The 65,068-nt window shown below is 44.1% G+C and overlaps 5 protein-coding genes across 7 annotated transcripts; 2 read left to right on the top strand and 3 right to left on the bottom strand.

Annotated features, from left to right (window-relative positions):
- Positions 1-12,860: 12,860 nt before the first annotated feature.
- keap1b (kelch-like ECH-associated protein 1b) lies at positions 12,861-26,580 on the top strand. 2 transcript variants are annotated; one of them, XM_028973154.1, is made up of 7 exons: positions 12,861-12,965; positions 14,318-15,141; positions 15,863-16,108; positions 16,437-17,113; positions 18,279-18,484; positions 24,619-24,795; positions 25,324-26,580. In XM_028973154.1, exons 2-7 carry the CDS (start codon positions 14,830-14,832, stop codon positions 25,488-25,490), a joined length of 1,785 nt encoding a protein of 594 aa, XP_028828987.1. In that variant the 5' UTR covers positions 12,861-12,965; positions 14,318-14,829; the 3' UTR covers positions 25,491-26,580. The 2 variants fall into 2 exon arrangements, with proteins under 2 accessions (XP_028828987.1, XP_028828988.1); XM_028973155.1 differs by having other exon boundaries at positions 15,863-16,075.
- Positions 26,581-28,871: 2,291 nt separating this feature from the next.
- LOC114786941 (volume-regulated anion channel subunit LRRC8E) lies at positions 28,872-34,588 on the top strand. The gene is made up of 3 exons (XM_028974560.1): positions 28,872-29,280; positions 29,819-30,044; positions 30,994-34,588. Exons 2-3 carry the CDS (start codon positions 29,904-29,906, stop codon positions 33,286-33,288), a joined length of 2,436 nt encoding a protein of 811 aa, XP_028830393.1. The 5' UTR covers positions 28,872-29,280; positions 29,819-29,903; the 3' UTR covers positions 33,289-34,588.
- A 3,896-nt stretch (positions 34,589-38,484) lies between these two features.
- Positions 38,485-40,477, bottom strand: cdkn2d (cyclin-dependent kinase inhibitor 2D (p19, inhibits CDK4)). 2 transcript variants are annotated; one of them, XM_028974561.1, is made up of 3 exons: positions 40,311-40,477; positions 39,878-40,054; positions 38,485-39,417 (listed from the first exon to the last, which is right to left on the bottom strand). In XM_028974561.1, exons 2-3 carry the CDS (start codon positions 40,016-40,018, stop codon positions 39,046-39,048), a joined length of 513 nt encoding a protein of 170 aa, XP_028830394.1. In that variant the 5' UTR covers positions 40,019-40,054; positions 40,311-40,477; the 3' UTR covers positions 38,485-39,045. The 2 variants fall into 2 exon arrangements, with proteins under 2 accessions (XP_028830394.1, XP_028830395.1); XM_028974562.1 differs by lacking the exon at positions 40,311-40,477 and having other exon boundaries at positions 39,878-40,299.
- A 1,261-nt stretch (positions 40,478-41,738) lies between these two features.
- ap1m2 (adaptor related protein complex 1 subunit mu 2) lies at positions 41,739-47,684 on the bottom strand. The gene is made up of 12 exons (XM_028973308.1): positions 47,542-47,684; positions 46,735-46,891; positions 46,234-46,301; positions 45,499-45,629; positions 44,982-45,129; positions 43,881-44,007; positions 43,372-43,514; positions 43,011-43,082; positions 42,673-42,831; positions 42,476-42,601; positions 42,310-42,385; positions 41,739-42,186 (listed from the first exon to the last, which is right to left on the bottom strand). Exons 1-12 carry the CDS (start codon positions 47,581-47,583, stop codon positions 42,161-42,163), a joined length of 1,275 nt encoding a protein of 424 aa, XP_028829141.1. The 5' UTR covers positions 47,584-47,684; the 3' UTR covers positions 41,739-42,160.
- Positions 47,685-51,160: 3,476 nt separating this feature from the next.
- Positions 51,161-60,370, bottom strand: ldlrb (low density lipoprotein receptor b). The gene is made up of 18 exons (XM_028973479.1): positions 60,251-60,370; positions 56,873-56,995; positions 56,662-56,784; positions 56,146-56,523; positions 55,795-55,917; positions 55,575-55,697; positions 55,366-55,485; positions 55,134-55,262; positions 54,873-55,044; positions 54,484-54,711; positions 53,975-54,093; positions 53,752-53,891; positions 53,510-53,651; positions 53,032-53,184; positions 52,836-52,934; positions 52,668-52,745; positions 52,398-52,561; positions 51,161-52,308 (listed from the first exon to the last, which is right to left on the bottom strand). Exons 1-18 carry the CDS (start codon positions 60,312-60,314, stop codon positions 52,273-52,275), a joined length of 2,514 nt encoding a protein of 837 aa, XP_028829312.1. The 5' UTR covers positions 60,315-60,370; the 3' UTR covers positions 51,161-52,272.
- Between the last annotated feature and the right edge of the window lie 4,698 nt (positions 60,371-65,068).

A 65,068-nucleotide genomic window follows, 5' to 3' on the forward strand; every position in this document is an offset into this window, starting at 1 on the left:
GTCATCTCTACATTTGCGACCTCCAAGCCCCTGTGTTGAAACTGCTGCCATTGTGGTCCATTGTCTGTGATGAGTGACAACAGTATGACGTGTTGAGCACATTGTGCGCTGCATGCCAGGTGATGGGTGTGACCAAACAAGGATAGAATGCAGCAACAGATACTTTTTAGGTTTTAATTGACACGCTCAATAAGCAGAAATGTCATGCATTTTAAACGTCTGACAGACCACCCACTAACATTTTACCGATATCAGTTTGTGGACATCAATGGTGTTTCGTCTTCACATAGTAAAGTAGAGTTTGGTGTTCCACAAGGTTCTGTCCTAGGTCCGTTACTTTTTTCTCTATACATGTTACCTTTAGGCGACGTCATCCGCTAACATGGTATTAGCTTTCATTGCTACGCTGACGACACACAGCTGTATCTGTCAGCAATGCCAGATCAGAGGCAGCAGCTGAACAATATAGAGAATTGTCTGAAGGACATTAGACAGTGGATGCTCACCAACTTTCTCCTGTTAAACCCTGACAAGACAGAAGCGCTTGTACTTGGGCCTCAAGCAGCCAGGCATAAACTGGCTGACTACACAATAACCCTGGATAGCCTTTCTATCTTACCGAGTATTGAAGTGAAGGATCTAGGTGTCATCATTGATGCAGGTCTCTCATTCAATTCGCACGTAGATAATATCACTAGGATAGCATTCTTTCACCTTAGAAATATTGCGAAAATAAGAAATATCATTTCAATGCATGATGCAGAAAAGTTGATCCATGCATTTATTACATCAAGGTTACATTACTGCAATGCATTACTGTCTGGATGCTCTAGTAGGTGCATGAGTAAACTCCAGCTAGTACAGAATGCTGCAGCCAGAGTTCTAACTAGAACCAGGAAATTTGACCACATCACCCCAGTCTTACAATCACTGCACTGGTTACCCATCAAATTTAGGATTGACTACAAAATCCTACTTTTAACCTATAAAGCTCTAAATGGTCTCGCCCCACAGTACCTGAGTGAACTTTTGGTTCTTTATGAACCACCACGCCCCCTTTGATCAATGAGTGCGGGGTCACTACTGGTACCAAATGTGCAGAAGGTCACAGCTGGGAGCAGATCCTTGTGGAACAGCTTGCCTGTCAGTGTCCGGCACTCAGACACAGTCTCAGTGTTTAAATCCAATCTCAAAACCTATCTGTTTTCTCTGGCTTTTTGCTAAAGTCCTAGATCCTCATTTCACTTCATTTTGATGCAGTGTCAATTATAAAGTCCAGTTTATCACAGAGTCCCCCTGTTAGACACAGACAAAGTTAAATTCACCCTAGTTAGGCTGTCCTAGTTAGGGTACCGGGCCACTGTAGCAGCAATATACCACTATAACCACATATTTCAGTATCGGTCGTACATCGGTCTGCCGCTGCTTCTGTTTGTTTTTCTCCAAGACACGGAATCAAGCACCCAGACTACTGGCAGACCCCAGTGAAGAGACCAGCAAATAAATCCTGGTTCCTGACAACTGCTTAACATGGACATACCATGAAACAAACCAGAGGGTCACCACAGCCACCACCACCGTTACAACTTCAGCTATAGGGATCTTCAAATGGACCAGTAACATCATTATGGACACGTAATCTAGACCATGACACTGACTACATCCTGGACTTCTCCAACCCTACAACTGTAGGACTTATTATTATATCATCCCCAACCCTGCACTGACACCATTTGCAGGCTCACTCTACCCTGGAAGGGGGTCCCTCTCTGTATTACTCCTTCCCAAGGTTTCTTCCTTTCTTTTTTTCTCTCTCCTAGAGTTTTTTTGTGTGGAGTTTTTCCTTGTGTGCAGAAGGGTCAAGTGTGGGGGGTGTCAACTGTAGGGCCTGTCAAAGCCCATTGAAACATACTGTATGTGATTTTGGGCTATATAAGAAATAAATGTTGTTGTTGTTGTTGTTATTTTCATCCATTCATCCATCTCGTCAACGAGTCTCGTCATGTTTTAGTTGTCAAAGAGCAGTGTTTATCTCTTCACCGTCTCGTTATCGTCATGAAAAAAGTGAACTCAACAAAATGATTTCGTCATCGTTGACAAAAACAACACTGCTTCCCACTTTATTGCAGAGTTCTATTTTTAGATGCCATTCCTTTTTTTTTTTTTTTTTAATTATGACCAAGACTAATTCTGTTTTGATGCCAGGTGGGGCAACATTTTATTTACTAGTCTCAATTGTAGGGGACTTAACAATCCTATAAAACGTAGTAAGATTTTTCATTATCTTCATCACGTAGGTGCCCATGTAATATTTTTACAAGAAACACATCTCAAACCCTCAGACCATGTCAGAACGGTTGGATCAATCAAACCTACCACTATTCCTTTTCAGGGAAAGCGAGAGGACATGCTACTGCGTAAATCTGCCTAAATCTGTTCCTTTTCTACATACAAGTGTAGTATTTGACCCTAATGGGAGATTTGTTATTGTTATGGACCAAATTCATAATACATGTGTGGCTCTAATTAATATATATGCCCCCAATTACAACGATGAGGATTTTTTCAAACGTCTCTTTTCAGTGATTCCCGACTTGTCTACACATTATCTAATATTAGGGAGTGACTTCAATTGCTGGCTTAATCCCCACCTGTACTCTTCTTCTGCAGTTTTTTGTTTTTGTAGGTCACCTAAGGTTATTTTATCTTTCATGAAAGAACATGCGGGTTCTGATGTCTGGCGCATCTTTAATCCTACTAAACGTGAAAACTTTTTATCTCAAGTTCAGCATACTTTTACACGTATTGATCTTTTCTTGGTGGATACAAGATTACTCGCATCTATATCATTTACATTTACGTTGACATTTAAATTTAAGGCATTTGGCAGACGCCCTTATCCAGAGTGACTTACAACATGCTTACATGTTACAATCAATGAAGTGATAAATTCTGATTCCCTAGGACCCCCAACTATGAATACAATCTTTTTATTCACTCTGTTTTAGTTTCTATACATAAGTCAGACAAGAAGAAGGTTACAAAATAAACTAAATATATAATAAAGAGGAAGGTCTTTAGCTGCCGTTTGAAAGTGCTCAGTGACTGTGTTGTTCTGACCTCAAGGGGAAGTTCATTCCACCACTGATGGGCCAAAACAGAGAAGAATCTAGATGAGTGTCCTCCTTTTACCTTCAGAGATAGAGGGACCAGGCGAGCAGTACTGGAGGCTCTGAGAATACGAGGTGCAGTCCAAGGTATAATAAGGGCTTTGAGGTAGGATTAACAAAGCCATTAAGGAATTTTATATGTCCCTTTAACTCCTCTGATCTTACATATTCTCCTGCTGAGTTTGATCATTTTTCCAACAAATGACATATATATAATAAAAGTGAATTATTTCCCATTAATATTGCTGCTAAGAACTACCCTCTTTATAGCTTACCCTTCAAAATTGCCCATCATAACTTTACAAATCTTGGTGTCTGTGTCACCACTAAATTTGAGGATCTTTTAAGGGCTAATTTTGTTTCCTTGCTGTCTAAGGTTTGAGAGGATTGTGAACGGTGGTCCATTCTTAATCTGTCTCTGACTGCACGTGTTAATACAGTAAAAATTAATATTCTACCACGTTTTTCTCACTTATTTCAATGCATGCCAATATTTCTGCCTCAGTCACTTTTTCAGAAAGTTGACTCTGTGATCTCTGAGTTCCAAGACTATGCAGACAGTATTTACAAAGACCAAGAGAACCTGGTGGGTTGGCCTTACCACATTTTAGGTTTTGGGCATCTAATATTAGGATCCTCAAATACTAGCTTCAGTCCGAAGCATCAGATGCTCAAATGTCTCAGTACGGTTTAGCATGAATTGTGATGTGTGGGGAGCATTCATGCCCTAATAATACTTCATATAAGAGAGAATGATAGTGAATGTAACACAGAATGATATGATGTGTGGCTGAGAATAGTTGTCTGTGTGAGAATTTGATTTGATATGGAAGGGAGTTTGATTAAAACAAAAGTGGTTTAGTTTATCTGAAGAGGGAGAAATTAGAAGATGGTGGAAGATGAAGCCATTGGTCACTTACGTTTCCATAGAACTCTTTAATGGATTATTCTTCAATGGTGTTCTTTAACTTTTTTATTGGGTCTGTCAGCATGACAGACCATTTATTATTGTGCTAAGAATGGCAAAAAAGAACATGTCTTACGTTAAAGACCGCCACGCGAAGGCCGTCAAACGTAAAGAAACAACTTCGCACATTATGACATATTGTTTGTTTTGGTAGGTCGCACGGCCCGTCCACAAATCCGGTTAAAATGTGTAAAAAGTACCGTTTACCATCGTGCCGGGAACACGTTTTTGGCTCCCTGAGGCTAACCGCTGAAGCTAGAGACCCGAAAATCGAGGCGAGGCCGAGGGCCTTGCCGAGTCCTACGATCTGACATATGGGCACCAACGGGGGTTTGGAAAACCCGGAAAAAGCCGGAAAACTGGGAAAAAGGCAATAAAAGGACACGTCTTACGTTCAAGGCCGCCACGATAAGACCGTGAAACGCACAGAAACAACTTCGCACATTATGACATATTGTTTGTTTTGGTAGGTCGCACGGCCCGTCCACAAATCCGGTTCAAAGCGTAAAAAGTGCGGTTTACTGTTGCGCAGAGGAAGAGGTTTTCAGCTCCCCGTGACCAGCCGTAAAAGCTAGAGACACGTAAAAGCTAGAGACAATCTGACATATTGGATGTGTTGCTACCACCAACAGTGGTCAGGAAAACATGGGAAATAGGGAAGAAGGCCAAAAAGGCCATGTCTCGCATTTGTGGCTGCCACGCTAAGGCCGTGAGACGCACAAATAAAACTTCTTTGAAGTGATACTGCAGTACCACAGTAAAGAAGCCCCATTTTACAAATTCCATGCCCGCAGCTGTGACCAATGCCTGGACAGACCCATCAAAATTTCCCCTGGGGATTTTTGTTTCTAGTTGGGTCTGTCAGAAAGACAGACCATTTATTATTGTGCTGAGAATGGCAAAAAAGAACATGTCTTACGTTAAAGACCGCCACGCGAAGACCGTCAAACGTAAAGAAACAACGGATTTGTAAAATAAAACTTCTTTGAAGTGATACTGCAGTACCACAGTAAAGAAGCCCCATTTTACAAATTCCATGCCCGCAGCTGTGACCAATGCCCGGACAGACCCATCAAAATTTCCCCTGGAATTTTGGCTTCTAGTTATTATTGGGTCTGTCAGGAAGACAGACCATTTATTATTGTGCTATTAATGGCAAAAAAGAACATGTCTCACGTTAAAGACCGCCACGCGAAGACCGTCAAACGTAAAGAAACAACGGAGTGGTTTCTTCTGACCACTCCGCACACGATGATATATTTTTTGCTTTGGTAGGTCGTACGGCCCGGCCACACATCGGGTTAAAACGTGTAAAAAGTACCGTTTACCATCGTGCCGGGAACGCGTTTTTGGCTCCCCGAGGCTAACCGTTGAAGCTAGCGACCCGAAAATCGAGGCGGGGCCGAAGGCCTCGCCGAGTCTTACGATCCGACGTATGGGACGAGTCGGTGGCACCAACGGGGGTTTGGAAAACCCGGAAAAAGCCGGAAAACCGGGAAAAAGGCAATAAAAGGACACGTCTTACGTCCAAGGCCGCCACGATAAGACCGTGAAACGCACAGAAACAACGGAGTGGTCAGGCCGAAGGCCTGACCACTCCGCACACGATGATACATTTTTTGTTTTGGTAGGTCGCACGGCCCGCCCACAAATCGGGTTCAAAGCGTAAAAAGTACGGTTTACTGTTGCGCAGAGGAAGAGGTTTTCAGCTCCCTGTGACCAGCCGTAAAAGCTAGAGACACGGGAGTCGAGGCGAGGCCGAAGGCCTCGCCGAGACACACGATCTGACATATTGGATGTGTTGCTAGCGCCAACAGTGGTCAGGAAAACATGGGAAATAGGGAAGGAGGCCAAAAAGGCCATGTCTCGCATTTGTGGCTGCCACGTTAAGGCCGTGAGACGCACAAAAAAAAACGGAGAGGTCAGGCCGAAGGCCTGACCTCTCCACACACAATGACGTATTGGTTGCTTCTTTGGGGATTACAGGAGGGCCACAAATCACGTCCAAAACATTAAAAGTGTGAAAAAATCTGGTTTCCAAGAATTTGCGATGAAACGCTTCACAGCACACACACGACTCTCATATCAAATCGTGCGGCTTGTCGTTACGCACGGTTTGACGTATGGCTCGGCTCGGCCGGATTTACGGTCCGCGCGCAATTAGCCAAAAAGCGTTTTCGGAACGCGTTTATTATTCTAGCCCAAAATTTGACTTTTTTGGAGTTTGCGTCCAGACGGTTTGACATACAAAGAAGATATTGATGTCGTCTCGTAGATCTCGCCAAGGCCGACGATTTGACGTATGGTTCATCGCAGTCTGACTTACGGATCATGCACAAATTTGGGAAAACAAAAAAGTGTAAATGGGCGAAAAAAATTTATTTATTTATTATTTATTATTTCAGCCTTTTTTCGGCAATTAATGCGGGTCGTACCGAAGCACGCACACCCGCGTGTTATATATCAAAAATTAGAGCTTTGTTGTGTGAGGTGTGCTATTACTTTTATAAGCGATCGGACTGGGCCTGGCCGAGCTATTAACGCTGAAACAGGGTCATTTCCCATTCGAATGTATTGATCGCTAATTTTAGCATTGGTAGCATTTGTAAAATAAAACTTCTTTGAAGTGATACTGCAGTACCACTGTAAAGAATTCCCATTTTACAAATAACATGCCCGCAGCTGTGACCAATGCCCGGACAGACCCATCAAAATTTCCCCTGGGGATTTTTGTTTCTAGTTATTTCTGTAATCCAGAAAATAACAGATATTGTTAATGTAAATCTTGATTATGTGTTTGATTTTGTGAAAGAATTAAAAAATGTTCTTTATCAATATTTCTTCTTTAATGACAAACCAAGGGTATATATAGAAACATAATTATATCCTAAAGAACACGAGAATCCCAGAGTAATGAGCAATCAAAGAGATGAAAATTTACAAGAAGAGCACCAGGAACCACTACAGTTGGCCCTAGTTAAGAGAAGATGCAACAATGAAACCTCTGACAATGGGCATAATCGTCAAACCACCATCCTTACACCTAGAGAAAAATAAGTACTGGTAGAACATATGATATATTGTCTGATTTTGGTTTTTCTTATAATAACCTCCAAACCTGTTATGTGGAACATCTATTTGATGTTAATGACCCTTTCAAATATATTAAAAAATGTCGTGTTTTTTACTTTTAATTTATTATTAAACTCCATATTAGTAAGTATTTTTATAACCAGTATAATAATTGTTAGCACTTTAATATTGTGTATTTTCGATACTGTGAGCCTTCACGTGACTGCTTATATTATGCAGTACCCGTGAACCTGCTGATTCTTTGGAGCGCTCCTAAAACTAGCTCAAAGCGCACAGCTGACCGGCAAAGTCAAAAGCACCTTCTTGTTTGCGGGTGTTCCAGGTCAAGTGTACCCAATATACTAGCCACTTGGAACATATTTTGTTTTGGAATCTTGTCAGAGTTAATTCAGTTTGGGAAATAAAACACCTTCTTGCTTTATATCTGTGTCCTCATAGGTTGACTGCTTGGTCCCTAACACAGACTCTAAAAGTCTATGTAGGAAGTACAGCCAAGTTAGATTGATAGATCTCAAATGTATTGTTACATTTTCATGTTATACACTGCTCAAAAAAATAAATAAAGGAAACACAAAAAATAAGACATTCTAGATCTGAATGAATGAAATATTTTTAACACTTTGTTCTTTACATAGTTGAATGATCGAACCAAAATTATAGACCCATGATGGTGTGGAAGGAAAATTTAGTAGGCCCAGACACTCCACGAAATTTAGTAGGCCAGACACTCCACGTGTTTCACCTTTGGTCATGGAACAGTCAGAAGACAACTGTGTATCTTAGGTCTGACCTTGTTGACGCAAAAACTAGACATAAACTGATAAAAGAAAGGTTCTGTGACGTTGATGGGCGCCACTGTCCAAAGTGGTGCGAGCTTGCTTTTCGACCTTGTATACCCCAGATGTATAAATGCTTGTGAACTGTAATCAAGCAGGGGGAGTTCTCTTGTGAGTCCCCTTGCGCGCGGTAAAATAAACTTGGATAATCAATTCAGTTGACTTCCTTTATTGCAGCTCCCCGGACGGCAGAATTTCCACCACAATGGTCTGGATTTGGAGTCACACTCCAAATTAAAGTGGAAAAAGACAGTGGAAAGAGACAAATGTGCTCAATTGGATTCAGGTCTGGGGAACGGGCGGACCAGTCCAAAATCATCAAGTCTTGCCATAACTGCTGACACACTCCAGCCACTCTCTATGGAGGAGTAGTAAAAGGTCCGTAAAATGTATTTTCTGACTCCAGAGGACTTGAGCTTCCTAAGGAGGTATTGCCGCTGATGACACTTTCTGAGGATCTCCTCTGTGTTTGAGGAGAACTTCAGTAGGTGGTCAAAGATGGTGCCCAGGTATTTATACTGCTCGACTAGCTCTATTGGTTTCCCATGGATGCAGGTGGTAACTGCTGGAGCCAGGTCCCTCTGTTTGTTGGTGAAGGTCGCCACCATCTCTTTGGTTTTGCTGATGATCAGTTCCAGACGTAGAGAGTGTCACACCATTCCACAAACTCCTGCAGAACAGGACCATAGTTGATAGAGGGGCCTGACAGCAGGGACAGGAGAACTGTGTCATAAGCATACTTTACCAGGTGACAGTTGGGCTGTCTGGCCCTGCGGTGGCGAGACAGCACGCAGTCTTGGGGGTGCAGGGTTGGAGAGAGTGTTGTAAACCAACAGAACTGTGGTCTGTTGGTCAGAAAGTCCAGTATCCACAGGATTGTCTGTAAGTTGGAGAAAAGTTTGTTAGCCAGGATGTGGGGTTGCAGAGTGTTGAAAGCTGAGGAGAAGTCAGCAAACAGGAGTCTTACTATGGAGTTGGGCTGCTTCAGATGCTTATGTATGGTGTCTATGATGAAAGATTTTGCATCATCAACACCTCTGTATGAGCGATATGCACATTGAAGTGGGCCCATCTGTGAGTTGGTGGTTCAGAATATGTGTTTTTTTTACCACCCTCTCCATGGCTTTCATCACCAGACAGGTAAGAGCCATGGGCAAAAGGTCATTCAGGGCTTTGATGGTGCTTTTTTGGGAATGGGGATGACTGTGTTCTGCTTCCAGAGTTTGGGAAATGTGCCACAGTCCATGGAGCTCTGGAACAAGGTCTGAAATACACCGCACAGTGTCGCAGAACTTGTCCACAGATGTGGTCTGGACCGGGTGAGCTTCTCTCTCTAGTGCTCTTGAGGGCTCTCACTACATCCAATGTGGTGAAGAGTTGCCTGGTTTGAGTGAGGATCTTAAAATCTGGAGCTGGGTGGTGTTATCTGACTCAAACCTGCTGTAAAATGAGTTGACGTCATCAGGCAGGGATGTGGTGCTGCTGCCCTCCACATGGATGTTTCTGGGGCTGGAGGCTACTGTGTTTGTGGAGGTCATGGTTTTCCGCCCGTGCCAGGAAGTGCAGAGGTTCCCCTCAGAAAAATTCTAGTTGTGCTGTTTTAATTGCAAGCTTGACTTCTCTGTGGATTTCCTTCTTGGAGATTCCGAGCCAGTAAAGAATATCCTTTTCTTCGCACGACCGAGGGGGAGACTACCTGGAAGCGTAAGGAAATGTGGTCAACACCCCGGATAAAACACGGATGGCCATCTTGGAAGTGCCCACTCTTTGTTGTTTTTTTCTTAATTGACGATTGCCTTTCTAAAATACCTGACCTTGCTTCACTTTGACCCTTGCCTGTTTTTACTATGATTATTGAGCGCCCCATCTGCATTCCACGACCAAATGCTGCCGACTCCTCCTTTTTCTTCCCCCGACAATACGAAAGCCTCAGCCTCTGACACACACCAGACACCACTGTGTATGCCACCGCTGCTGGACTGAACTCACTCTCCCCACGGGTCTGCACGTCCGATCTGCCACTCCCGTTCCCCCTCACTCAAGCAACTCCGCTCCACGTCTCCTGCATCCTCGTCTCATCCTTCAGCATTCTCTCCAGCTCTCGCTATGTCTGCAAGTGCGCCCGCGGACTTCGGTTTGGTTCTTTAATTTGCACAGTGTTCAATGATACGACTCAGTCCTCTACAAGTATCACACAAGTCTTAGATAACTGATTGGCCAGTTTTATTTCTTGTTCTCAAAATGTGGTTGCATAATATTTTGGCTGAATTATTCCCTGGATCATTCACAGGGTCTTGCATTTAAGCTCTGTTTTTGAACTGTAGAAAATTGCAACATATCACTATTTATGTATGGTAATATTGTGATATAACCCATGTATCGTGATATATTTATCTGAAGTCTCTTAACAATATTCAGACTTGGGGCAGAATTACAGTCACTATTAGTCAGTCCCACAATGAGATTTCCTCAGGACTGTGTCTGTTTTGGTGTCTGTAACTTTAAATGAGGAGGAAGAGAGAGGCGGGACGAGGAGGGTAGATGCCTATAGAAGTAAAGGGGCATTCGCGGAAATGACGTCATCAACACCACTCACCAACAGGAAGTTGTGTCTGTGTTTTTCCAGAAAAATTAACCCACTCGAGTCTCGTGTTACAGAACTAAAAAATACATTTGTTCTCATTTTTACATCCAATCACTGTGCAACTGCAATGCTTTGCATGTTTGGAAGCATGGACCTACTTTTTAGGGGAGGGGTGGACAAAGCATGAGAAACGGGGTGTAACCTTTTTTCCCTTATAACGTTGTAAGGGGCCAAATTCCAGATCTGACCGTCTGAGCTGCCGCTCTCTGAACGGCAAAGCAGAATGACCAAAGTACTCTTTACACCTGTCACCATTTCTAGCCACTGCAGGACCATAGACAGACCAGGGAAAATCATATTACTGTTAAATAATCTCACTTTTTCATGTAATGGGACTTTAAGCAAAAGGCAAGACTATTTATTTTATTGACTCACATATTATTAAAAATTAGGTAACAAGGGTGTTCCGTTCAGAACACCCTTCCAAATAAATAACTTAATGGAAACATAACCCTTCCACCCCAGCAGCTCATCAAGGTATAGTTAATGCTGTGAGATGCATCCTTTTTTTCATATATGCCAACCAATTTTTAATTTTGATAAAATTAGAACTAGTGAGAGGTGTTGGTAACCGGTATACCGGTACCGGTATGGTAACAAAATCTCTGTAAATGCCGCAGTAACAGTGGTGAAAGGAGTGGACACAATAGGAATAGACTCAAAATGCAGTGCACTGTTGTTGCGATAACAAGGAAAATAAATGGTGATATAGACAAAACAAAATATTGAAATGCATATCATCTACAGACTTCTGTAGGATCAGAATCAGAATCGTATTTATTGGCCAAGTAAGTGCAAGCACATACAAGGAATTTGATTCCGGTAGATGGTGTCTCTCAAGTACAATGTTGGAAAAAAAAAAAAAACAACAACAACAACAATCAACAACAATGTGCAAGGGTGTGGTGTTATTGTCCAAGTTGTGGATTGTTTGTGATTTATAAATAACTATATCTACTTTTTATGAATAAATAGGCAAAAAATAACCTAAATCTTATATACAAGTGAACATAAAGTGCAGTGTGCAATGATGGAGGTGATTTACAGTATCAGCTGTTTAGGAGGGAGATGGCAAGGGGTAAGAAACTGTTCCTGTGTCGGCTGGTCCTGGTCTGCAGGCTTCTATAACGTCCCCTTTTCCTGGATCTTGAGAGGTACAGGTCCTGGATGGAGGGCAGGGGGGCACTGGTGATCCTTTCTGCTGTCCGTACAGTCTGCTGCAGTCTGATCCTGTCCTGTTTAGTGGCTGCTCCATACCAGGCGGTGATGGAGGAGCACAGGACAGACTCAATGACCGCAGTGTAGAACTGGATCAGCAGCTCCTGTGGAAGACTGTACTTCCCCAGTTGCCTCAGGAAGTACATCCTCTGCTGGGTCTTTTTGAGGATGGAGGAGATGTTGGTCTCTCACTTCAGGTCCTGGGAAATGGTGGTGCCCAGGAACTTGAAGGTCTCCACAATAGACACCGGATTGTCTGATATGGTGAGGGGGGGCAATGTTGAGGGATGTCTCCTCAGTCTTGAGGGTGTTCAGCTCCAGGTTGTGTTGACTGCACCAGAGTACCAGCCGCTCAACTTCCTGTCGGTATGCAGACTCATCACCATCCTGGATGAGCCCAATGACAGTGGTGTCATCTGCAAACTTCAGGAGTTTCACAGTTGAGTTTCTGGAGGTGCAGTCGTTGGTGTACAGGGAGAAGAGCAGTGGGGAGAGGACACATCCTTGAGGGGCACCAGTACTGAGGGACCGTGAAGTGATCTCCCCCAGCCTCACTTGCTGCTTCCTGTCTGTCAGATAGCAGGAAGCAGGATAGTTTTCTGATCACTAAATGTTGGAGGGGTTACTTGTTTAACTCTTTAACGATTTTAACATCACCATGGCAGAGCAGACCCTTGTTTTAACTAGGGTGGTAGTAGCCTAGTGAGTAACACACTCACCTATGAACTAGAAGACCCTGGTTCAAATCCCATTTACTACCATTGTGTCCCTGAGAAAGACACTTAACCCTGAGTGCTCCAGGGGGGACTGTCCATGTAACTACTGTTTGTAAGTCGCTCTGGATAAGGGCTGTAAATGTATATGTAAACTAAACCCCGGTGAGCGGGACTCTTATTTTGACATTGTTACGGCAGACGGGACTCTTATTTTGACAGGCCGTCGGTGGGTTCGCCACTATGCTTAGTCATGGTGAGTACAGCTTTGCCCGTAGCGCCCGTGTGGAGCAGGAACGTCGATGGAGGAGCTGCGCGGCAAGTGTGAGTAGCTCCGCCGCCCCGCCGAACGTCTCACGGCAACGACGCGTGTCCTGACCCGTGTGATAAATCCTCCGCGAGTCGCGTGTTGTCGTGCGGTCCACGTTTGCCCGTCGGCTCGTATAGGTAACCGCGTCTGTGACGCTGCGTTGTGGCTTCAGCGGTTTTGACGCCGTGAGACGTTCTGACCCGCCGCTGTGGCGATTTCTCTTCACGCCGAGGTACAAGCGGTGACGTCGCTTACTGTCTTTTTTTTTGTCCCCGACTGGGTAAAAACGGAACGAGTTGTGGTCCGGGCCCGTGTTGCTCGTGCTGTGGTCCGGATTCGGCGAGTCACCGGTGACCCGCTGTCACCCGGATCGGCACCTCTGTCCCACATTTGATCGGAGCAGGAATACTGAAGTCATTAAGGCGCAGTGGCGCATCAGAAGTTTGTTGAAGTTCCGTCCAGGTTACATTTCACAAGTCGAAGCAAAACAGAAGAACCTTTTGTACGGTTGTGTTAGGGATTTATTTATGGTTTGATTGAAAGTGAAATAAAACGCCATCCATGTGTGTAGTGTTGCGTTTTGTTAGATGAAATAATCCCATGAATGCTGCACTCAAGTCTATCCAGAATACATTTTTTGGGATCGGGCTGTAAATCCCTTTCACTCTCCGGATGCTCCCAGAAAAAAAATTTACTTGTGTGGTCCAAACTCGGGAAGCAAGTATGTGTGTGGACCTTACAGGGGCACCTTAAAGAAGCCCACCCTCATTATCCGCTGTCGGAGACCCAGCCGTGGGTGCCGGAGACATCACTCTATATACATATAAAAAAAAAAAACCTGTAGCACACCTACATTCCTTCACCACTTCAAATCTTGAGTTGCGTAAAGATCGGCCCATTCTCGTCAGCGTGGAAGCTGGCTCAGGAATACTTCCTTCTGCAGTTTACAATGAGTGACTTTTAATTTGTAGAAAAGTAAACCGTATAGTTTACTCCTGTACTTCAGCAAGAGCGCCTAGACTAATCAGTGCAACAATAGAGAATGTGACCATCGTTCCCCACCATTAAGTATATTTTTGTGTGTGTACACTAACGTCACTTCAGGATGTACAGACACAGACAGAAACAGGAAGTGGCTGCTTGCTGGGTTGCCACCCAGCCATTTTTGATTAACTTTAGTAATGTTTTTTATCAACAAAGGGGGAGGAGCCTGAAGGCATGAGTGACAGCTCACACACCCTGCTTTCTGGGAGATTTAACAGATGACCTCACGGCAAATGTGCAGATAATCTAGCAACGCGATTTGCTATAACTATTACATGCTTGGAAAGTGTTACTCCTAATTTTTCCCTCCTTTTTTTCGCAGATTTACCGAGGAGAGGTACTTTTAGTGAATTCCGAAAGGAACGGACCGGTCACGGAACCATCTTCAACCAGCGGTTGACTTCCTTGACTGCAATATTGTCCAGATTCGTCTAGTAACTTTTTGAACTTTTTTTTTTTTTTTAATTGCGCGCCAAATTTGAACTAAAAGCTACCAAAGAGACGTTCCCCGATTCCATGTAAGGCCTATTCCCGTTTCAGCCCGATTTTATCGATTAGTCAGCCTCTGTCCTCATGGCCTCTGTTCCCCGGTGCGCTTTCTGAGACGCGCTTCATGCTCACGCTCAAGGTGGGAAATGGCCGCTCCGGTAGACATGTGTGGCAGCTAGCGCCCGTTATCTGCATTCACGTTCAGGAGGCTACGGGTAGACTGGGCTGAACTGGGAAAGAACAGCGTTTGACTAAAAGCCACACCCATTGACCGCCTTTTACCTCTGACCTCGCCTTGCCCCAGTGCGCAAGGATGAACGCCCCTCCGTTCTGCCGTCGGTGAGGATGTACGCAGCAGCAGGCATGACCGAATGCAAGGCGGAGGTCACGCCCTCCACGCGCAATGGCCACCGCGTCTTCAGCTACACCCTGGCGAGCCACACCAGTGCCGCCTTCGCCATCATGAACGAGCTGCGGCTGGAGCGGCAGCTGTGCGACGTCACGCTGCGCGTCAAGTACAACGACCTGGAGGCTGTGGACTTTGTGGCGCACAAGGTGGTCCTGGCCTCCTCCTCACCCGTCTTCAGGGCCATGTTCACCAATGGACTCAAGGAATGTGGCATGGAGGTGGTGCCTATTGAGGGGATACACCCTAAGGTAAGTGCGTCTGACGCCACGTTCTAACCAGAAGTGAGGGTGTATAACAGTTTTTCATAGCATCAGTGGTCAGAACCTACCAAAAGTTCTGACAGAATCTCTGGCTGGTCCATGTTCCTTTACTTTACTTGGCAGACGCTTTTATCCAAAGCGACTTACAAGAGGAAGACACCAGAAATTCCCATTCAGTTTCCATAAATTGTGAGTTACAAAACTAAGAGCCCTGATAAGGCCTAATTTGTCAAGAATAGAACATGCTCGGGAATTGTTAAGTGCTAGACATTTTTTTTTGTGTGTGGGTTTTAGACTCGTTTGAAATCATTTTTAAACAAGTGGGTTTTCAATTTCTTCTTAAAGGTGGTAGTAGTGTCGGCTAGTCGAATGGAGCAGGGCATGTCATTCCACCAGCCAGGGACAACAAAGGAGAACCAGATCGATTGGGATCGGAGACCCCGCAAAGAGGGAATTTTTAGTCTAATTTCATTTGCAGATCTGAGAGGGCGTGCAGGAGTGTAGCTAACTAAATAATAGTAACTAATGTTGTCTGATCCAGAAGAAGAACTAGTATAGATCAAATTGCAGAGAGAGATCATGGGTACTCATGGGAAGGTTGTCGGAGCACCTGCATCAAAACCGGACCACGCAGCGATGGAAGGAGCTCGTTTTCTTTCTTTTGTTGCTTTGAAGCGACCTGTATACTCATCTTCACAACTCTTGCCAGGTGATGGGCCGCCTGATTGAGTTCGCTTATACGGCCAGCATCTCTGTAGGGGAGAAGTGCGTGATCCACGTGATGAACGGCGCGGTCATGTACCAGATCGACAGCGTGGTGAAGGCCTGCTGCGACTTCCTGGTGCAGCAGCTGGACCCCAGCAACGCCATCGGCATTGCCAACTTCGCCGAGCAGATAGGCTGCACCGAGCTGCACCAGAAGGCACGCGAGTACATCTACATGAACTTCAGCCAGGTCCGTGAACTGAAAACGTCTTTTAGACTTTGAGTTGTTGGTTCGGGTGACGTTGGGTGAAGCAAGTGCTTCATTGTGATTCCCATTGATTATTAATACATAATTCATTTTAGTTAATATTTAATTCATACGCAGGTCAGCACTGTTCTGTTGGTTTTGGAAAAATAAGTGGTTTTAAGATTATTGTGACTTTAGTAAACTTCCCCAGTTTACAGAAGCAACATGGGTTCTAGATTCCTGTGGTCATAAATTAGTTTGTCTTATTGGAATGAAAGTACTTTCTTTTTCCAGCTCAATTCAACTCAATTTTCCTTCTTTGCTCAATTAGGTGGCCACACAGGAGGAGTTCTTCAACCTGTCACACTGCCAGTTGGTGACTCTGATCAGCCGCGACGAGCTGAACGTGCGCTGCGAGTCTGAGGTGTTCCACGCCTGCGTGGACTGGGTGCAGTACGACCGAGAGAACCGCCGGCCCTACGTGCAAGCGCTGCTGCAGGCGGTGCGTTGCCATTCGCTCACACCGCACTTCCTGCAGCTGCAGCTGGAGCGCTACGAATGGGACGCCCAGTGCAAGGACTACCTGGCGCAGATCTTCCAGGACCTCACCCTCCACAAGCCCACCAAAGTCATAACCTGCCGCACGCCCAAAGTGCCCCAGGTCATCTACACCGCCGGCGGCTACTTCCGCCAGTCGCTCAGCTACCTGGAGGCGTATAACCCCTGTACGGGCGCCTGGCTGCGGCTCGCCGACCTGCAGGTTCCCCGCAGCGGCCTGGCGGCTTGTGTGATCAGCGGCCTCTTCTACGCAGTGGGCGGCCGAAACAACGCCCCCGATGGCAACATGGACTCCAACATGCTGGACTGCTACAACCCCATGAACAACTGCTGGCGGCCGTGTGCACCCATGAGCGTGCCACGCAACCGCATCGGCGTGGGCGTCATCGACGGCATGATCTACGCCGTGGGCGGCTCGCACGGCTGCATCCACCACAACAGTGTTGAGAAGTGAGTGCTGTTTTAATTTAGCTCAGCAGAGCTGCAGGAACCCTGTGGTTCCAAATATGGTTTCAAAAAGCGAAAAACAATCTTTGTTAGTGAAATTTCCAAACTGATCCTTCTCATTAAAACGTCCAAACATAATTATACTATCGGCGTGTTTTGGGTGCATATAAAAATTCATCAAGGGGTGGCACTGAAATCTAAAAATTACGCCGTTCATAGCCGCAATTTACAAAACGTCTAGATAATGTGGTCACTGGTTTCAGACACGAATATTGTTCTTTTGAAAATATGGTGATAATGCATTCCAAGCACATGGATGTATTGGAAAGAAGCTGCATTTTTAAGAGGCTGTGCGTTCCTCAGTAGTCCTCATTTGAGGGACTGATGGTAATAGTTTGAGTCACTCTACCGCAGCAATTCATAACTTGCTGACTTTGCACCTTGCAGTAAATATGTTTTAGTTTTCCTTAAAATTATGTACTGTTCTGATTTGTAATAATACGAAATCATTATTCATCTTAATTGCTGTTAATTTGCATTCCAAACACTCTGTGTAAAGACACTGTTTTTACACCGATCCTGTTCCGAAGGGATCGTTTTCCACTTTCCACTACCATGTGTTCATTATTAATGCCTAATTAATCTGGTTACAGACCTGGTCTCACTTTCCCTTGGCCTATATAGTGCAGACGGAATAGTCAGTAGCACTTTGAGAAACCAGAAAATAAAGTTTTCTATAAATTAACTGACATTTTATTTAATTGTCTTTGTTCACATGACGTGACTTCACAATGAGCAGCCGGATGAAGAATTAATTATTAGGTGTCTCAGTTGCGCTGTTGCTGCGTCCCCAATCCAAAGACTACACGAGTACAATCCTGAAAAGCCTAGGGCATTTTTCATTTTGGTCAGGCGTCTTTGCTATCTGGATTATCGTACTCTGTAATCTGGTATTTGTTCATAGCTGCTGTGAATACCCAGACCTTGTTCCATCTTTAACCGAATGCTGAACTCGTTTCAATTCTCAATGGGAAAGGGCTAAACATTGTTAATGAAATATGGAGATAGGCGGCGCTAAAAGCTGTACTGCAGCCAGCCAATATGGGGTTTAGACCTGTGATGGTTTCCTTTTTTGAAATGAAGTGGCAGCCATGTTTGTGACCCTCAGGTATGACCCAGAAAGGGATGCTTGGCAGTCGGTAGCCCCCATGCTAACGCAGCGCATCGGCGTTGGCGTCGCGGTCATCAACCGGCTACTGTACGCAGTCGGTGGCTTCGATGGCACGAACCGCCTCAACTCAGCAGAGTGCTACAACCCTGACAAGGATGAGTGGAGGACTTTGGCACCCATGAACACAGTCCGGAGTGGCGCAGGTGAGGGAGGCGGCATCCTTTTACAAAATTAATGCATTGATAAAATTACTGTTAAAAACTACTCCTCCTTCAATCAATATTTTATCATGACATGAAAACAGTTTTAAAATAATCACAATTGCAATCAAATTCTTTTGCTAATTTTACAGGATTTCTATAAATGTAGATATTATTATATACATATATTAATGGCTTGAACTAGGGGTGGGCGATTTATTGCACATACTTGATGTATCTCTGCTTCTTCCACATGCAATATAGTAAATTACTATATTGAGACCTAAAGAACAAATCACTAATCACAAAGAACAAACACTAGAAACCAAAATTCCAGAGGGAATTTAGATGGGCCTGTCCGGACTTTTTCGCTGGAGCGGGCATGGCCTCTTGAGCTGGTCTTAGCTGTAAAATCAGGTAGTGTTATTAAAGTAGCTGATTGAGCAGGCGGTCACGTGAAATTTGGTGACGTTTAGAACATGTTGAAAACATAGCATGTTAATGATAGCATGGTTACATAAAAAAATGCTAACAGGGCATGGCCAAGATGAGTCATGTTAAATTTGATGACATTTGGAGCATGTTTAAAAATTAGCGTGCTAATGCTAGCATGCTAACATCAAAAACGCAAACATTGCATGGCCAAGATGAGTCACGTAAAATTTGGTGACGCTTGTGGCATTTTGAAAAATTTGCATGTTAGCATGCTAATGTTAGCATGCTACACCAAAAACGTTAACAGGGACTGGCCAAGTTGTCATGTTTGGAGCATGTTAAAAAAATTAGAATGTTAGCTCAAGACGTCCCTAATAAAGTGGCCGAAGGGCCGGGCGTCCCTAATAAAGTGGCCGAAGGACAGGGCATGCGTAATAAAGTGGCCAAAAGAACCAGGCAGACCGGGCGTCGCTAAAAAAGTGCCAGAGGGACCGGGCATCCCTAATAAAGTGGTCAAAGGACCAGGTGGTCTTAACAATGTGGCTGATTGAACAGGCATCCTAATGAAGCTGCTGGTTTAAGATAGTGTTGATGATGCTGCTGTATCAGTACCCCTTGTAGGGCCCTTTGCTGGCAATGACACGGTCACAGTACCACTTTAAAGGGGGCCCATTTTACAAATGCTACCAATGCTAAAATTAGCATTCAATGCATTTCAATGTGAAAATGACCCTGTTTGAGGCTAGCTCGGTCACGCCCACTCCGATCACTTATAAAAGTAATAGCACACCTCACACAATAAAGTACACATTTTTGATATCTTAGCATGCTAGTGTGCGTGCTTTGGTACGACCCGCATTAAGTGCTGAAAAAGTCAGATATAATCTTTTTTTTTTTTTTTTTAAATAAATAAATAAACTTTTTTCGCCCATTGACACTTTTTTTGTTTTTCCAAAACTGCATGATCCGTAAATCAGAGACAAACCATATGTCAAAACATCGGTCTTGGCCAGATCTACGAGACATCAAAATCTTTATTGTACGTCAAACCATCTTGACACGAAGTCCAAAAAAAGTCAAATTTTGGACTAGGATAAAACGCTTTTTGAGTAATTAAGTCCGACAGAGCCAAGGCATATGTCAAACCTGACTTGAAAGGCGTGTGTGTGCTGTGAACCTTTTCACCGCAAATTCTAAAAAACTACATTTTTAATAGTTTGGTCACGATTTTGTCTCCAACGAAGCAACCAATATGTAATTTTATGTGGTTTTTTTTTTTTTTTTTTGTGCGTTTCAAGGTCTTAGCGTGGAAGCCACGTGGCCTTTTTTGTTTTTGTTTTCTAATTTTCCAGGTTTTCCTGACCCCTGTTGGGGGTAGCGACACATCCAATATGTCAGATTAATATGCCTTCGCCTTGACTCCCGTGTCACTAGCTTTTATGGCTGGTCACAGGAAGCTGAAAATGGCTTCCTCTATACAATAGTAAACCGTACTTTTTAAACTTTGAACACGATTTGTGGCTGGACCGTATGACCTACCAAAACAAACAATATGTCATATTGTCCGTTGTTTCTGTGCGTTTCACGGTCTTAGCATGGCAGCTTTGAATGTAACACATGACCTTTTTTGCCTTTTTCCCAGTTTTCGCGGATTTTTTAAACCCCCGTTGCCGGCACCAACTCGTCCCATATGTCAGAGCATAGGACTCGGTGAGGCCCTCGGCCTCGCCTCGATTTCTGGGTGGCTAGCTTCAACGGTTACCCTCAGGGAGCCAAAAACGTATCCCCAGCACAATAGTAAATGGTCTGTCATACTGACAGACTCAAATATTTGTTAAATAGACAGCATGTACTTCGCTTTCGAGGTTCGCTTCCCTGACCCGTTAAACGCTGACAGCTCCACTTCCCCGCCCATCCGGAAAACTGTCCTGGCGCATGCGCATCTTTCCTCGCCAGTGTCGCGGTGAGATGATACGGATTAATTAAATCACTATATACAACTTTTTATAGCTGCTATTATCAAGCCCACTTCTGTTCCTTGTTTCTGTCACAAAGCGCAGAGGTCAAATTCAACTTTTTCCACAGGAGCTCATCGAGTGTCAGTTTGCCGCACGTTGGCCACATTTCTGGGTCGCTCTTCAGGAGCACACGCCATGGGTTTCAGAGTGCAGTGCCGTACAATCGGAAATTATTTTTTCTCCAGTGATATAAAGGAAATGAAGAAAAAAAAGAGTGTGTGCCCTAATTAAAAACATTGCGATATTGTTGTTAGGCTATATCGCCAGGCCCGAGCTGCGTTTTATCTGAATAAATGGGTGTCATGTGACATTCCATGGTCTTTGCTGAGCACATTACACATCTTCCTGTGTGCATCATGGGAACCCACTCCTTGTTTTGGCTCAAAGTGCCTCTTGTAACTGAACAGAACTTCTTCCTGAATGAGTCGTATTCTAGAATTATCTGAAGGCGGAAAGTGACGTCAGCAGACAGGTATTGGTGCGGCATGTCTGTGGAAGGTTGTGTACGCCCAAGCAAGGGAACTGGAGGAAGTAGATTACTTCAGGCGATGCACCGGTGAGGTGGTTCTGTTTGCTGCTGATTCATAGCCGTTCTGTCACACCAGTTTTTTTTTTTTTTTTTTTTTTTCCCCCAGTCATATCTGATTCATCACTGAGCTTCAGCGTTAATTAACCACAAGGTCCGGTCTACAGCCAAATCGACATTTCTCCTGAACGAATGGTCCTGGCATGCGTTTCAGCCATTCCAACTTGACTGTGAACAGCTTCAGAATAGAGTAGACACCGCTCATCCTACACAGTGTACAGCTGTGGCTCTACAGTCGTGGCCAAAAGTTTTGAGTGACACAAATACTGGTTTTCACAAAGTATGGTAATTTGCATATACTCCAGAATGTTATGAAGAGTGATCAGATAAAACGCAAAGTTCCTCTTTGCCCTGCCACAAAAGGACCGGCATTTCAGCCCTGCCACAAAAGGACCTGCTGAGATCAGCGATCCTCTCGTTAACACAAGTAAGTGTTGAGGAGCAGAAGGCTGGAGATCATTCTGTCATGCTGACTGAGTTAGAATATCAGTTGTTGAAAAGGAGGGTGATGCTTGAAATCATTGTTCTTCCTCTGTAAACCATGGTTACCTGCAAGGAAACACGTGTGGTCATCATTGTGTTGCATAAAAAGAACTTCACAGGCAAGAATATTGCTGCTAGTAAGATTGCATCTAAATCATTTAGCAGATCATCAAAAACTTCAAGGAGCGAGGTTCAAGAAAGCCACTTCTCTCCAAGAAAAACATCAAGGACAACTGATGTTCTGTAAAAAGTACAGGGATTGGAAAAATGATTGCCTGGAGAAAATAAGATGAGCGCCACCACCAGTCCTGTCTCGTGCCAACAGTAAAGCATCCTGAGACCATTCATTTGTGGGTCTGCTTCTCATCCAAGGGAATGGCCTCGCTCACAATTTTGCCTAAAAACACTGCCATGAATAAATGATGGTACCAAAACATCCTCCGACAGCAACTTCTCCCAACCATCCAAGAACAGTTTGGTGAAGAACAATGTCTTTTTCAACACGATGGAGCACCATAAGGCCAAAGTAAGAATGAAGTGGCTCATTAAAATTTTGGGTCCAAGACCAGGAAACTCCCTGGAACTTAATCCAATTGAGAACTTGTGGTCAATCCTCAAGAGGCGGGTGGACAAACAAAAACTCAAAGCACTGATTTAGGGCTGCAACTAACTATTATTTTTTTATTTTTTTTATTAATCGTAGAATCGGATAAAAAAAAAAAAAAACTTAGTAGTTTTGTACTGATTTCAGTCCAAATCTCTAAAAAATCTTAAATCAAGATACATTTACTAGACACATGAAATAGCATAAGAAATTATGTCTTGTTTTCTGATAAAACATCTCAAAATTAAGTGATTTTTTTTTTTATAACAAGCAAAATTATCTGCCAATGGGGTAAGAAAACTAATCTTAATGAGATATAATATTAAAACAGAAGTTTTAAGCATCACTTAATTTTCTCATGCCATTTTTCTTGTCTAGTAATCTTGATTTAAGATTTTTTAGATATTTGGACTGGAAACGAGACAAAATTACTAGGTAAGAAAAGCTTTTTTTTGTAGTGTAGCTATACATGACAACAGATTGAAAAATGAATGGTCCAAAAAAGGCTAGTGAATAAAAACATGTCTTTAGTCTTTTAATGCAAAGTAACTATAGCACCCCTGCTTTACTACTGTTATTAACGCGCTAACGCTAACTTGTCATGCCTGTCAAGCTGGATGACTGGTAAACATTTACATTTACAGCATTTATCAGACACCCTTATCCAGAGAGACTTACAATCAGTAGTTACAGGGACAGTCCCCCTGAAGCAACTTAGGGTTAAGTGTCTTGCTCAGGGACACAATAGGCGAGTCGTCCACGCGGAGACGCAGAGAACAGTCCGAACGCTGTTTCATCCCCCCTCCACACCTGTAGGTGGCGCTTTAAGTCCCCGTCTAGTTCTCCTCCGCGGCAAGTTAAACACCAGCACCAGGGACATTACCTTCCTCGCTTCAAAATGGAACAAAAGTAGGATTCTGTAGTGACTTTCCCTGCTGCTGAACTCCCTTCCTCCTCATCAAACACTCCAACATGTTTGCGTTAAAGGTGCTGGATCATTGCCGTGGTGCTCCTGTGCCGTGCCATGTCGCTTTTGCATATTTTTGCGCAGATTTCTCTGCCTCCGCCATGTATCTGTCCTCTACCTCCGCTCGTTTTTTTTTTTTTTTTTTTTTTGCTCCGCGTTGTCTATGAGGCGCCAAACTCTGCTAGCATCTGTGTGCGAGAGAGACCGAGTGTGTTCACTCTGCTCCACGCTCAAATAAAGTTTTTTTTTTTTTTTTTAATAATGAAATGTCTCGCATCGCGCGACATAACAAATCGATTAGGAAATTCGTTGCCAACTCTTTTAGTAATCGATTTTTATCGATTCAATCTATTCGTTGTTGCAGCAGCCCTACACTGATTATGAAGGAATGGGTTCCATCAGTCAGGATTTGGGCCAGAAGTTAATTGCAGAGGTCTTGACTTTTTACATAAACTTGATGTAATTGTCATAAAAAGCCTTTGAAGCTGCTTTGAAGAAGGCTTGTAATTATACTTCAATTTGTGAAAACCAGCATTTGTGTCATTTACAAAACTTTTGGGCACAACTGTACTGGAGCAGTAGAATGTTTTAAAGGTTAAAATGAATAAGATGTGAAAATAGAATAGGGACGTGGTTTTCCCTGATCCTTTTATCTATGTATCCATGCCATAAATGGGCTAGTTTCATGCAAATGCACCCATTTTACAACAGCTACTTGGAGTCGATAAAGGGATGGAAGACCAAGGCAAATTAAACATGCAATTTAACTTGATGTCTTTGAGAAAATTGAGAAATTCAATACCATACATGATATATTTTGGCTTTTGTTTGGTAATTTAGGTCTTCAAGAAGAAACCTTCCACATAAGGTCACATGGTCCGAACGGTGTATACGCAATTATCAATTGGCATGATTATGGCTCATCTGAATTTGCTTTATTACTCCATGTTTAAACATAAGTTGAGACTAAAGCAGACTTCGACCAGCTGCCGTCGATGTGCTGGACCACGGGTTCTTTATTGAACTTCCTGTGTCCCCGGCCAGGTGTGTGTGCCCTGGGGACCCACATCTACGTGATGGGTGGATATGACAGCACCAACCAGCTGAACACGGTGGAGTGCTACGATGTGGAGACAGACAGCTGGAGTTTTGTTTCCAACATGAACCACCGGCGGAGCGCCCTGGGTGTAACAGCGCAAAATGGACGCATTTACGTGTTGGGTGAGTCGAAACTGCAATTTTATTGAATTGCGGTTGCCAGCTGATGTGCAGTCGAGAGGGTTGGAATTCTCATCAGTATCTGATGTCAGCCCGGACAACAATCTTCAACCACAGGAGGAGCTTTCACTTTCAAAATTCAAAGGGGATTGACAAATAAATAAAACATGAAGCAAGCATTTTATTAGTTGTCTGTACCTCGATGAGAAACTAATACTAAAACCTCATTAAGGTTTTTGTGTTGCATGATTTTATTTATTTATGCCTTTCATCTTATACCAGCAAACAAGCCTACGCTTAACGCTGCTGAAAGTTCACTATCAAATATTTTTTTTACATATTTGTAACTGTGCAAGGAGCAACAGCCACCGCATGCAAATAGGTTGCGCTCGATATGCGAAGCGCACGTAAACCTGTTATACCAGTAAATTGTTGGCTAACAAAGCCTCCTGCTAAGCACAGGAGAAAAGCGGATGAAACCTCTCTCCGAGAGCCAAATTTACCATTTGCCTTTCCTCTGTTTCCTTTCAGGTGGCTACGATGGCAGCACGTTCCTCGACAGCGTCGAGTGTTACGACCCAGAGACGGACTCGTGGGCCGAGGTCACCCAGATGACGTCCGGGCGCAGCGGTGTTGGTGTCGCAGTCACCATGGAGCCGTGTCAAAAGCAGCCAAAACAGTGTCAGCAGTGTCGCTAGTGCCTCGCCCTGCCCTACTCCTCGTTCTCTCTTCCCCTTCCTTCACTTCTCCACTTCAGATACGTGCACCAGCCAACCTCAGCCACTTCCATGGCGTGTTCACACCAGCATTTGGTGACTCTACGTCAGCAACGTCACACCCGCTCCAGACGTAGCCATACCTCAGACAGTCCGTCCCAGCGCTGCGACTGGTCAACTCTGCAGAAACCCTCGATCTGAAAGGGCCGAAAGGAGCGTGGCGGGCCTGTCACATGAACTACCCCAAAATTAATTTTTTTCAAAGTAACATCTGAGGGCTTCCTCCTTGTCTTCGGTTCTTGTGCCCCGAATCCCTTCAGAATGCAGAAGTGCCATTACCAGTGCCGGAGCACACAGTATAATCCGTATAACTCGCCCAGAACGCCGGAGCCGCAGGAACCGACTCATCGTCTACTTCCAACTCAACCCACCTGGGAGCAGAAGCTGTCCAGTGCCTTCAACGCAAAAAAAACTTCAGAACCATGAACATGTTTGGGTTGAGCAGACAATTGATCTTTTGGGTCTCGTTAAAAATGATTAATTATGTTGTCGATGTTAATTAATAACGGTCATGTGTGTTTCAGTTTAGGGTTATAGGTTTCATTACAGGTTATTTCTACTTAAAATCTCTCAATTATTCATTCCTGTAAGTGGATCAGTATTTATCACAACCATGTGTCAATCAAGTGTCAACATTTTTAGCATCAGAATAATCAGAAGCATTGATTATCTGGCCAACCCTCATCATAAATGCTCTTTAGGGTCTTTTTTTTTTTTTTCGTGTCTTGTCTGAATGACAGTCCCCCATCAGCAGGAACAAACCAGTCTCATGTCACTTTTGTGAAGTTGGACTCTTTCCCGAAGAATTGTTGTGTATTTTAACAGCTGTTTAAGCTACGTTTTTTCCACAAAGTTTTGTACGTTGATATTCGGTGCAGTCTTGTACAGGGTTCTAGTGCTTCGTTCTGCCTCTCCCCTCCAACATGTCGCTTGATTGGACCGATGTTGACTGAGCATGTTGTAGCAGATGCCAAGAGGAGGGTGGCGGTGTGTTGTGTGTTTTTTTTTTTTTTTTTTTTTTTTTTTTTTCTTTCCTCCCCTTCCCCCTCTTCCTCTCTTTTTTCACCCCCTCTTTCCTCTTTCTATAAGGACTTTGTATTAGTTTTGCTTTTTCTCCACTAGTCCAGATTAACACTGCTTTATTTAAAGACTGCTTTGTACATTTTACAGCTGAATATACATCGTAAATTAAAAGCCTCTGTTTACTGTGTTTCCGAACTGTTGATGATGCAAAGATGTTCCCATTTGCCGCAAGGTTTTGATGAGCATCTTATGAAGTTCTACTTCAGCGCCACTAGATGGAGCCACTTGTCTTTCTGTCTTGGACAAATGCCACTGCCAGTGGCACCTTTTACAGCAGTTTTCATTTTGATCGCATAATACTGATTTACTAGGCTTGAAGGACATAACCCTGACAGTCTTTGAGCTCTAGACTACCAACAATTTTCCATATTGAACACTTTCCTAGAGGGGAAAAGGGTGTGGTTGCTTACTATATTTAATATGATTAATGTCTTGGTTTCTAGAATTCATTGCACCATAGTCCTGTTTAAAAACTGACTAATCTGACTACTTCATGTCTGTCTGAAGTTGGATTGAAGGAGAGAAGGCCAGCCCTCCCCCCAATGAGTCACTTCTAAGAAGAAGGGGAGAAGAAATAGTTATTTTTCTTCCTTATTTGTGCGTTCAAATGCAGCTGAGAAAACATTTCATGCTGGACATTTCCCAGCATGCATTTCTTCACATTGGTCTCATGTTGTCCTAGCATTTTTATTTATTTATTTATTTATTTTATCATTTTGGTAGACCCTTCTCACATGGCTGATGAATCTGACAGCACTATGGTGCTCTTCAGACCAGGCTGGAAGTGAGGGTGGAGGAGTAAACATGACGCAGGTTTAAATCCGTCAGCTCTCCCTTTCCCCATGATTCGAGGGTCCAATGTGAAAAGAGTTGAAATATGTCTGTGCAATCAGGCACCACAGCCCGCCAACCCGCCTTGCCATATCTCACAGGTTCAAGAAGGGATCGTACCGCTGGAGATTCTACAGAAGAAGACAGAACTCAACACCATACGCTGATATGAAAATCAGCGTATGGTGCAGGTAAACGTGAGGTCATGGAACGCCTTGACTTTTGAGGCCGGGTTCCAGACCGAACCAGTGAAAGCACCGCGGTGTTCAGCTCGAAAAGTAGGCGTGGCTGACATGGTCCTGGTTTCAGAGTCCGCCTCGATGCGTGCTGAGAAGTTGCTCTTCAGGCGCACTGGCCTGTAACCAGCTTCAGACGTTTTCCTTCCTCTCTACCTGTGCAGTACTACCGCCTTCCCATAGAGTTCACCAATACACCACACTGTGGCCACCGAGCAGGCATCATCGCGTATTAAACGCTCTGGGATGGTCTGGGACCATTTCACCCCAGATAATGCGAAGGAATACTTACGGAAACGTGCCTGTCCTTAGAAAAGAAGATTGTATTGTAGATACAGCGCTATTCCGGATCTCAGGTGCACATAAATATGAGAGTCATAGTGAGCCTGACCTTTGACACCAAATTGAACATTGGCAGCAAATGCCAAGAAATCCCTGCATTATGTTCAGCAGATATATTGTGACAGTTCGCTGCCACTAAGATGATCAAACGTACAAGCTCCATACAGCAATCGTACACGCTGGGCAGAAAATGGAAGATACTGAAGCTGGTGGACCATTCACACAGTCACACTGTGCAGACTGGTCGAGGTGACCGTGGTGACCTGGATCCACCTCCAAAAGCTCCTACAATGAATAACAATGTGCATCAGAAGTGAAAGTGATGTGATTGTCATTGTGAAACACTACAGCACAGCACACGGTGAAACAAAGAAATGTGTCCTCTGCTTTTAACCATCACCCTTGGTGAGCAGTGGGCAGCCATGACAGGCGCCCGGCTAGGCCACCACTGCCCCTGAACCATGGTGCAATGGAAGAAGGTCCTGGTCTGATGAATCAAGTTTTCTTTTATGTCATGTGGATGGCCGGGTGTCATTATGGAAAGAAGACAAGTCGCTGTTGGCAGTGTGATGCTTCTACTGGGAATCCTTGGGTCCTGCATTCATTACCGACCAAGTCCACCCTTCAGTCACACAGGCTGGAAGTGTGGAATTCTCACGATCATGATCCCTGTAGGATCTGCTACTGCCAGCTTGGTGCCAGATACCACTGCATGGTGGAGTCCAATGTTGTTGCTGATCTGCCCCATGTAGGACTTTGTCAGGAGGAACGTGGACAGCGGCCACCCCTGGAAATGAAAGTGAAGCTTTCTGTCGCCGTGCGTGTAAAGAGGGAAACGGGGGCTTCAGGAAACGCGTCTCCGTCGCCGCTCTTCTTCAGATTTAACTTCGCTGAATCCGGACTAGTAGCTGCATGTCGCTGCTGGGGGCGTGTTGTGGGTGGACTGGAGCGCGCATCGCGGCTGGGATAAAGACGCACGAAGGCAGGAGCTCCCACCCTTGCGCAACGGACGATCGCAGCGAACTAAAAAAAAAAAAGAACTTTTTGTTAAACGTCCGAAACGCGTCCAAGTTCTTTAGGTGGGACCTCTGGACATGTCGGCTAGAATAAAGGGCATCTTTGCGCCAGCTTTGTGCCCCCGAACGGCGAGCGCCTCGGTCCGGACGCGTGGTTGCCAGGTTGGACGTGTTCACGGAAAAGTGGCCCCGGGCAGCGCGGAGGTAAGAGCTCCGGTAAAACTGCAGTGTCATTCAGCCGCGACAGATCGCGCACGATGCGACTCGGCCGGAGCCACCTCCATCCGCCACATTCACATTCGTTCCTGTTTATTCGACGTTTTCAACTTCGTCGTGTTGTCTATGCACGAAAATACACGTGACCTGGCCTGGCCCAGTACGAAAAAGGGGCTAAATCACAAGACATAAACCATATATGTAATGCTTTTCATTGATGATGTAGTTCATGTAGTGAATCAAAATTTTTTGCCACCTACTAACAGTGTCCAGAACTGTGAATATGAACATTCATATTTTCTTTCATCTGAACAAGCAGCCTAAACACATTTTGTCTTATTTATTTGGATAGAGAACTAACTACAGTCTGAACGCTGTCCGGAGGAAAAGAACGGTCTCAGAATTGTTTTAATGTGAAAATATGACTCAGATGCCCAGTATCATGGCTACTTCTTGCCAAGCCCTCTTTTGTTCAACCCTGAGTTGTCAAACAAGTTTATTCACAAGAGCTTTTTTTTTCCTACAGAGTCCACTGACAGCAGCGTTCCCTCTGTCCTGTTCCTGTGCCCATTTCCTGTGTTTTTCCTCATTTCACTCCAGCAGTGTGGAAGATGATCCCAGTGAATGAGTTCCGGAACTTTGCCACGGAACAGAACGCCCAGTTCAAGGTGTTAAAGCCATGGTGGGACGTGTTCTCGGAGTACCTTTGCGTAGCCATGCTCATGATCGGCGTCTTTGGCTGCACCGTGCAGGTAAGCTATGGAGGCTGCTGTCAGTAGAACCCATGAGAAGCTGTCAGGTTCATGTGAAAAACTGAAGGAATCCCAGTCATTTCTAACCCAAGACCTACATCAGTGGTGTCTGAGTGCAACTGAGTCAGAACCCAACATAAACCAAGAACATCAAACGGAACATGATGTATTTAAGATGTTGCAGCTTTTCCCAGATATCCCGGAGACATAAGTATACTAATAGAAATGATTATGCCATAAAGTTGCTACACACTGCAGATAAGATTGGTCACTCCTGGTCTAGATGATGTGTTAGGGGACATAAGATTAGATAGAGGATGCTGGAAAAAAAGATGCTGTATTTTGAAGAAAATATCATAACAAAATGATCACGTTTGACTAAAGATTAACGAAAAACCGCACTTCCAGTACCAGTCAAACATTTGGATTGTTATAGAGACAAAGATGAAGCCATTAGAAGAATCCAATGCAATAAGCATATTTAGTATTTGTTGTATCAGGAGAAGTAGGTTTCATGAATCGTCTCTTTTTATCTTCATGGTGGCTTTGTTCACTATTGTCATCATTAAAAGTCTCTTCATAAGATGCTCATTTACATGAGTGAATGGTACGAAAGTGTTATAACAGCATAATAAACCTTCATGACTGCTGGAAACCGTCATCACAGCAAAACCTCCCTGATTTGGAGAGACTTAAATGTTCAACCTTTATTTATTATAACCTCATGTGTGTTGCTTCATGATCCTGTGTCTTCAGTTTTGTTCTATAACGTAAAAAATGCAAAAACCATAAATGGCTAAGTGTGTCCAAACTTTTGACTGCTGGTCTACATTTCATGTATACAGACCTTCTGCATACAATGCAATTTACAATGCAGACTAAAGTTGACTAATGTACTAATGTACTGTACTCATGAATCTTATCACATTTGTTGGTTTCTCTATCACAGCTGACACAGGAAAAAATTGCTTGCCTCCCAAACCGCATTATCGGCCCCACCAAAGGGGAAGTAGACTGCAAACATGTCCAGGAGCACAACGAAAACCAGAGCCTGTGGGAGTTCAGCATCATCAAAGCCCTCAGTCCAAATATATATGAGGTCTTTGGCCGTAAGAATGGCCTGGACATCCACCAGTATCTCTTCATCAACCACTACTGCTACGAGAGGGCTGTCCACTGGTTTGCCAAGTACTTCCCTTACCTTGTGGTCATCCATACGCTCGTCTTCATGGTGGCCAGTAGCTTCTGGTTCAAGTTTCCTGGCACGTCCTCCAAGATTGAGCTTTTTGTTACGATCCTTGGAAAGTGCTTCAACTCTCCCTGGACAACCCGGGCCATCAGTGAAGTGTCAGAGGAACATGGCGAAGAGCATATGGCCAGTTGGAAAAAGGCCAGTACCCTTTCAAGAGGGTCAGCTGATGGCATTATGCCCACAGAAGATGGCAGCGTTGCCTTTTTGCGATCCTTCTCAGTCAAATCTAATCCAGATGTGAAGGCTCCAGAACCTCCTTCAGATACCCTTCTGGATAAAAAGGAGGGTGAGCAAGCCAAGGCTCTCTTTGAAAAGGTGAAAAAGTTTCGGATGCATGTGGAGAAAGCAGATATTCTCTACAAGATGTATGTGATACAGACATCTCTTAAGGTCTTGAAGTTCGTCCTCATCATTGCTTACACCAGTGCACTGATTCCCACAATTGAGGTTGTGGTCAAGTGTTCGGTGCCTCCGGACCTCACTGGCTTCGACATATTTTGCTGCAACCACAACAAAGCGCACCTCTTCTCGAAACTCGGCTACTGCTACATCTGTTTTGTTGGAGTGTATGGCGTGCTGTGCCTATGTTCCCTTTACTGGCTTTTCCACAGGCCTCTTAAGGAATATTCCTTTGACCACGTGCGCCTGGAGACAGGAATCAACGACATACCGGATGTCCGAAATGACTTTGCCTTTCTGCTGCACCTCAGTGACCAGTATGATGCATTGTACGCCAAACGCTTTGCGGTGTTCTTGTCCGAGGTGAGCGAGAGTCGACTGCGACAGATGAACCTCGACCACGAGTGGCCCGCCAAGAAGCTCCGGGCCCGCTTGAGTCGCAATGCAAGCCGGCGTCTGGAGCTGCACCTCTTCATGCTCCCTGGACTGCCTGACGCGGTGTTCGACTTGTCAGAAGTAGAATCTCTCAAGCTGGAGCAGCTGAAAAACATCACCATCCCAGCTAATGTGACACAGCTCAGCGCCATGCGGGAACTCTCCCTCATCCACTCCACAGCCAAGGTGCAGTTGGTAGCGCTCTCCCACCTGCAGGAGAACCTACAGGTGCTACGTCTGACTTTCGAGAGCCTGGACCAGTTGCCCCTGTGGATGTACACGCTGAAAAGCCTGGAGGAGCTGCACTTGAGCGGCCCTCTCGCTCACGAGCTCTCTCGGAGTTCCTCCCTGGACACCTTGCGGGAGCTGACAAGCCTTCGGGTGCTGACTCTGCGCAGCAGCCTGGTCAAGATCCCGGCCAGCGTGGTCGATGTGTCAGCACACCTCCAGCGACTCAGAATCCACAATGAAGGAGGCAAGCTGCAGGTTTTCAGCAGCCTGAAGAAGCTGGCCAACCTGACGTCATTGGAGCTAATTAGCTGTGACCTGGAGCGTATTCCTAGCGCTGTCTTCAGCCTCACTAATCTGCAGGAACTGGACCTGCGGGAGAACAAGCTGACCACTGTGGAGGAGATTCTTAGCCTGCAGCACTGTCAGCGCCTCACCACACTAAAGTTGTGGCACAATGTCGTGGTCTACATTCCCGAACACATCAGCAAGCTTCATTCTCTGGAGACGTTGGATGTCAGCTGGAACAAGATCCATCGGCTCCCTCCGCGGCTGTGTTACCTCACCAGGCTTCGACACCTGGACGTGTCCCACAACCAACTCACCTCCCTGCCTGCAGAAATTGGAATTCTGCAAAGCCTTCACTTCTTCTCAGCGGCGTTCAACTCACTTGAATCTCTTCCAGATGAGCTCTACTCCTGCAAACGGCTGAAGACTCTACTCCTTGGGAACAACAGCATTGCCTTCCTGTCTAGTCGCGTGTCCGGCCTTGCACAGCTGGTACATCTGGAGCTCCAGGGTAACCGTTTGGACTCCCTTCCCCAAGAAATTGGGGACTGTCCCCTGTTAAAACTGAGTGGGATCATGGTGGAGCAGAGTCTCCTAGACCTTCTGCCATCTGAAGTCCGCGACCGATTGCGTGAGGACTGACCGAGTAAATAAGCGACCACCATAGACTGATGGTCTATGGTATCATGTGCAGCCACAGTCAAACACTGCTGTAAAAATAGACTTTCAGGGACATCTGGGGACTGTAGGGTGTTGGACGATTGGTGTAGACCCCAAAACTGGACAGTAGGATTCAATTCAGTGCAAACTAATAAATGCCGACGGTGCCTTAAAACCTGAAAAGTGTTGCCAGCGCTGCCAGATAATGGATAGTTTCAGCCCATAATTGCCCAAAATATGCCATAATGTACACAAAACAGCCCATGCTGTCTAAAATGCACTTAACTGCTGCACTTACATACTGTTCCTTGAAACCTGTTCTTGACTAGCATTTTTCCTAAAAAATAAAAATTAAAACGCTGCTCACGTAGCAGAGACTCTTGATTACTTGGGTCGAGTTTGTGGCGATATATTTTTTACAGGAAATGTCCTCTTTGTTTTCTCTAAGCTATCTAATAGCAGAAGTTCAGCACCAAAGTACAAATCCTGCAAATGGCACAATGCATTCACCCTTCCCTTTTTATCAGTCATATCTCACATGCATCTGGTTGGTTTGATAAGTGTACTGTGTACTGCTAAGAGCAAGTTGAAAGGTAGCAGCAGGTGTTGTTCCTCAGCGTGGTACAAAACCTACAAGAAACATGTAGACCTGTAATCACATGTTTTCAGGCATTTTCTTTTACTCTAATCATGTGTTGTTAAAAAGTTAATTTTCAAGCTCCAATTCAGGGTGACTATAATTAGGAACAAATTATTGTGATTATGTTTAGTGATGTCACCTAATTGAAATTGGGGGAAGATGGTAGTGCATTACGTGATATGATTTATTTCTTTTTTTTTAATTGTAAAAGTCCAACTAATTGATTAATCAATTAGGCCAGTCAATCACTGAAATCTTTTTATTTAACTATTTCACCAAACAGATAGGCCGAAGGGTTTACATGGATAAAAACCTTTATGCTGCATTTATTTTCACCCTAGGATGCTGTTATTGGGTAATTGGTATGAAACTTGGTGAATGTAATTGATGTGAGGCCTTCCATACATGCATATACATGTGGATTCACATGTAATGTGTGTGGTGAAAAAGTACAGTGTTTTAATCAGACCAGGATCAGATACGCTTTTCAGGTTATTCTGGTTTTTCATCCATTTAGGAGATTGAATGACTTGCGTGTCTTTATTTTTGCCCCAAGGATGGTGGAAAGAGTCACCAGGGTAATGAATCACATATTAAAGTATGGATTTTGAGTGTGGAATGTTGAAGTTACAGTGTAACATATGGAGCTGTGAGCGTCAGAAGTTCAAATAACTTGGAACTGTCATATCTAGACGTGTGGAGCATGGAACGTGTTGTTTTATGATCTCAGAGCAGCCAAGCATCCACTGATAGCCAGAAGGCTTGAGTGTGAAGCACAGTGTTGTTCTCCTAAGCACACGCCCTGTGGAAATTTCCCTGAGGCGTGTCCGCTGCCTGACAATCACTCACTGGCTCTGCCTTAATTCTTCGATTGGTTTATATGATTTTAATAAATAACTTGTAATAATCTCTAAAGTAAGTAGGTTACTGAAATAAACAAACCTTTAAGAAACATGTTATTTGAAATGTGAATTAATGAACAAAATTGTAATCAGCAAATAGGGATGGGCGAATTGATCATAAATATCCATACTATCGATATCAAGTTGGTATCAGTATTGGATCGATCCTAGCACAATGTTAGCGATATTTCGCTCTTCTATTTTTGTACCAGGTTCCAACTGAGAGTAAAAGTGCTGGTAGAAATACTGCTCCTCACTCAGTGACTTCACAGAAAGGGGCGGCACCAACCTCGCCCCCCTAGCAGCTTAGTACCCAAGACAATACCCCACCAATTATCAGTATCGGCGATACCAAACTGAATTTTACTTGCTATCGAATCGAAAAAGAAACCAGTGGTATCGCACATCCTTATCAGCAACGTGGAATAATTCTGATAAAATTGTGGTCCAGGTCACACTGAAATGAAATGGCAACATTAAGAGAAAGCAAACATGCTTTATCTTTTTGTGTAAAGGTCCACCTGGGTTTGGTCCTCAATTAGAACAGTCCTGTCTTTAAAGTAAAAAGTGTAGGGAATGGAGGAAAATGGAGGAGGAACGAAGGAGATGGATGCTGCGATACCCCTGTGCACATGACATATTGACAGGAAGGCATTTAAATCATCGACTTTGGTGGAGAAACAGTACAGACCAAAAGTTTGGACACACCTTCTCATTCAATGTGTGTTCATGACCACTTACATTGGTAGATTTTTACATTGAAGGCATCAAAACTATGAATGAACACATGTGGAGTTATGTACTTAACAAAAAAGGTGAAATAACTGAAAACATGTTTTATATTCTAGTTTCTTCACAATAGCCGCCCTTTGCACATTGAATGAGAAGGTGTTTCCAAACTTTTGGCCTGTACTGTACTTTCCATCATAAATGCACATTGCATGCCTTATATTTTAAACAGTAATGAAGTGAAAGTGAAGGGATTGTCATTGTGAAACACTGCAGCACAGCACACGGTGACACGGTGAAATGTGTCCTCTGCTTTTAACCATCACCCTTGGTGAGCAGTGGGCAGCCATGACAGGCACCCGGGGAGCAGTGTGTGGGGACGGTTCTTTGCTCAGTGGATCCTTAGCGGATTGGGATTTGAACCGGCAACCTTCTGATTACGAAGCAGCTTCCTTAACAGCTAGGCCACCACTGATCAAGTGAAGGTTAAAGGTTAAACAGACTTGAGTTTGACCTGGTGTTTTTTTTTACCACGGCAGGCGCTCTTCTTAAACCAATTCTCCTTTCTTTGATAAGTTTAAACCTGCCTTGTCAGAAGGCAACTGTTGAGTTGTACTCACACATTGCCAGGTCCACCTTTTATAATTCTGCTGCACGGTTCACACTGCCTCCACCCCTCCCCTTCCCCTGTCAACTCTAAGCTAAGGGTCTAAGGGTTGCCATATCAAGTTATTTTTCTTTACTTTTGCACTTGGTATTACATTTACATTTACAGCATTTATCAGACACCCTTATCCAGGGCGACTTACCATCAGTAATTAGTCCCCCTGGAGACACTCAGGATTGAGTGTCGTGCTCAGGGACACAATGGTAGTAAGTGGGATTTGAACCTGGGTCGTCTGGTTCATAGGCGAGTGTGTTACCCACTAGGCTACTACCACCCTGGCCAGTGTATTAACTCTACACACCAACATATTGAATGAAGTTTATAGATAATCACAAATCTCGAATACATTTTTATCCTGTCCTTAAAAGTCCAGCCATAGGTTTTTGTTAACATCCGTTCATTTTGGAGTACATTTTTTCAAAAACCTGGTGTCACCTGCATAAGGGCACATGAGAAGATAATCGAACTGTCAATGTGTTGGTTTAGTGAATAGCATCATCATGTCAGCATATCAACGAGCCAAACTTCCCTTAACTAGTAGGAAGTAACATGAACATATTTCCCTGAACTCATATTCAGTGTCTAAGCCGTTTCCTTTCGATGAAAGTGAAAAGGAAGTGTTTCTCTTATGGCTAAAAGGATGAGATCGTGTTTGTTGGAAGGTGGGACAGGTTGCATTTTGGCTCCGAGGCAAACAAAGTAACCATTGTGTTTGTGTGGAGTGTGTTGTTCAGAGACGACCCTGAAGCACACAAGGCTTTCATTCAGGTCCCCTCTATAAAGGAACACATTCCAGAAGCAGGTAATAATAAATGTCCTTGCTGAGTCACCGTGACTGATGTCTTGGATACTGATTTTAAAGCAGATAGGCTCCAGTTGAAGTGCCTAGTATTGCTGCTTATCTACCTGTTTTAGAATAAGCTAAAGTATACACCTCATTTTACAACAGCTCAATGGTTCTAGAAGGGTCTTCATCTGCTAGAGAAGACAACCAGGATGTATCAGGATTGCAGGGGACAGGTGCCTCCAGGCTCCTTTCACCACAGAAAAGGCATTTTCACAAGGTGAAGAGGCCACTATAGCAGTGGTGGCCTAGCGGTTAAACAAGTGGCCCCATAATCAGAAGGTTGCCGGTTCGAATCCTTATCCGCCACGGGGCCACTGAGGTCCCCTTGATCAAGGTACCATCCCCACTGCTCACCAAGGGTGATGGTTAAAAGCAGAGGACACATTTCATTGTGCCACTTTTATGATATCTGGTTGCCATCTTGTGGTCATCAAAAAACAGTGCAGAGCAACAGACCAGAACTCAACCAGACTGATTATTACAATCAGTTTCATATTCACACATTAACCCTCAAATAGACAACGTTTTAAATTATTATCTGCAGAAAAGATGTGTAATATCAGCATATATGAGTATTATTACAAAGTAAGTATTATTGTTCTGACATGTAACCCAGCCACTGGGGCCGCACGTGACCATGTGACCGGGGAGGGCGTCCGCCATAGAACCAGCTGATCCACTGTGGTGACCTCTAACAGAGGCAGCCGAAGGGAAAAAGATGACTGATATGACATTTCAGATGTCAGTGCTATGTAAGAGCAGAAATTAAATGCCAAAAAGATTCAATGATTATTTAACAAAAAATATAGTACGACGGAACTTTAAATAATTTAAGGGTCTAGATGTTTGGCAGCCACAGAACAACGTAGTTTAATCTCAAGTAGAATCCTGCTTTGTGACGCATCTTATTAACACAGAATTTTCCTCAAGTTTGAAATTCGACTGACAAGAATCCAGAGGAAAAAGGACATCATCTTAAGTTTGGGCTGTTCTAAAATAATTCTTAGATGCTGTTTTTTTTTCAATTCAACTGGACAATTTTTGCCACACATTCCCACAGGTAACAAAATGGAATATGTGTTTAATAAGGCTGTCAACTGATTACAATTTCTAACAAATGAATTACACATTTTGCAATGTATTTATTGCAATTGTTTGAGATTTATCATTGAAACTAAATCTTGCTATAGTATTTAACATTTTTACAGAGACAAGTGTGGTAAAGAGGCTCAGGCTGTGGTATTACTCTGTGAAGGCCCCGCCCCACTGAATGGTGGGTATGTCTCTTCATGTTGGCAGAAACACCTCGGCAGGCGCGTTGTTGCGAGTGAGAAACCACGGAATTTTCACAAAAACGCGTCAGAGTTTCACGTCAACACTTTTATTTGTGTTCTGGAGAATTGATGAGGTGTGAATACAAGTTGCCTTCCAGGGTTTTATGTGTATTTTCATAAATAACATTAAATCATCCAACAGTAAACTGTAAATATATAACAATGTCAATAAATAGTACATATAAATTTATATATACACTATATAACAATAAAAAAAAGAACATACAATGACAATGAAAGAGAACAGAATGCTACAATCAGTGCACACTGGCTGGCCGTCCAAAGGAAGGCATGCAGTAATAATTTCATGTTTAAAAAAATTAAAAGTTGAAATATCGCCACATTTTAGTGCAGACAAGTGTTTATAAAAATAAAAAAAAGAACAACATTAGAATATCTACATCTGTGCATGCAAATAATAATAATAAAAAGTGAAACCCCTAACGACTCTGGGAGAAGAGCTTGACATTTGACACTTTCCTCTGTGCAAAATGAAAAAATGTTTCTCTTCTTCCACCAAGTGCCTCAACTACAGGCTACCATCTACCAAAACGTTTAAAACTGCTATATCCATAGAAATAAATCACCATAAAACCTGAACACATGTCCCTCAACGCGACCTACGACTGCAGTGCCGGACTGGACTCCAGCTGACGCTCCAACATCTCCACCACATCCGGCATGCAGCAGGCCCTGGCCAGGTCCAAGGCCGTCTGCCCGCTGGAGTTGTGGTGGCCCAGGTTGGAACATGGCACCAGGTATTCCACCACGTCCTTGTGGCCCTCGCGGATGGCCAGGTGAAGGGGCAGGGCTCCCCAGCTGTCCGGCGAGTTGACCGACGCCCCATGGTCCACCAGGGCGCGCAGGGTGTTCAGGAATCCGGTTCGGGCGGCGTCGTGCACCGGGGTCACGCCAAAACGATCTTGGGCATTGGGGTTGGCGCCGTGCTCCAACAGGAGAGACGCCACGCTGGTGTTACCCATCATCATCACCTGAAACAAATAATAATAATAATACTCACAGACAAATAAATTTCTATATTTATTACAGAGTCACTTTAGATTTAGCTTGTCTGGTCCTACAGGAAGGACATGATTAACCAGATGAAAATGGAACTTCAAGGCTGGTTCCAGCAAAGCACATCCCTTATTGACGCAGCATCACACCACAAACGATCCGTGCTTCTCAGGGAAAGCAACACGGAGCAAATTTTTACAGCACATCGCCGGTTAACAATGAATGAAAAGTAGCTAAAATGTGGGTCTAATCGACATTTTTAAGAGTAGAAAGCTCAACTTTTATTGGCAAACAACTCCTCAAAAGGTTCAAGCATTTGTAATGAACACAATAGTTTCTATTAATGGCAGAAGTGCCGCACATATATACACGTGTGTAAGTGCGTAGTTCCTAATAAACTACCCTCGGCCAACGCCCACCGCAGCGCCCCGTTACCTGCAGCGCGGTCCTGCCGAACTCGTTGGCCGTGTCCGGGTGGACCCTGCGCTCCTCCAGCATCCGCCGCACCTCGGCCGTGTTCCCTCTGGCCGCGGCGGCCGTCAGGCTCCTGCCGGCGTCGTTCTCGCTCACAACCATGGCGCCACGGCCCGACAGCCCGCGTATCTTTACAGCCTGCAAGGGGCGGCGGCGTTACTCGAGCCTCGCTCAGTCCTCGCTTCAACACAGACCCGCCGGCCGCCAAGCTAACGTGCTAACATGCTAAGCCGCCGGGGGAAACGAAACCGGGAAGGCGGCGAACAAGCGGCAAACATTCCCATTAGCTGTCGGCGCCGCGGAGGCTAGCCTAGGTTAGCTTAGCAGCCCGGCTAACCGCTTCTTCAAAAAGAACAAGGAAACGAAACCGGCGTGGGCGGCAGCGTCGTCCTACCCGCGTCCTCCGCCAAGAGCGTCCGTCCACAGGAGAATCTCCACCGCCGCTGATGCTGCTGCTGCTCCGCCGCCAGGACCGCGCTTTTCATCGGACTCGGTCTACCAAGAACCACAACAAACGCGACCTTCCATTTAGGCGCTGACAAACAGCCGATCGGCGCTGCAGCCAATCACACGGCGCGCCGCGTCCAAACACGAGAAAAGGGGCGGGGCCGCGGAGCGGTTGCCACGGCATCGCCTTGGTAACGGGTTCGTCCGCCAATGAGGATCCAGAGCGTAGAAGGCGGGCGATTTGAGCGCGGTATTTGTACACAAGCCCGTTCATTCATGATTCCGAGGCTGCTAGTAAAAGCGGAGCAGGGCGACGCGGAAAAGGCGGGTCACCGTTTTATCGTCCTTTACGCGACCGTTTCACGCCACAAACTCGCCTTTTTTGTTTCTTCTTTCTTTTCAACACAAGCAGCAATTTATTTAATTTGAACACAGGCCTTAGTGAAATAACATTTCAATACAAAGACAAAGGAAATGTTTGATTTCTTTAAATATAGAATAATTTGCTTCCCTGGCAGGAAAAATAAAACCTTTCTTTTTTTGTCACAATTATTGCCACAGAGACTGTATTTCCTGTGTTTAACTAAATTAATTATACAACTTAATATTTCTTATGTCAGAAGTGAACGTGAAGTGATTGTGAAACACTGCAGCACAGTGCACTGTGACACAATGAAATGTGTCCTCTGCTTTTAAACCATCACCCTTGGTGAGCAATGGGCAGCCATGACAGGCGCCTAGGGAGAAGTGTGGGGACGGTGCTTTGCTCAGTGGCACCTTGGCGGACCCGGATTTGAACCGGCAACCTTCTGATTATGGGGCCTAGGCCACAACTGCCCCAAACCACAACCATTAAAGAGCTCCAGTCCTTTAGGTTTAATACCTGCCCCCATCTGATACCTATCACAAGCTCATTCTGCCCTAAAAAGTGTTCCCTCTCTGACTCACTCCTTCCCAAGTTATCTCCCTGTTTTTCTCCATTCGTTTTACCTCCTGAGCCGAAAGATCAAAGTTTGATGGGGTGATAGGGTGGTAGTAGCCTAGTGGGTAACACACTCACCTATGAACCAGAAGACCCGGGTTCAAATCCCACTTACTACCATTGTGTCCCTGAGCAAGACACTTAACCCTAAAATTGCTCCAGGGAGACTGTCCCTGTAATACTGATTGTAAGTCGCTCTGGATAAGGGCGTCTGATAAATGCTGTAAATGTAATGTAAATGTGTCATCAGTAAGGCCTGCCCATTGAAACAAACTGAGCTAAACGAACTGGGAAGCACGTTTTAGTATTTGCTTGTTTGGTAACCATAGCAACAGAAGTGGAGAAAATAAAAAAATCTTTCTTGAACAGAGAGTTCAATGTTTATTGCATGTCAATTCCAAAACTTTTATATTTTACACTGTGTATTACCTGCTAACTTTTAAAAGAAACATAAAACACAGCATTCAATTGCACCACAATGTTAGATGAAATGTCAAATAAATATACATTATTTTAAAAATCTCACCCTGCCACACAATCACAGCATGTTTGAATGGAATGGAGAAATCAACCACAACAATTCCATAATGTTGCATAATTTAAACATTTTTAAAATTATAACAATCTAAAAGGGAATCACACATAAACAGTATTATCCTTAGGTTGGTTGGTTAATGTTCAGTGTAATAATTTGTATTCTGAATGAAATGTGAAAGTTAAAATTTAAGCAGACAAACTTGAATGTGAAATCTAAAGTCGCAGACATCCCCTACTTCTCAACAGTTCTGCACAGCAGGACAGATGGCAGGGCCAGACTAGGTGTTAGTTCTCAGCTGGTAATCTGGAAAAAATGAGCACAGAACATATATATTACACAAATATTCAGACCTATAACAACTTTAAAACAGGCTGTTGATTAAAAAAAATGCAAAAGACCAAGGCAAATAATATGCAAAGGCCATACCTCCACTCTGGGTGATGTATCTGACCCAGGGCAACGCCTGGTAGCCACTCTTCTCAATGATCTTCATGTATCGCACCTAATGGTGTTCAAACCACATGTTTGTACAACTGCACCTACATAAAGTGTGCAATTCCATGAAATTCCAAAAACATTCCATGCAATTTACCTGTATCCCTGACACTGTGAAGTAAGGGATCTCAAATTTGACCGTAATCGGCGGCTTGCCTTCTAATTCATCGTTTTCCACACTAGGCAGCCCAAAGTGGGCACGCATCAGAAACTCCTTCCCACCCTGCAGAAACACGAAAAAAGATTCCCATGCATCCTGTACATGTCCTGCACGTCCTAATAAACTAAACTCACCGGGAAGGATTTGATGGTCCACACAACAAGGTTTTTCTCAGGGACGTACTTGGCGTGGCCCGTGCTGGTTTTAAATTTCGGAGAGTCTGCGTCACTGGGCACAGGCACCCGGACCTCCACATTATTAGCCACAGACTGCTTCTTAAACTGCCCCTTAGCCTGAAAAAAGGTGTGGCGCAAAACAAGACTTTACTACTGTCAGCAGTACAGTTCAGGTTCTTTTCTCGATATCAAGCAGGGTTATCTGCAGGTTTCGGCTGATTTCCTCCAGCTTTTGCAGAAATCTTTTTCACTTAGCAGTACAGGAATCCATGCAGAATGTAAAATGCGTGTCGTACCTTCACCATAATCTCAACACGACTGTGAGAGAACTTCTCAATGACCGACTCAATCCAGATCAGTGGCTTCACCTGAGGGAGAATACATGAGAAGGTGTGAAATGGTATGGAATGGAAATAGTGGCAAACAATGCCCTTCAACCCAGCTAAAGCACTGGTGAAGAATGGAGAGCTGGCAACCTGGGCTGTGACCCTGGTTTCTACATGTCTGCCTCGATTTCAAATTGGTATAAGTGAGGTAACACTGGCCCCGCCCCGTTTAATACATCAAGTGTTGATCACAGTAGAGTTTACACACTAATGCAAGGCACATTGTAAATTTCATATGAAAGCGAAACACTGATGTGTGAGAGTGGCGTACGTGAGTGTTGATGCGGTACGACATGAGCTCTGACTCGCCGTCGGGCGGGATGAAGGAGATGGTGCGGTCACTTTCGAAACGTGAGAGACGCACGCACTGGTGAAACTTGACGTCCTCCATGGCAACAGTTTTTCCTTTGTCTCCTGCACAAATAGATAAAAGTGAAGCAGGTACAGAGCATTTCGAAAATCCACACAGTAAGTAAAGTAAAGTGAAGTGATTGTGACTTGTGATACACAGTAGCACAGCACACGGTGCACACAGTGAGATTTGTCCTCTGCATCTCCTCTGCCTATGACAGGCGCCCAGGTAATAGTGTGTGGGGACGGTGCTTTGCTCAGTGGCACCTCAGTGGCACCTTGGTGGATTGGGATTCGAACCGGCAACCTTCTGATTACGGGGCTGCTTCCTTAACCACTAGGCCACCACTGCCCCAAAAATTGTGGCCAGTACACAGTAACATGTGCAGATGGGTAAGGGTGTGGTGCAGCAGGAGAAGTGATGCGTACGGCCAGTAAGGGCGAAAAGCACACGGTCGTTGAGTCCCAGTCGCAGTTCGGGCATGCCGGACAGCATGGTCTTCAGTTTAATGCTCCCCACGATGTCACTGCTCATCACACTGCCGTTGGCGTTCACCTAAACCAAAAGATCACAGCCAGCTGTGAAGAACAATCTTCCGAACCTGCAGCTTCTACTGTTCCTGTCTGAGATCCAGTACAGAAGAACTCATCAGAATTTATCATAATGCCCTGAATATTTATTTTTCCTCCATTTTACATGCATTTGAGTTAATAATGAGAACTAAACTACAAAGAACGGTTTTCTTATCATTTAGGATAACCATTCTTTTGAATTTGTGTAAAGTATTCGTAAACCACCACAATGAGCAGTTTGCTCTAGTGATGGGAATTACAGCTCTTTTAAAAGAGCCAGCTCCCAAGTGGCTCTTAAGATAACATATTACCAAAAGTAATGTAAAATGATAAATTAAATTAATTACTAACATACATTATATCACATATATTAATTACATGGCTTATAACATGTTACAAAATAATACATTTTAAGGAACAAAAACAAAACCATGTCAAATTATTGGTCCCAATGCAATGAATAATGGTTAGATTTTTTTGTCCCAGACTTCAGCCGGCGCTGCAAAACGTCACGTCGCATGGTACAAAAACCTTGCAAGAGCAAGACTGCTTAAGACTTAAAGTCTAAGTCGAACGCACCCTGTAACACCACCCCTCCCCTTCTTGCTCTGTACAGACACGCATCGTGTAGATGACCTATCCCGCGTGGCTTGAAACAAAAAGAGGGAAGAGAGAAAAAGAGCACCTCCAAGAGCCGTTTCGTTCATGGTTAATGACTTACCAAATAGCATGAAAAAACATAGCATGGATTGCTAAGCAACAGACTGAAATGGTTATAATGATGTTGTATTTCAGAACCTTGCACACAGTCCATACCAAAATTATATTAACTTTAAAACAGCACCAGAAATGATGTATGGCACTAGATTATTCTTACTCTGATTTATGATTACCACTATTTTCATTACTGTAGTAAGCAAAGGTGATATAGATAGAAATATTATCATTACTACTTACAAGCACATTGATGGATTCAATGACGTCAATGAAAACTTCATTTTTCTTGTATTTTATGCCCTCTGATCTCCATGACACTGCATTGGTGACTGTTGTGGGCACCTTGGTCTTTGCCACCTCCAGTTTGTTTCCTTCTTGAGTGATGTACCTAACACAGGCAAGGTCATCTGGTGAGAAATTTCACTTCAGCATCCACGGGAACATCAATCGTCTGAGGCAGGAGTGAAATGAGGACCCACAAAGAATATGAACCACCAGAAGTGTCTGAGACAAAGCACTTCCACCTTTCTTCTATCCATCAACAGAATGGATGCAACAGAACCGTTTCTTCTCTTCCAGTACATCCCATTCAGGGTCAACACACTTATTCACTCAAAATAGCAACTTTAAGTTTAAGCAAGGATTGGTGACACAGCGACAGTCATTACAGATGAAACTGAACAGAAACTAATGGAAAGTAATATTGTTTCACTACCCAAATTTGACAGTAAAAAGCATGTAATGTTTCATTTCTTACTCTTGGAGGATTTTACTGTCAGTCGTTTGAGGGAAGCCAAAATCCATCAGTTCATCGAGCAGCTCATATACCACCACAAAGTTATCTTGAATGCTCTCCTCTTCCAGCTCCTTAAAGTACTCCGTGAACACCTGATACACACACACACACAGGCAGTCAGAGTAAGAGGACGTTCCACGTTCTGTACGGTCTCCACAGAGGAACACCACCATCCATGCCTTTTCATTTACGCACATCACATCAGAAACTTGGAAAAAATAGATTAATTCAGAAATTAAGGTAGAAGGTCAAGCCTTCCTGAAAATGACCTTTTATTGTCATATCAGTTTACAAATCTGTCCACATTTTGCTATAAAAGATGAGAGGTTCTACATGTGGGGCACCTGTAAAACCTACATTAATAGAAAAGCCAATGTGGGGGCGGAGTCACAGAACAGAGATTCATTTAGATTAAATCTAAATCTGTGCACTGGCAACAAACTACATCTGTGGAGATGCGCTGTGACTGAACCAAAAAACCCACAATGCCAGACTTTTCCTATAAGAATGTTATATTGTACTCTCAGTACGTTAAACATTCAAATCTGTCAATGGTTCTCCTTCTCACTCCCCCAACAAGTTAAACTGTAAACATGCACTTAGGCATTTAACCAGGAAGTTTGTTACCTTTTCACTGGGATACATACAACTGTCTGGGGTGGGTGAACAAGTTAACTAAAGGAAGTAAAGACTCACCTCCACCAGTTTGTACAGAAAGGAGTAGACCAGGGAGGCACTGGAGTTCTTGTTGGTCGTGGACACCACTGTGAAATCAGCATGTCAAGGTAGCGAACAAGAGAGTAAAAAATGTGCAAAACTGAAAGAAATAAATCAACAACAACAAAAAAGCTCATTGTCAAAGTTGTGAAGCACGGCTACACCTCCTTGCGGATCCACCTCAATAAAATCCATTTCTTAATCAGGTATTGTTAAATGCCGTGTCAATGCGTGGTGTGGTGTGTAATAACACACTTATCCATATATTTAAAGAAAGGGCAATTTGACCACAGACAATTTCTGAATGGATCATTATTTCTCTGCAGTGCAGTAATTCACAAAACTGATGGTAAGTCTGATCCTCGCAAAAACTAGAAAGAGCATGTGCTGTAAAATCTTTTATGTGTTCATATATGCAACATTTATGCCCTGCCTCCAGTAAGGTCTACAGGAGGCGGTGTGATCCTTGCTCTTGGATACAGTAGAGGTTGCTGTGCTTAATCCACATGAAGTACACGCTGCCGTGAGACAGGACGGGGTTCAGAAGGCCCTCCTCCTCCTGCTGCATGAGTATGGGGAAGAAATGGTCGATCTCGGACATGTCCACGTCGCCCTTGTAGTTGCGGCATATCAGGACCTGATGAGCAGACCAGACAGCATTTATTACTGCAAGTTCACTTTTACATCGCGCTCACTACCATGTGTCATTTATCCCCTCGACCTCTACTAGTGAGCTCCTCTGAGAAACCCGCAAAATGGCTCATTTCTCTCAAGATCATTCACCAAGACTGAGAGTTATATAGAACATAACGTGCGTAATACGATCACGTCTGCCCGTGTTACATATCTGGTCTCCATTTCGGGTGAAGTCAAGATTTTCAGTTATGTCCATTCAATGGAAATACAGGATTTCAACATTTTTGTGATAGATTTTATGCCTTTAATTGTTCATTTTGTGTTTTGCACCCTGTGTAGTCCTGTGTCGCACAGTAGTCACGATTCACCTTAATTCCCATTGGACGAATATTGCACAACAGATACAAGCCACTTACTAATTTGAGTTTTTGCCAAAACTTAGTGTGTGACAGATGACCCCAGCCGTGACCCCGTGACAACTGAAATGCCCGCCAGACCAAGTCTGCTGCTCCTGCTGCTCTTTCCACTTCCGGGGGTTATTTTAGGCGGAAATGAAGTGAAATAAGAGCTGACTACTGATCCGCGACGTCTCCTGCCACGTCACCAGCTGAAGCGGGAGAAGTTGAGCAGGAACGAGGCGACGCAACTCACCTTCCCTTTCAAATCCAACACGAACACAGCGGACACTGACATGGCGGCCGAAACGTCTCAACTCGGACATAAATCCATCCAATTCATGCAAGACAAGCGCCGACGCGTCGCTCCCACTGCCGAGGCCACCTCCGAGCTGCGTGATGACGTCACACGGCGCCAGGTAAAACGGTCACTGCCTACCTGAGCCGGTGTCATGCACTGCGCATGCGCTCAAGAGATTCGACAATACAGAAAGTATATCATTTATCATCAATTTCGTTGATCTCGAGGAAGATTGGTATGTTATTTATGACATCAAAAAATACTTTTTATTGTTGTACTGTGTTATTCTTTTCTCCTGTTCTATCAATATTGATTTTTTGTTGTAATGGATATTAAAATAGTTTTTCCATAACAGAAACTACTAAATACTACTACTAATAATAATAATAATAGTTGTCCACTCTTGATTGCTCTGAGGAATAAAACATCCCGATCACAAACTGTGTGCTTCTACATTTCCATACTCGTATTGTTCCTGTTTTCAATTAATACTATTCAACAATCTTCATCATTCTGCAGAGGACTACATTTAATCTTTGTAGCATAAGTATCTTTCCTGTATATATCTCTCTCTATATGTTTTTTTTTATTTTATTTTGATATTGAATTTTAATATACCATGTTTAAATGAATTAAACTAACTTTCTATTAACAAATACATTTCCATTTCCAATCAGTTAAAATTTGAATCGGTTAAATAATTGGATATTTAATTTCACCGCCCTGCAGTGTCCTCACGATGGCGCAACAGCGTACCGCTACTGGACTTCATTTCCAGAATGGTGAGGCTGTATTTCACCAGTATGGCTGAAAGCACTAGAATATGTATACTGTTTGCTGTACTTATGACATCCTTTTTTTGGATAATTGACTGGTTTAAGTTATTCTGTCACAATAAAACCTGAAAATACGATCTTCATCTGAGAAGAGGACTTCGCTCAGCCTTGTTCTTCCTGCATCTGATAAAATGTCAGTACTCCAAAATGTAAATATTCATGTTTCTTCTTCAGTCTGCGTTTTAAAGTCGTGTGTGTGGATTCTATGACGGTGAACAATTTTTGCAGCATAACATGCAGATAAAAAAAAAGAAAAAAACATTCCAATTTTGTCATATCATTCATGTGTTCGAGTTTCCTGATGATAACTTAAGCAAAGTCTGTATTATTTATTCACATCCGGTGGTGTGAGCATTGAAACCAGCCCCCTCACGGTCAAGCCAGCCAATAGCAATGTGCATGTTAATGATGAGCGAGATGCCACCACTAACGTCACCTGGGGCCGGGTGTCACTTCGTTTCTGCCCCACAGTCGTCACTGTGTTTCATCACAGTGAAGTGATGTTGAAACGGGATATTGTTGTATCACTTACATTTACGGCTTTTATCAGACGCCTTTATCCAGAGTGACTTACAATCAGTAGTGACAGGGACAGTCCCTCTGGAGACACTCCGGGATAGGTGTCTTGATCAGGGGCACCTTGTACAAGTTCCTTATTCTGAAGAGGAAGCATCTGGGATCCTCTCAAAAAGAGATGTCCCCTGCATTTAATGAAATATAATATTGTCCTACTAACATATTGTCCTGCTCACACCCTAATGCTTATAATTTGTAAACAATTTAACGTCTGACATTTAAAAAAAAAAAAGTATTTTAAGAGACAATGTTATTAGGTGCCTCCGCCCCGAGTGGGTCTTCTGGTTTCAGACCCTGTCGGTCTTTCTGGATCATTCTGTGGGTCCGGTTGAGCAGCATGCCAGAGATATCAGAGGTATGAGACACACTGTGGCGGGGCGGGACAAACTGACAATCAACGTTGGAAGCAACGACCCCGTGGGCGACCACACTTCCTGTCCCGATGCACTAGAACATTTATGGCATTTTTTTAACCGACACCCTTATCCAACCCAGGCACTGGAGATGCACATCACAATGTGCCATATTCATTGTGCGAAAGAAGAAAGGAAAGATCAGACGCCCTTATCATATCAGTAGTTACTGGAGACTCAGGGTTAAGTGTCTTGCTCAGGGACACAATGGTAGTAAGTGGGGTTTGAACCTGGGACTTCTGGTTCATAGACGAGTGTCTTCACCAGTTGGCTACTACCAACCTAGACAGCAGGCCTCCAGCACTCATCCATGCTTATTCCTGCTTCTGGAGGCTGGATCCCACCCACATTCCGATTGGCCAGGAACTTGACTGGATGTAAGCGGTGTTCCATGGGATGGTCTGGCATGTGGGCCACTATCTGTCACCAGCACACAGTGAATTCTGGGATTGTTTGGGTCGCAGTGGTTGTCCACCTATAAATGGATTCACTTGTAAACCGGTCTCTACAGAGCATTCCAGGTTGTCTTGGTGAATTTTTGAAGGGCCCTACGCAATTTTTCAAAAACAATTTGGACTTTTCTCAGTGTTTAATGCATCTCCTCTGCTTCAGTGTTGTGCATTTGTGAAGAAATCCCAGTCTTTGAAAGTTTCAGATTATATTATTGTTGTCTTCCTGTTATTTATGAAAATGTTTTTTCCTCCAAATTTCCAGTTTGGTCTTGCCATCCACAAAATTTCGGCTTTGACTTGGACTCAGTTGTTGTGGGCTGAAATTGGACTCAATTGCTCTCATCCCACCATTGGTGATCTTGTCTGTTGTTGTTACAAATCATGTGTTTCCTTGACATTCAGTTGCCTATTCTTGCAACATCTCTTGTGTGTCGTTTCAGAAGGATGCAACCCAACATCACCTTCTTCGTTTTATTTCATCCCTGGATTTAGCACAAGCTAAAAACTGTCCATGTTATAAAATATTTAGATGTTCTGAGTTATTAAGTTAATGGTATTTACAGATCGGGTCTGCCAAATGCTTTAAAAGTAAGTGTAATGTTCTGGAAGAAGTTGTAGGTGGTGTAACTTGTTGCTAACACACACTCTCCATGAGTTGTGCAGTGGAAGAGCAGGAAAGGCTGCTAATAACTTATGAATTATGTAGCGCTGGCTGGTGATGGCACATTATCCTTCCTAATAGGAAGCGCCATGCCTCCATCCACACAGATCTATAATGGATGAGGGCTGGAAAATGAGCAGAGTGGTCTGAGGTGGAGGTGGGCGGCTTGTGGGAGGGGTCCACTCCTTTCCAGGCATCTGTGAATGTGTTACTTGCAAGGCTGCATGGACAACAGAGGACATCCTAGAAGGGTGTAGAAGCTTCACACTTTCATGAGGAGAGCTGGCAGGAGAGATCATTGAAATAACAAAGCATCCAGCCAAGTATGGACGAGACAATGTGTGAATTATTTTTCATTTGATTGCATTGTCCAAGATGAGATGCTGTATTTCCAACTTTAATGATTCACATTTATTTATATTACTTTTGCATAAATTAAGGTTTACATTAATTAATTAAATAATAGCATTTTATAAATCTCTATTACACAAGGTTTTTCACCACTCAAGTGTCACCTGTACAATCCAATTCAAACAGTTAGTTCTCCTTGTGCTGATTATTTTTTCCTTTTTATTTCAACATTATTGAATGGGGGAGGGGCTAAGAAATAGCAAAATATCACAAACCAGAATCTGCTTTTGTCCAAAAAAGGTTTTATTTTTCATACCAAAAGCATCAAGCCAACCCACCAACATCTGAAGCAGACATTATTCTCACTTTGGAATTCCACGTTCTGTCTAATGTCCTGCTCGATATCACCACGAGACTGTTACAAAAAAATTAAGACATTCATCGTTCCAGCAGCAAACTCGTCTGTGTGTCCCTGGATAACGTCTCCTATTGCAGATCCTCTCGTCTTAAGGCATTAAATGAGGCAGCAGGTGATTCACAGTCTACCACCAACGACTCTTTTTTTTGTGCTTTTAATTACAAATATGCATTACTAATGGACTACGTCTGTTAATTCAACTGAAACAGCAAAAAAAAAAAAACAAAAAAAAAAACATAAAAATGATAATAAATAACCAATATGGCATATTTACAACAATTTTCATTTTAAAGTGTACAAACTTCACAAACACCGTTGTACAGCAGGACTATTTACAAGTGAAATGTACATATTTACAGATCATACGATGACATTTTACCATCGTAAATCCTCTTCACGCCCCCTGAGTGTTTGAGTAAAGTGGCTTCTTCATCCTACTGGAGTGTCTTAGGTTTCGCATGATAATATGGTAACGGATCTTAACACGATCAGTGCAGCAAGGAAAATCACAAAAAAATTTCATTCGACAGCCTGTCTTCACACAAGTTGCAAATATCAGCACACAGCGACTGAAGGCCTTCCAAGGCAACAAGGCGTCCAATGCGCACCACGTAAGCTGGCCAGATGTGACACAGGACGTGTGCTACACATACAATTTTAGATGGATTCTAGGTTATTCTAAAGACTAAAGATAGGACTGGGACAAAACTAAAAGTACAGTGCAGTTCTCCCCCTTTCAGAACCATGAGAGCATTTTCAAATCTTCATCTCGGTTTCAGTGGGCGTCCTTCAGAACTATTCCTTCATTGGGCTTTACAAACATATAAATAGTTCAAATAAATACATAAATAGAACGCAGACCATAACTAGTAAGTTGTTTTCTATATCAGTACACAAAAGTGAATTAAAGACCATCTTTTATCTTCTGGAGTGTACTTCCTCACACCTTTCGTCAACACGGTCCACGTCACGGTAGGCATCACGCCATGTCGTCCTCCACGCTCAGCATCTGACACTGAGGAGACAGACGAGATTCAGGGTAAATAAGAAGAACCGAGAACTTTCACTGCGTTCACCGTTCAGTTCTGAAGATATGACTCTCACAGAGGGATAGGTGTAGCCATCCAGGCTGTCCGTCCTGCAGATGTGCACCTCATCCTCAGTGGTCTTCTGGTAGACAGGGTTGATGAAGTGGATGGTGTTGGTGTTTCTCTGTCTCCAGTGTCTCCATAGCAACATAGCTCCAAAGATCACCAGGCTCATGACGACTGCAGAGGGAAATGGAGGAGGGGGTCGTACAGACACATACATTAGGTTTGAAATGCAGAAGTAAGAATATTGTGCTACATTGACAACATTGTTTATTTTACCTACCTATTGGCAGGACGACATACAAAGCAGTGAGTGATGACCTGTTGTTGTCATTCATGGTGACATCTCCATCAGTGGGGTCTGTGGGACATGACAGAATATGATGGATCAGGTTACAGGTCTGGATCGAACTTCTCCAGTGGTCTCCAAAAGAGACATCAGGATGTGTACCTTGATTGAAACTGACTCGGTCCTTTCTAGCTGCCATGTTGAAGGTGGAGGTAGAGGTGATGTTGGTGGCGGATGCTGTGGAAGAATCTGTGCCTGGAGCTGGAAGATATAAAAAAAAAAAAAAAAAGAAGTTTAGATCCCACTCACTACCGCTGGAACAGAGAGAAGCGGCACGGCCGCACCGCAGGAGGCTCACCTGGCATGCACTTCCTGTTGTCAAGGCCCAGGGTCATGTGGTCGGGACATGCGCAGGTGTACTTGGGGGAGTGGCCGTTGATGTGCGGCGCAGGCAGGCAGAGGAACTCGCAGCCTCCGTTGAAGGCGTTCTGCTCCGTGCACCAGTTCTTGCCTACAGAAGCAGCCATGAAGTCATGTGAACTTGTGGCTCTGGTGAAGACAGACTAACCCAGACCATGGCCAAATAAGAAGGCTCTCCCCCATAGTTAAGTCCAGGTTTGCATGTTTTTGGGACCAGACGTCCCTGTGCCTGATTATATACTTAATCCTTAACTCAAAGCCAATATTAGGACTGTCAGCCTGCCATCTTGTCTTACAATTAGAGAGAGTTGGAGAGCAAGGGGACAAGTTGCATGGAAGAGTCACAACATTGGCCCTAGAACACAGTCTACAGTCCAACTGGGCCTGCAGAGAGGAAAAAGTGGAATGGTTCTCACCAGCTGGCTGCTTCATGCTGTGGAACAGGACAATGTCCTCTGGAGACTGCAGGTCGTCAGCCACCTCTGTGATGTCATTTCCGGTCATGCGGTTGGCACTCATTATAGCATGCTGGGAGGTGTCTGTCCAGTAGACTTTCTCCTGCAGATGGTAGGCACACAGAGTTTAAATAAATAAAGAAATGATTCATGTGGCCATGCCTCTCCTGTTAGTGACCTGGTGACCCCACAGTGACCCTCACCTCGAATACGACCAGCGACAGGGGATGTGCCAGCTTCTCCTCGCTGAAGATGAGCGTGTGACGCCCTTCGCCCTGGACACTGATGCTTGAGAGAGTGTGCAGCTTGGAGTCAACCCAGTACAGCCGCAGGTTTAGCATGTCTGCAGCCGGAGAGCAAGGTGGACAAGCGTGAGTTCTCATGTGTGCCCCGCTGTCATTAAAACAAAGTCGCCTTTGTACTGACCCAGAGTGATGCCGTTGGGCCACTCGATGTTGTCCGAGACCAGGGAGGTGCGGTCCGCTCCGTTCAAACCACTCTTCTCAATCTTGGCAGGGCTGCCCCAGTCCGTCCAATACATAAAACTAGCAAACAACATAGAAATTGGCCATAATTAACACCACGTCTTACGCTAAATCTATTCAGAATAATTATATTTTTTCAAATAGTCGGTCAAACATTATACTAAACATGAAATCTGAAGTAGAATTAGATTAGAAATTTTTATTCTGAATACTAATACTCAATTTTCACAAAGTGAAGTACTTTACCAGTTGCAAATGGGAGTCAATAAATGTAATATGAATCTGCTGTAGATAGGCATAAACAACGCTGCATGTAAATAGAGCTGAATTGCTAATTCTAAAATAAATATTTCATGTTGGATTATTTTTCTTATTTGAGTCAACACGAAAGCTTCATCCGTTCACACCCAACATCACCAGTGAACTATTGACAACATCTAGCAAACATACTTGTGCAGTGGGTCGACAACAATAGCTCGGGGCTTCCGAAGCCCCTCTTTAATAAGGGTCTTCCGCTTGACCCCATCGGTGGTCGCCACGGAGATGGTCCGGAATGTGCTGTCCGTCCAGTAGATATTACCATGGATCCAGTCCACCGCAAGACCCTCTGGTGCCTGAATACTGCCTTCGATGACAGTGCTGTGCAGGGATGGGTTGTCTGCATGTTCCATCGGGGAACTGCAGCGAAAGGGAGACTACTGTTAGCAAAGCAACATCAAAGCAACGTCAAAGCAACGTCAGGTACTGGTACAGCATGCTCCGAAGCACAAACCTCCATCCAGATGCTTCTAAATACCTAACAAATGCTACACTACCTGCTGGGAACATCTCCCTCTCACCTGTAAATCTTCTTATTGGCAAGGTCAGACCAAAAGACCTTTTTGCCGGGCATGTCCATGTCCAACGCTACCACGTTCTTCTGCTGACTGATCAGTTGAGTGTACTCGCTCTTGTCAATAGTCATCTTCCTTACTTCATGCTGGTTTGTAAAGAACAGGTAAGGAGTGGTGCCTGTGACGGGAGGAGGGCATGTTACCACAACATGGGAATCTTGTAGAGAACCTGGGACGGACGCTTCTCGGGCAAATATCACCACCTACCTTCAACAGCCTTGCATTCTTTGGTTGCAAGGTCGACCTCATAGCCTTGGAAACAGTCACATTTATAGCCACCATCCACGTTGATGCATTTCTGGCTGCAGGTGTCAGGCCTTTCACATTCGTTGATGTCTGTGTGAGGAAATAAAAAAATGTAACTTCGCGAACGTTCTACCCACAGCACACAATCCCAGAACGAAGATCGTTTCTACGCTGCAGGACAGTGGAACCTCACCTTCGCACGCTGTTCTGTTGGCCAACTGGAACCCCGGAGGGCAGAGGCACTCGTAGCCGATCTTGTGATCTTTGCAGAGGTGCGAGCAGCCGCCGTTACTGGTTACACACTCGTTAACGTCTGCGGGTGAGGAGAGGCACGCGTTCACTTTCCTACGAACGCAAAGATGCAGCGTGGTCTTCTGAACCCGGGACACCCGGGATACTCACCGCACAGTCGGAGCGGCTCGTCCGACGCGTCCCTGCAGTCAGGCCTGCCGTTGCACACTTCGTCTTCGCTGAGACACTCCCCAGTCCTGCACTTAAACTGGCCCGGTCCGCTGCAGACCTCATCTGTGGAGAGGAGAGGGTTTGGAACCCCGATGTGAAACTGTTCCGGTATGTGACTTGACGATAATAAAACCGATTATTTATGCTTGGTTTTGCTCACCACGCTTGCAGTCAGTCTCATCGCTCCGGTCCACACAGTTGGGTGTACCGTCACACTGGAGGTCGCCGTGGATACAGGTGCCATCGTTGCACTGGAACTGATCAGGGCGGCAAGTGGCTCGGCCTGAAAAAAATGGCATATTTGAAGTATTGTGGCTGTGATAAAAGTGAGGTTTTTACGCATCGGAAGTTAAACATGGCCAGAACAGATCTGTTTTTTTGTTGTTGTTTTTTTTACAAAATGTCATAAGAAATATATTGTCATATATTGGTTACTGTTTAGCGTGCTTAGTTTTTGAGGCATTGATGTATTCAAATGTAACACAAGCACTAGACGAGTGTGGGAACTCACTGCAGTTGGCCTCGTCTGATTGGTCCAGGCAGTCCGCCATGCCATCACACACCCAGTTCCCATGAACGCACTCTCCGTTTCTGCAGCGGAACTCCTGTGGGGAGCAGGCCGAAGTGGGCGGAGTCGGCGCCCGGTTGCCGCAGTTCTGCGGCCACTCGTCCGAGCCGTCCGGACAGTCGGCGTCGCCGTCGCACGCCCACAGCTGCGGCACGCAGACAGAGTTGTTGCACTGGAATGAGCCGGGGCTGCAGGTCCGGCTGGGGCAGGAGGCCTCGTCGCTGCCATCGCTGCAGTCTGGGTCTTCATCGCAGACGAAGGCCGCCGCCACGCACTGGCCACTTTTGCAGCGGAACTCGTCGGCCGTGCAGGTCTTTGGGGCTGCGGGATGGGTCAAATTATGGGACAATAACTAACCTCATCAAATCATCCTTCATTACTCTCTCACACATTAGCAATGAATTCTGCCCTCCCGGAGCTCAGGGTCACAATGGGGTGAAGATGAAAGTGAGAACCCACCACATCCTTCTTCATCTGCAGCGTTCTCACAGTCACCCTTGCCATCGCAGCGCCAGCCGCCTGGCACACACTGGTTGAGGCGCCCACCGCAGCTGAACTCATTCGCCGCACACGTCTTCTCTTCTGCATGAGAGAGGGTCACGTGAGGAGCCGCATCTGGTGAAAAGGGCAGAGGGCGGTAGACAAAGGGGGCACTGAGCCACCCACTTACTGCAGACGGCGGGCTGCTCGTCCGTCCCGTCGCCACAGTCGTCTGTGCCGTCGCACACCCAGCGGCTGGTGATGCATCTTCCGCTCTCGCACCGGAACTGTTTGGCACCACAAGTTACTGCATCTATAGAGAGCATCAGACAGATCTTTCATCTTCCCAACAAGGACTCATTCAGGAAGGAACTAAACACCTATTTAATAATGATTAAAAAGTGAAAATGGCAATAATGGTGATGTGTAGACTCATCAGTGTCTAAACTAATGAACGATCTCCAAGTTAAAGTCTACAGATGGAGAAGAATATTGTATTTCTGCTCAGAGAACAACAGGAGAACAGTCTCTTTCTCTCCACGCATCATGTCATTGTTTCATAAAAAAAAAAAAAAGAGGAAATTCTGCAATAAACACTTCAGTTTTTTTTGTTATATTGTTTGTATTGCATTGTTGCACAGTACTGTATTTCAATTAATTAATAAATCCAAACATCCAACAATTAAAAAAAAGTGTGTAAAATTACACGTCTGTCCGTATAAGAAGCTCCATCTAGTGGTGCTTCCTTATATGACACTAAATACCATTGTAACGTCATCCGATAAAAAATGCTCAATAAACATTCCTTGGTTAAGAATGATATAAAACGGTAGGTGTTTCCCAGTTAGAAAACAAGTTAATGTGTAACTTATTTATGAACAGACTACCCTAAAAATTAGGATATGACATCCTTCTTCCTCTAGCGTTATCGGGTCATGTTCTATTAGTTCCAAACAAGTGCAATAAAATTCAGCTCGACACTCGGACGTCACTGAAGCTATATTGTTGTTCTTTTAAAATTAAACTAAATCACTTAAATTGTATTTCCGTGAAAAACTGTGAAAAATCTGCAAATCAAGCGTTCTAGAACTCAAATCAGTACAATGGCCTGATTAAATGGTTGTTATGCTTTAACTGTCAAGGACATTGCAGGTGACACGGGACTAAGGTTGCATGTGACAAAGGTCCTGGCAATCAGAAGACTTTAGTTTGAATCCACGCGAGGCAATCACCCTGGTGTTCCTCTCCGTTTGTACGAAAGGAGATGCTGGCTGATGACAAAATCACCTGCTGTCTTTTTAAAACAATGGAGGGGAGGCGGGGCTTTATCATCACACCACCAGGAGCTGATTGGGTCCCAAAGAAATGTTGCATAACAAGTTTGGCAGCACAAGGGACCGAGACGGAAAAAAAAAAAAGCATCATTGTTACAATAGCAACCAAAATCCCCCCGGTGATTCTAGAACGACTGCAGAACTAAACTAGCAGTTCAAACCAGAGGCAACGTAGAGGATTAGACTTTTCCTCCGGAATCCAGTATAAACATGGGAATATGGGCACATGGCCACTGGGATCCGGCTGTGTCCAGCTGTCCACGGAATGTGGCCTGTTCATGTTTGAGGTGGCCTTACTTTCCTCTTTGAGGCATGGCAGAAAGGAACTTGTCCTCCCAAATGCTTCTTTAACAATCCATTTTTTTTTTATTGAAAAATAGGCTAAATGTCATTCCCTAGAATATTTATAATCTTAAAATCGCCTAGGATTGGCTAATTCAGCACATTGCTTCATACTGGGTCGTTTCCGGCAAGTCTTCCAACCCCCCTTTTTCTTGCAAGGAAATATTGGCACACAATGTATTCTCCCTAAATCCATTGCAAAAGTGCATCTGACATCACAGTTGGTTCTAGTCTGGCATTATGGTCCTGGGAGAAAACCCTCATTAGGGATCAGCAGACTCCCCAGACCAAGATTTCTGCTGCGGCCAATACCTTCTCTTTACTGAAGCCTAATTCTAATTCCCTGTGGACCGTGGATGTTAGCTGGCTGCCCTGGGATCCCGAATCACCTGACCACCATGTGAGAGAGGCACTGGGGGGAAATAACGTTCATCGAGTGGGGCTGGGAATTTAGAAAAAATAAAAGCTTTTCAGCGTTCATGAATCTCTGAATGGAATTACAAATTCAACTCAAAAACACTAGCAATATTCTAATAATGAACAAACAATCAAATCTGTGTGTTGTTAAAAGTTAGCAGGAGTTAGGCACACTCCGGTGTCACACTGAGCACAGGCTGTTATTATGTGTACTGTCTTTATTGCTTTGGCGTGGCAAACAATACGGTTATTATCTCCAAAATGGAGAAGCGACAAAAGACAGTGTGAACCAGATGAAGCTTTGTGGCCAGCTACAAAGCTCCACCACCGTTTTGAGGTGAGCCGAATGCCTCCAGGGAACTCTGTTAAAGTCTCAGCACGTGATGACCTCGGAGATGGAAAGCTTGATGGACCAGGGCTGCTATTTCAGTTCTGCGGCGCTCAGGGCTCTCGAAATTCCTACAAACCAGTAATGTGGACAGTGACGGAAACTGCACGTAGCTTTTCGGGAGTAAAAAAAAAAAAAAAAAAAAAAAAAAAGATTATGACATCATCCGTAAAGCATACACTGTACAAAAACCACTAACTGTTGATGCAGCCCGGAAAAACCCGGGTATTCCCTGTTTGTTAAGTAAATCTAGGAATGTTTGTTTCTGTAAGATTAACCCCATGGAGGTGTAGTCCGTGTTCCGCGGAGAACCTGGTGAATCAGGGGGTCGCCACAGGTCTGGCACTACATTTAATGAAGTATTGACAGGTTATTTGGAAAGATAATCATTATTATAATTTTAAATTGGGTTTTGATGATGGATACAGTGCAGTCTTCTGCAGCCTTAAATGGACGTCCTTGACACCAGAGACATTCTAAGCCTTGTCGGCTCAACCCTACTGACCACTGTACTGTACTGTGGATTTTTATAAACATGACGTCATTATATAGTAGTGCGTCATTATTCCTGCTGGCCAAGTGTGATCACCAGCTGACCTCCTTCTTGACTGGTCCTATTCATCACTATTACTAGTTGTCCCGGCCTGTGGCATTTCCCCGGGAAATGAATGCAGTTTTATCCCAATACGACTGCCTTTGGTGACGCACCCAGCCGATTGGATTCTATTCCGTCCCGACCGCGCCACGCCCACCCGAAACCCGAGCGCGCGCCCTGATTGGCTGCCGGACCACGTGCTCCATTCATCCCTACTGTGGCTGGAATAAATTTATAATTAGTTATTATTACCACAGCGACGTGTGCAAACAGGCGACACCAAGCGAGAGTTTTTAATTCAAAACTCCAATTTTCATATTTAAGATACACAAACAGGAACGACACAAACACAAGATTACAGTACAGTTCGAGGTATAGAATATTAATATTTCTTTTTAAAGGCGCTGCCATAGTTAATGTTAAATATGGTGACGTTAGAGTAGCTGTGGCGGCGTGTGAGTCAGAGAAAGCGGAGAGTAAACCAGGACTTACGTGAGGCGGGAATAAAAGCCGCCGCGAGGCAGAGTCCTGTAACGAGGAACGAGTTGATCCGCATCTCCACCTGTCCGGGCGGCCGCCGCTGCTCGCTCTGCGCCCCGCCGCCAAACTTCAGCGCCGTCTCACCCGGTGGGCGGGGCCTGGGCAGTGGCGTGATGTTGCAAGTGCGCTGGGGGGCGTGGTTTCGGGGAAGGGCGCGCCACCCCCCCCCCACCCCCCTCCCCCCTGCTCTTCTACTTTCATTATGCTCGCAAATAATCCACAAATCCACCCGTTTTCATAATTAATAACTTGGTCCCATCCCATTAACATCACGATATATATTTTACTTAAATCTCTTTACTTTTCAATACTTTATTTAAACACGTAAGCCTTAAACACATGTAACTTCTTCTCATAACAAGTGGAGTGAAATATGCTTTTGTTTTATACTGATAATAATGTCATATTTTATATTACAGCAATTACAGCTTCATTTATGCACTTAGTGCTTGGTTTTGGTTGCATTAAATGAGTAAAAACCAAAAATGTAAAATTCACCATCTTCTCACATCTGTAAATGCCCTGGTGCACATCTGGAGATGTTCTGTGTGTACAACCGTCGGGTTTTTGGTGACCCTTGGCCTGGAGTGCTGGACGAGTACGAAACTGCAAGAAACCAGGATACTGTTGTGTGTCCACTTCTTAATGACGTTAACCCAGAGGAAATAAAAACATGGTCTTCCACGTACCTCAAAATAGAGGACGTGCGTCATAAATCTTGTTGTTCTCGCCATTTAACTCCAGTTTCACCAACACAACACCTACTCTGCAGCACAGTTATCACAATACTGGTGTTTGTCATGTATGTGGCGTGGGTACAGGCACACTATACTGGCAAAAATGTTGGGACACGCGTGAACTTTAATGATGCCCTGTTCTTAATCCATAGGTTTTGCTGTGGAGTTACCACACCCTTTGCAGCTATAACAGCTTCAATGCTTCTGGGAAGACTATTCCACAAGTTTAAGGGAATTTTTGACCATTCCTGCAGTAGAGCATTTGTGTGGTCAGGCACCAGTGGCTCCCAGTCTCCACTCTAATTCACCTCAAGCTCCTCCACACCAAACACACTCGTCCAGATCTTTATGGACCTTGCTTTGTGCAGCGGTTGGGACGTGGATCTCAGGGAGACGGTCTGGCTTTAACACGGCTGGGGAGTAGACAAAGTTGGCAGGCTTAATCCAGTGTCCGGAGGTGAGGGTACTACAGGGGCTAAGGCTTTCGGAAGAAGGAGTTGGCAGCGTTTGGTCTCAAAGTCCAGAGAGGGCGTTCAAAAATCATCGACAAGAAAACAGGCAAGGGTCGACTTGAAGCAAGGTCCAGTATTCACCAAAAAGCAAGCGTCAATGCAGACAACATCAAACAAAGAGCAGGCGGTTGTGTGCCCAGTGGTGGAATGGCAGCTGTGACACATAACCATAACCCTTTATTTTTATATGCCTGTGGGCACGGAAGTGATTGCAACACTGGAATTCAGTTTGTGTGGAGCATTGTCCCGATACGTCTGGCCACATGGTGTACATGTATATCATCGGCTTGTGGTTCATCATCTCTTTCCACAAATCATGATGAAAGTTCAGGTGAACCGTCCCTTTAAGGCTGCCTGGAGTAGAAGTGTGTGTGAATTGCAGAGATCTGGAGAACCAGCCATGGACACAGTGGAGTTTTTTTTTTTCCACTGGGTGACCGAGAGCTTGAGATGGCGAATTAAACCCAAAGCTATGCAGGACGAGCAGCCTTCAGGGCCAGAGAGCCACAACTTTTTTTTTTACACACTTTTACATGATTATCAGCAGAACACAGAGTTCTGATCTCCTGGCACGTGGTCACATGACCCTGCCGTGTACAAGTGGTTTTGGAAAATGACTTTTGGATGGAATATTTGCGCTCATTAGGCTTTTTCTCCTGCAGATTTTCCATTAGAGCCGTGATCCAGGTTGGTGAACTTAACGCCATAGTGTTAACATTTTAACGGCAGAAATGCATTCTGGGCCACGTGATTTGTAACTAATTTGGACAAATCACATATGAATCACATATGATCAAATACAGGCATATATGAACGTTGCCATTATTAAATTAGCATTAATATTGCCATCCGCCCCAGAACTCGAATTGCAGTGTTTCGATGGGGGTTGAGATTGGATCCATCAACTGATTCTTTCAAATACGGGTCATTACAGTGAATGCGATGGTAGGGAGCATTTGCATGTCAAATACAGGCTAAGCGCTGTGCAGCTCTGCTTTGTGTGTGCAGCTTTGTTTTTTCCACCTGTTAATAATGTCAGATGATGATGATGAGTAGTGTTGTAAGTGTACAAGTCTAGAAGAAGACAACGATTTGCTCAGAGAATGCCGGTGGGCGTGTCGGGAATGATGGGAATCTTTGGAATGCTGTAATGTTGGCTGGATTGCATACAGAACGTTCCACCTGCAGCCAACGCGCAGAACATCATGCAACCTTGGGCTCGGTTGGTCATCACTGAAAGCATGTGGGGGTGGGCCGCTGTTGACCACACCCACTGTCAAGCTGTACATAAGTCTAAAATAACCAAATCCAACAGCCGGAGGAATGTTGCCATTTGTTCTGACTGAAGGTCATGCATGGGTGTGTGGAGTCAAAAAAACATAAAAAAAATAAATTAGGCAACAGATCCATTTTAATGATACCATAAACATGTTTTTTTGTAAATAAAGTAGTCCTAAAATGACTCTCCAAGAGGATTTGGTTCGAACAACGTTTGCTGATGCTTTAACAAACTACATATTATAAATAAAGAGACAGTGAAAATGGAACAATTAAACATGCAATCACGCTCTTCTTTCCAAGCCTGAGCTGACAGCTCACATAATTCCCAGTCAAATCCCACACATCCTAACACTCCAGGTCAAAAACAGGTGGAACCAAAACGCCTAAAGCCAAGCCTGCATCCTAACACTATACAGCATGCAAAAAGCCATATTTGAAATATGGGGCAAATGTAAATCTAAATACATCTAAAATGTATTCAAACATTTTTCTGAAGTACAACACTATCTTAATTAAGCATGTTTGCTTGCTAATGCCAATTTACACTAATGATATAGTAGTACAATACATTTAGCTATACAATACAGTAAAAAATACAGAATTCTGTAAAAATATAATTAATTTTGTAAAAAAAAAATATATAATTTGTTAAAGGTTTGTTGAACAGAATATGATTCATTCTAAGAGTTTAGATAGTAAAAGTGTAAAAAAAAAGACCCACTCAGTCTTGCGCTCTAATAATTCTTGCATTTAAAAAAACAGAATGCAGAATCAGTTTGTGCACAATAATTGAACAACAGTTTAAATTATAAGGTCAACAAAATTGTTCTCCAGCGTTGACTGACCGAGCAGGACAGACAGGGCCCTACACCCTAAAGGGGTGAAAGATCAAAATCATTCCTACCCTCAACCCTAAAGACTGATACGAAAAACAAGTATGAGTTGACAATATATTTTCCCAACGTGTATGTTTTTTTGGTGAGGAAATTTGCTAATCTTAAAGCTGGGTGTACACTTGTTGTAGGGATTTAGAGGAGATTAAGTGTTGCTCAGTTTCTCAGGTTCTGGATGCCTTTGTTCCAAGGGTCCCACTATTGCAAAACCTAACCCCAGTTCTCTAAATTTGCATTCAGTAGACATGAACCACAATCTTCTGACATCTGTGAGGAAGACACCATTGTGTTGGATGGATGTTTTTGGTGCTGCTGCCATTCTGTGGCACTAGAGGAATATTGCACCTCCTTTTACTGCACTTTAGATCACTTGGTCCTTCTAGAATATTCAGCGTGGCAACCAATTGTTCCTCCTCTCCTGCGACAACAAAGCCACTTAACCTGCAATAAAGCCAACTGATTGGCTGCTGATTGTGTAATTTCGACCACAACCACTCAGACCCGAGTTTAATTTGTCTCTCTCTGAGCTACTCCAGCTCCTGGTTCCCTCTCTGACCCACTCCTTCGCAAAGTGTCTCCTTTTTTTCCTCAATTAATTTTTTTGTGCAGGTTGAAGTGTGGAGGTGTCAATGTAGAGCCTGTCAAAGCCAATTGAAACAAACTCTATGTGATTTTGGGTTAAATAAGAAATAAATGTTGATGGTGTCACGTGATGCCGTCCACGTGACCGGGGAAACGCGGAAGCAGGTGACGCGTCCAGGATATAAGTCGGCATTCTCCACCCATCGTCGCTCGGTCATTGTTCTTGCAATCTTGTGGAACGTTTTGACTCCGTCCACCTACAAGTAAGCCCGATCCTTATCTGCCTTTCACTGCCTCTTAATGTTTAACTGGTATTGCAGGACAAACCACTCCGCATTGGGGTTTTTGTCCATCATTAACCCTGTGGACTTCGCTGCCTTGTGCGACCAGGTTTCTTGGCAAGCCACCGCCATCCAACATCTGTCGCAGGAGGTTACATATCTGCGGCAGGCTGCCACAACCAAGGCAGGACAAACTTCCACCACATCACCCTGGAGACATCGCCTTCCTCCCCATTTACTGATCGCTTGACTAAATGTACTTTACTGAGATATCTTGTGCCACTAACTTCTCAACAAGTTAAATGGAAGAATACATCATGTAATTTAGCCATTTGTCTCAAACATAACTTATTTAAAATTTTGTCAATTCCACACTTTGTAACGTCTGCATGGAATAAACACACATCCTGTATCTGAATGATGATTCTGTTCCACTATGTATGTTGTATGCAGTAATCTGTATGGCATCCAAGCAATAATTAAG

This window comes from Denticeps clupeoides, chromosome 3, assembly GCF_900700375.1.
Source record: "Denticeps clupeoides chromosome 3, fDenClu1.1, whole genome shotgun sequence".
In the NCBI taxonomy this organism is placed as follows: domain Eukaryota; kingdom Metazoa; phylum Chordata; class Actinopteri; order Clupeiformes; family Denticipitidae; genus Denticeps; species Denticeps clupeoides.

Bases quoted from the DNA above. Each gene is read 5' to 3' on its own strand.
- LOC114786941 (XM_028974560.1), top strand. From the start codon at position 29,904: ATGATCCCAGTGAATGAGTTCCGGAACTTTGCCACGGAACAGAACGCC. The intron at 30,045-30,993 runs GTAAGCTATGGA...TCTCTATCACAG, and splicing joins TCTTTGGCTGCACCGTGCAG to CTGACACAGGAAAAAATTGC.
- keap1b (XM_028973154.1), top strand. From the start codon at position 14,830: ATGTACGCAGCAGCAGGCATGACCGAATGCAAGGCGGAGGTCACGCCC. The intron at 15,142-15,862 runs GTAAGTGCGTCT...AACTCTTGCCAG, and splicing joins TTGAGGGGATACACCCTAAG to GTGATGGGCCGCCTGATTGA. The intron at 18,485-24,618 runs GTGAGGGAGGCG...GTCCCCGGCCAG, and splicing joins CACAGTCCGGAGTGGCGCAG to GTGTGTGTGCCCTGGGGACC.
- ldlrb (XM_028973479.1), bottom strand. From the start codon at position 60,314: ATGCGGATCAACTCGTTCCTCGTTACAGGACTCTGCCTCGCGGCGGCT. The intron at 56,996-60,250 runs GTAAGTCCTGGT...TGCTCTCTATAG, and splicing joins GGCTTTTATTCCCGCCTCAC to ATGCAGTAACTTGTGGTGCC. The intron at 55,698-55,794 runs GTGAGCAAAACC...TCCTCTCCACAG, and splicing joins TGAGACTGACTGCAAGCGTG to ATGAGGTCTGCAGCGGACCG.
- ap1m2 (XM_028973308.1), bottom strand. From the start codon at position 47,583: ATGTCAGTGTCCGCTGTGTTCGTGTTGGATTTGAAAGGGAAG. The intron at 46,302-46,734 runs GTATCCAAGAGC...CTGATTTCACAG, and splicing joins TAAGCACAGCAACCTCTACT to TGGTGTCCACGACCAACAAG. The intron at 42,386-42,475 runs GTAAATTGCATG...GAACACCATTAG, and splicing joins TCACAGTGTCAGGGATACAG to GTGCGATACATGAAGATCAT.
- cdkn2d (XM_028974561.1), bottom strand. From the start codon at position 40,018: ATGGTTGTGAGCGAGAACGACGCCGGCAGGAGCCTGACGGCCGCCGCG. The intron at 39,418-39,877 runs GTAACGGGGCGC...TATTTGTTTCAG, and splicing joins TCGGCAGGACCGCGCTGCAG to GTGATGATGATGGGTAACAC.